Genomic DNA, 72,089 nt, shown 5'->3' with positions numbered 1-72,089 from the left:
GATAATGAAATTTCTATCTCTGATGCTGAAACTCAATCTGCCAAATGAACACTCACCTACTGATAATGAAAAATTTAATGATGGGGTCCATGAAGACTCTCAACTAACCAATGATAAAGAACCAGATAATGACGTTGAGATAGAACCACCCGTTGATCTTGATAACCCATGACTTTGTTGCTAGAAAACACGGTAAAGAAGGAGAACCGTGGGTTCAAAAACCTATGCCTTTTCCACCTAATCCAACTAAAAAGAATGATGATGAAGAATTTGAACACTTTGCTGAAATGGTGAGGCCAGTCTTCTTGCGTACTCGCTTGACTGATATCTTGAAAATGCCTCCTTATGCAAAGTATATGAAAGACATCATCACAAATAAGAGAAACATACCGGAAGCTGAAATCTCCACTATGCTTGCTAATTACACTTTTAAAGATGGAGTACCTAAAAAACTTGGAGATCCAGGAATACCAACTATACCTTGCTCTATCAAAAAGAATTATGTGAAAACTGTTTTGTGAGATTTAGGAGCTGGTGTTAGTGTTATGCCTTTCTCTTTATATAAAAGACTTGACTTGAATAAACTCACACCTACTGAAATATCTTTGCAAATGGCTGACAAATCAACTGCCATACCTATCGATATCTATGAGGATGTGCCCATTGTTGTTGCTAATGTTACTATTTTGACTGACTTTGTTATACTTGAGATGCTCGAGGACGACAACATGTCTATTATCCTTGGTAGACCCTTTTTGAACACTGCAGGGGCTGTTATTGATTGCAATAAAAGCAAGGTCACTTTTCATATTAATGGCAATGAGCAAACGGTGCACTTTCCGAAGAAACAATTCCAAGTAAATGATATTAATGTTATTGAAAAATCTCCGACAATCACTATTGGAAGTTTTCAAATACCTCTACCTATTGTCAAAAAGAAATATGAAGTACTTATTGTTGGGGAAATGCATATCCCCATTGAGGTAACTCAGTGATTTACGAAAGTTCTTCGGTTTCATGCTAATCGAAAGTGGTTGTTAATAAGACTTGATCAACCTTATTAATGGATCATTTGTGAATGGTATGAAGTTGATGAATTTAGTAAGCACTACCTTCTGTCCCTACCTTTTGTTTTTTATTAGTTAAATAAAATAAAATGCATTATTTATCTCTTTTCTGAATTTACCGTGCAATAAAAAATGACCCAAAAATAAAAGTTCTCAGAATGCCCTGAAAATTTTACACGATTTTTTTCTGAATATTTGAGAATTTTTGGTGCAATAAACATCACAGGTAGGTGCACCATGTGGGCACAACCCACCTGGGCGCGCCAGCATCCCCAGGCGCGCCTTGGTGGGTTGTGGTCCCCACATGGCCCCCCTCACTTACTTCTTCATCCCACATCATCACTCACCTCCAAAAAAAATCTCCATTGCTCTCTCTCCGGTGTTCTTGAGCTCAAACCCGCGGATTTCGATCTCTTTGCTCGAAGCTCCATTTCCGAAACTATTTCGGGGGATTGTTGCTTAGTATGTGACTCCACCATTTGTCCAATTAGTTTTTTGCTTTAGTGATTTATATTTTGAATAATTAGTCACTCTTGGTGTTGCTGCAGATGTGCTTGCATGTTAAATTCTTAGTGTTCTAAGTAGTTTGAATACTTGATATGGCTTCTATGTATCCCTATGAGTAGTTGCTATCAATCTTACAAAGTTTTGTTGACAAATTTTTGTCACTCCAAAATTTTTATTTTCAGAAAATTGTACGCGGATATGATGAACCTATTTGGAAGGAGTTCTTTGAGGAGATGATCCTCGGGGGCATCTCCTAGTGACAGTTCTGCTCGCCGGTCTTATGTTGAACCAAGTGAAAGTTCCACGCGAGATGCCGCCACCAAAACATGCTTATGGCCTTGCGATGAGTATATGGTGCGTGTGGGTATTAATGAGGAATTTGAGCAATATGTTCACAATGCCGGTCTCGGTCCCTACCTTTCAGATAAGTGTGAACAACACCAACTTCTTACTGAATCATTTGTCAAAGGATTTAAATATTTTCCACGTGAGTCTAGGGTGTCGTTTATGCTTTATGATAGCCCATTTACCATATCACTAGAGAATTTTTCTTATCACTGCAAGCATCCTTTTTGGGGTTCATTTGACAAACCACCAAAGGCAGAGTTCGAAACATTCTTGACGAGCCTTTCTTATGGTGAAAGGAGGGGAGTGACACAAGGTAGAATAAAGAGCATTCATTTTTCCGCAATTCAGTATTTTGCATTATTTAACGGGAAATGCATAGTAGTCAAGCAAGACTGTAGCACGCTTTGTGCTCCAGACTTGAGCCTCATGCATACTGCTCTCATCGGTGAAAGGGATTATAACCTTGCAGCTATTGTTGCACGCAGACTTCAACACAACGCTAACAGCGACTGGTTCTATGGTGGAATTTATGCCAAACGTCTAGCTCAAGGGCTTGGTGTTTCACCTTTGCCCTTTGATCCCATTTTACCCATGTAGTATTTAGATTTTAATACCTTGAAAGACCATAAGATTCTCAAGGGAAAGGCTGATAACTTCACTTATAGTCTTTTGTTTAACCAAACATCTCCCGTGCAAACATATTTGCCTGTGCCTGCTCTTTTGATTATCACAGCAAGGGAAGATATTTTGTTCTTGAGAGCGAGGCATGTGCTCACAACGCAGCAGTAGAGGCAGCACGGCGGGCCGAGGCATCCGCACCAAGAGCCTTCGTGAGCTACCACGCTGACTACTACCCTCTAGGATACTGATCCACTACCAAGTTAGGCCAAAAGCCTAAGCTTGGGGGAGTACGTGTTTCCATCGACTTTATATTCATGTTCACTTATTCCATTTGTTGGTGTCCACACTTTTTCATTGTATCATCCATGCTTAGAATTATTTTCTTGCTTTCTTCTTGTGTGTTTGATAAACTTTAGAAAAACAAAAAAAAGTTGTAGTTAATTTACTTTCTATGCATGCTTAGCTGTAGTATTAAATAGAAAACCCAAAAATATTTCCTTGTTCTTCTTTTGCTTGTTGGGAGCTTTCCCGTGTAAATAGTTTTTGTCGTTTTTGTTTTTCCCTTATTTGCTTGTTCAAGAAAACCAAAAACTCCAAAAATATTTCAGTGTGTTTCTCTGAATTTCCATTCTTTTTATTCGAGTCATACCAAGGAGAAGACCACGATGAAAATGTTGAGTAGCTCTTAATTGAATAATTTTTGAACTAATAAAGAGCACATTTTACCTTGTCTTCTCCTGTTGAATAAAATATTTTGCAAATTCGAGCTTAGTCCATGGCACTCTTGCACTATTATTATTTTCATAGCATTCGGTCGTGCAAGTGAAAGGCAATAATGACGACATTCGATGAACTAGCCGTGGCAGAGAGAAACTGGTATGAACTCGACTTGTTCTGTCTGTGCAAATATGTTTAACCTAGCATCCATGATTCAGCCCATTATGATTAAACATGTTTGCAATGACAATTAGAGATTATAGTTTCTCATTCCATGCATAAGTAGCTGGGAGTTGATAATGATTTATCTTGGATATCAACATAGCGTTAAAATGATTGTGATTTAGTATGATGATATGGTATCCTCCTCTGAATGTTCAAGTGGCTTGACTTGGTACATGTTCATGCATGTAGTTGAATCAAAACCAACATAGCCTCTATAATGTTTATGTTCATGGTGATCATATCCTACTCATGCTAGTGTCCAATGTTACTTATGCATAATGCATGGTCATGATCGTTGTTGCTCTCTAGCTGGCCGCTTCTCAATCTAATTGCTAGCATTCGCCTGTACTAAGTGGGGATTCTGCTTGTACATCAAAAACCTTGAACCCAAAGTTATTCCAGATGAGTCCACCATATCTACCTATATGCGGTATTACCCTGCCGTCCTAAGTAAATTTGCATGTGCCACCTCTCAAAACTTCTAAAAAATTATCCATTTTGTGTGCCTGGATCGTTCATGGAACGACAGGAGGTGGTTGGTATCTTCCATGCTAAGCGGGTTATTCTCAGGTCGAGTGTTTATTCACTCGCCATCGCACGATAAAAGGGCGGTAATAGGGATGCCCAGTCCCAAACTGCAAAATACAAAAAGAGTTAATCGCTTGAATAATGAAACAAAAATTCCCAATGGAGTCATAACCTTTACTTTTATCGCTTGGGAACCGCCACTAGCCTGTTTAGCATGGGAGATATTGATAACTAATGGTCGTGAAGTAAATGAGAAGGGTGCATGTCTCAAAATATCATTTATCTCTGTTTTAAAAATTGAGCTCTGGCACCTCTGCAAATCACTGCTTCCCTCTGCGAAGGGACTTTATATTTACTTTTATGTTGTGTCACCACCTTCTAAAAAAAGTGCCAGAAACTGAGCAGAGCACAGTTGTCATGATTTATGCATTGTATATAGCTAATGTTGGGTGCATCAGGACTGGATCTTTTCTACCATGAATTACAATGTTTAGTCGTTCCTTGAACTTTGGAGGTGCTCTGCATTTATGTTTTGCGGTCTCAGAAAGGGCTAGCGAGATACCACTATTGTCATATTATATCATGGTTGTTTTGACAACGTGTTGCTATTTGAGATATCTTATTATTGCTCGCTAGCTGATTATGTCATTGATATGAGTCATTATAATCTTTAAGAGTTACTGTTGACATGGTTAGTTATAATGTTGGCTGAAAACCTGGGTGCTGTTTAAGCTTATTTATGCAAACAAGAGCAAAAGAGTTTGTAAAAGTTTTTCTTTTTCACTTTCAGTTTATCAACTGAATTGCTTGAGGACAAGCAAAGGTTTAAGCTTGGGGGAGTTGATACGTCTCCAACGTATCTACTTTTCCTAACGCTTTTCCTCTTGTTTTGGACTCTAATTTGCATAATTTGAATGAAACTAACCCCGGACCAACGCTGTTTTCAGCAGAACTACCATGGTGTTGTTTTTGTGCAGAAATAAAAGTTCTCAGAATGGAACGAAACTTTGCAAGGAATTTTTATATAATATATAATAATTTCTAGAGCCAAGACCTACCGGAGAGGGGCCCCTGGGTGGGCACAACCCACCAGGGCGCACCCCCTCTCCTGGCGTGCAAGGTGGGTTGTCCCCACCTGGTAGCCCCGCTGACCCTGAAACCAACGCTATAAATTCCTATTTTCGGAGAGAAAAATCAGGGAGAAAGAATTATCATGATCCACGAGACGGAGCCGCCGCCAAGCCCTGTTCTTCCTCGGGAGGGTAGATCTGGAGTCCGTTTGGGGCTCCGAAGAGGGGGGTCTTCGTTCTTCGTCATTTACCAACCCAATTCCATGATGCTCCCCACCGGGAGTGAGTAATTCCTTCGTAGGCTCACTGGTCGGTGAGGAGTTGGATGAGATTCATCATGTAATTGAGTTAGTTTTGTTAGGGCTTGATCCCTAGTATCCACTATGTTCTTAGATTGATGTTGCTATGAATTTGCCATGATTAATGCTTGACACTTTGGGCCCAGGTGCCATGATTTCAGATCTGAAACGTTTATATTATCATCATTATATCCATGTTCTAGATCCGATCTTGCAAGTTATAGTCACCTACTACGTGTTATGATCCGGCAACCCCGGAGTGACAACAACGGGGCCCACTCCCGGTGATGACCGTAGTTTGAGGAGTTCATGTATTCACGATGTGTTAATGCTTTGTTCCAGTTCTCTACTAAAAGGAAGCCTTAATATCCCTTAGTTTCCAATATGGAACCCGCTACCATAGGAGGGTAGGACAAAAGATGTCATGCAAGTTCTTTTAATAAAGCACGCATGACTATTTACGGAATACATGCCTACATTATATCGATGAACTGGAGCTAGTGCCGTGTCGCCCTAAGTTATAACTGTCACATGATGAATATCATCCAACAAGTCACCGACCCAATGCCTAATAACTTTTCCATATTGTTTCTGTTAAGTTACTACTGCTATCATCACTGTTACACTTGCTACAAAATTACTGCTATCACTATTACTGTTACTATTGCTGTTGTCACTACTATCAAAACTATCAAACTACTTTGCTACTGATCACTTTGCTACAGATAATTAATCTCTAGGTGTGGTTGAATTGACAACTCAGCTTCTAACACCTTCAGATATTCTTTGGCTCCCCTTGTGTCGAATCTATAAATTTGGGTTGAATACTATACCCTAGAAAATTGTTGCGATCCCCTATACTTGTGGGTTATCAAAGGGCAACTAATCCCTGGGTGGTTTTGGTAATCCTTAACAATATGTAGCTCATTGAACTAATACTCTTTAAAGATGATCATTTCAGAAAGTTCACTGATTGGCATGGCATGGACTAGAGATGTGGACCCCTCAAAATGCTAAGGATACATATTGGGTCAGGCTCAAGACTCTACATTTTCATTTTAGTGATCCAAGATCACATTGAGTCCATAGGAAAAGCCAATACTATTAAAAGGGGATGAGGTGTTGCTTAATGGCTTGCTTGCTCAAAATGCTTAGTGATATGCTCCAAAAGCCCTCAACCACTTTCTCATATCCATGTATGTCCCAAACCAAAAGTAAAACTCGGCCCCACCGATTTGATCTATCCGGCGCCATCGAGTTCATTTGACATAGCCATAGCCAGAAACTCTAATCAGTTCGGTCTCACCGATAGGGATCTCGGTCTCACTGAGATGGGATTGCAAACTCTCTATTTCCCTTCATAACGTTTTGGTCCAACCGAGTTCGCAATGCAAACTCTCTGTTCCCTTTTCTTAACGTTTCGGTCTCACCAAAATGAGCGATCGGTCCCACCGAGTTTGCCTAACCAACTCTCTGTTTGCCTATTACAGAAATCGGTCTTACCGAGTTCATGTGATCGGTCTCACCGAGATTATGTTATGCCTTAAACCTAATGAAATCGGTCCCACTGAGTTGACTTGTCGGTCCCACCGAAAATCCTAATGTTCACATTTTGAACTAAGTCGGTCTGACCAAGTTTAACTATTCGGTCCGACCGAGTTTAGTAAATTGTGTGTAATAGTTAGATTTTGTGTGGAGGCTATATATACCCCTCCACCCTTCCTCCATTCATGGAGAGAGCTATCAGAACGTGCCTACACTTCCACCATTCATTTTCTGAGAGAGAACCAACTACTCATGTGTTGAGACCAAGATATTCCAATCCAACCACAAGAATCTTGATCTCTAGCCTTCCCCGAGTTGCTTTCCACTCAAATCATCTTTCCACCAAATCCAAATTTGTGTGAGAGAGTTGAGTGTTGGGGAGACTATCATTTGAAGCACAAGAGCAAGGAGTTCATCATCAACACACCATCTATTACCTTTTGGAGAGTGGTGTGTTGTTGATGAACTCCTTGCTCTTGTGCTTCAAATGATAGTCTCCCCAACACTCAATTCTCTCTCACAGATTTGGATTTGGTGGAAAGATGATTTGAGTGTAAAGCAACTTGGGGAAGGCTAGATATCAAGATTCATATGGTTGGAATGGAATATATTAGTCTCAACACATGAGTAGGTGGTCCTCTCTCAGAAAATGAATGCTGACGTGTAGGCATGTTCTGATGGCTCTCCTTACTAATGAAGGAAGGGTGGAGGGGTATATATAGCCTCCACACAAAATCTAACCGTTACACACAATTTACCAAACTCGGTGGGACCGAATCAGAAAACTCGGTCAGACCGATTCAGTTCAAAATATGAATGTTAGGCTTTTCGGTGGGACCGACATGTCAACTCGGTGGGACCGATTGCATTAGGGTTAGGGCATAACGTAATCTTGGTGAGACTAATTACACAAACTCGATGGGACTCATTTTGGTAATAAGCTAACCAGAGAGTTGGTCAGGCAAACTCGGTGGGACCGAATCGCTCATTTCGGTGAGACCCAAACGTTACGAAAGGGAAACAAAGAGTTTGCATTGCGAACTCGGTGGGACCGGTCGCTCATCTCGGTTGGAACGAAATGTTACGAAGGGAAAACAGAGAGTTTGCAATCCCATCTCGGTGAGACCGAGATCCCTATCGGTGAGACCGAAATGACTAGGGTTTCTGGCAGTGGCTATGTCAAGTGAACTCGGTGGCCCCGGATAGAACTTTTTGGTGGGGCCGAGTTTGACTTTTGGTTTGTGACATATGTGGATATGAGGAAGTGGTTGAGGGTTTTTGGAGCATATCACTAAGCATTTTGAGCAAGTAAGTCATTAAGCAACACCTTATCCCCATTTAATAGTATTGGCTTTTCCTATGGACTCAATGTGATCTTGGATCACTAAAATGAAAAAGTAGAGTCTTGAGCTTGAGCCAATGTGTGTCCTTAGCATTTTGAGGGGTCCACATTCCTAATCCATGCCATGCTTATCATTGAACTTTATGAAATGATCATCTTGAAATAGTATTAGTTCAATGAGCTATATGTTGTTGGTAATTACCAAAACCACCCAGGGATAGTTGCACTTTCGATCTCCCCCTTTTTGGTAATTGATGACAACATATAGGTCAAAGCTTTGACAAATGATAATAAGATTTAAATACATGGTTGCTTTGAGAAGTATGTGATAAGCAAGAGCCCCCCCTAAATTTGTGCATTATTTAAGATTTGCTTTTGAATGCAAATGCACAACCGATAATGATCATGGGTCACTCTTCCATGTCACATACATCTTGGTGGAGTGCTCAAAATGATAGGAATTAAAACATGCACTCATCACCAAGCAAAGTGAATGATCATATAGGAATATAAAAGATAATGTCATCCAAGCAAGCATTAATGTATAATATGATCAAACACATGATCATACAAGTATCTCACACAGGCATAAAGTATCAAACGAGCACACACACACAAAAGTTTGACCAAATAGCAAGAGAGACAAAGAAGCAAAACACTCTCTCAAAGCCTATGATCTATACATTTCTCCCCCTTTGGCAACAAGTTACCAAAAAGTTTGAAAATGCATAGTGATATGCGTCTCTCAGGCTTGGTCTTCGGGAGGTGGCATAGAGAGAACTCCAAGGACGAATGCATCAGTGGATGATGTTGGAGCTTGTGGAGTGGGTGCTGGAGGTGGCACAAAAGCTGTTGCTAGTGCAGATGAAGTAGGTCTTGTATCAAGCACTGACACTGCAGCTGACCTCTGACTTCTTGGCACTCGCTGAAAAGCATCCGTAGTTGTCTTTCCTCTCTTCTCCTCTGCTTCCTCCTGGAGCTGCTCGACTATAGTCTATATCTCAGTCACTTTGAGATCAAGATCATAAAACTTCGTCTCAATGATCCTCTCCAAGCTCTCCTGATTATGAGTCAGGGTGACCAAGCCCTTCTCAATCCTCAACGTTGCCTGAATCAGATAACCTAGTTGATCTTGTTTGCTCTTTAAGAACACCTGATATGCTTCCTCAGCACTTGGCATCCTTGCAGCCTTTTCTTCCTTTGCCTTAGCTCTCTTCTCTTGTGCTTGTGCTGATGAAGGATCATCCCCATTCATCACAACTACGTTATCCTCAAATTCTGGGTGCAATGGTAAATGTTCCGTGTCTAGCAAGTAAGTGCCTATGCCCATCTTGGAATTGATGAGCACCTGAATGTGTGGAGCATACCCATAAGATCTTTTCTGATCTGCAGCAGTCCTCTTGATTGTCTCAACAATCAGACTCATGACCTTGAATTTTTGAGGAACATCAAATATCTGCAGCGAGTTGATTGAATGTCCTCTTATCATCTTGTGATCTCTAGATTTGGGTAACAGAGTATGCCTTAAGATTTTGTTAATTGTAGGCAGACTAGACAACACATAATGCACATATCCAAGCTTGTGTGTCTCCAAGGCTTTGTCTGGGATCTCCTTGTACATGTTTGCCATTGAGTTGTGGTCCTTCTTCTTCTTGGAATACACATCCAAATCATCCTCATGCTCTTCTGGGGCATTGATCAACTTGGCCCACTCATCAACAGTTGATTGGTACCTTGTACCCTCAGACATCCATATAATTCTACCATCTGGATAGAAAAGTGATGTAGAATAGAACTGCATAATGAGCTCATCATTCCATTTGGTAAGCTTCTATCCCACAAACTCATCAACTCCACAAGCTTTGAAGCTTTCATGCACTCCTGGGAAATAGTCTTCATTCTCATCAATGAATTCCCAATCAACCCACTTCATGTCACAGACTATAGGCTTCTTGTGCAGCAGAATGGTCTCATAGAAGTCTTGCTATTCTTTAGTGTGGAACCTATAGTCCACTGTAGTCCTCCTCCTCACAGAATAGGGATCAGACTGTCTCCAAATTCTCAATCTTGCATCCTTCCTGATGTTCATGACCTCAGCCACTGGATGAGTGTCATTGTGTTTTGGAATCTTGGGTTTCAGTTTTCTCATCACTTGGGCTTCTGCATCTTCTTCAACTTCAGGCACTGGAGCCTTGTTCTTTTCTTCAGCTAGGATGTTCCTGGTGCTTCTCCTGGGCTTAGAAGGTTTCTGAGCTTGAGCTGCAGCCTTGGGGGCGGTCTTGGGCTTTGAAGTGGCAACCCCTAACTTAATGGCATCCCCCATAAGCTTCTAGGACTTGGGTGCTGGTGCAACATCCTCTTCCTCTTCATCTTCTTATGGATCTCTCATTATAGAGGATCTACTAATGACTCTGGCAGTGGTCTTCTTGACCCTCTCTTTCCTTTTCTTTCCCTCTCCAGCAGCCTCTTCAGTTGGCTTAGAGATTTTAGCACTTGAGGCTCTGGCCTTTAGGGTTGGCACCCTCTTGGCAGGGGTCTTCTTGTGCAATCCAGGCTTAGTTGTTGCAGCAGTACCATACTCTTTCTTCAGCACTTTCCTTTTGGAGCTAACTTCCTCCTCAACAGCCACATAGTCCTCATCTTCAGAATCTGAGGTTTTCTTCTTCCTTGTTCTGGTGGCTGCTTTGGGCAAATTACTGGGAGTGCTCCTGCTGCCCTCATCATAGCTGCTTGAGGGACTAGGGCCCTCACTCAATTACACTTGCTCTTCTGACTTGTTCTGACTATCACTTTGGTCAGGCATCCTGGCAATCAAACTGACAGCAAACCCTGTGAATGGATATAGATGAGGTAGAATAGATGAGCATCACAAAGTGCAGAGTTTTTGCAAAACAAATGAGTCAAAAACTTAGTTTTAGTTCTCCACAGAAATCATTTCGGAGCTACCGATTTGTCAAACTCGGTGATACCGAAGCAACTGTTGGAGTCTAAACTAGCGAACTCGGTCAGACCGAGTCACAGTTCGGTGGGTCCAAGATTGCTAGGGTTTCATAGAGAATCTAATTCAGTCACATTGATTTGCAATTTTCGTTCAGACCGAAAAGCGCATGTGCAATGGCCTAAGCCAAATCGGTGGGACCGATTTCTACAACTCGGTCGGTCCGAGATGAGTTCGGCGGAGACCTAACCCTAAATTTTTGAATCAAACCTAACCTAAAGGGAGTTTTCTCTAGATAGATTGATTTCATACTTGGTACTGATCACGGCAAAGCAATGTGGTAGGAATCGGAATGAGGAATTAGCACACAAAGTCGAACTCATACCCTAGTTTGGCGGAAGTTCGCTACGGCGACAACGACGGGGCAGAATATCGTTGACAGCGACGGAAACCAGCGGCAGGAGGTCACTGGCAATGAGGAGATGATCCGGAGACCCGAGGCGGCAGAGCAGGACACGCGCGGGCTGAGGAGGTTTGAAGAAATTTCCAAAATCTCACCCATGGGTATATATATCCTGACCCTGTCGGTGTGACCGAGTGGAACAACTCGGTGGCACCGAGATGCAGAATTGCAAGCGATTACTGCAACTCGGTGTGACCGAAAAGTTCAAATCGGTTGCACTGAGATTGAAAACCTAGATCAACTCAGTGAACCCGGTATGACCGAAATGGATGGATCGGTCGGACCGAAATGCACAGAGAGGTTTTGGAAGTTTAAGTCTATGACGAATCGGGGACTCCGAGTGCTCCTCACACAGAGTGGTTCGAATCTGACTTGGTCAAACTTTGTGATGTAGCATGAATAGAGTTTGAGACGAGAAAAGCATAGATAGCTAGAGGAGGTTCTTAAGCATTCTTGTCCATCCATTTGGCAAAAGAGAAAGAGCCAAACAATCAAAGAGTAAAGTCTATTTTGAACCTTGAATTTATACGGCTGGTCGAAATCAAACCTCGATCTTCCAATCCCTAAAATCGACACCCTGTAATCTTTAATCCCGTTCAATCTTAACCCTAGATCAGTTTGGCTCACTAGGAAAAAGGTCATCCCGGCCCGGATCAATGGCTACCCTCAATTTTTTTCAAAAAAAAAATGTTGGCCCACCTGCTGTCAAATCCACCCTCGCATCTCGCTAGAAATCAGCGCACCGCGAGAGGTGTTGCAGCTGTCAGTGTGGCCGGGGTCTGTGAGGGTGCTCGACAAGGCTGGGAGAATGGAGGCCAGGGATTTCTAGACAGGGGTGGAGCTGATGACAATGGCGGCCCCCATGAACGTCCATGACTTAGTTCCGCCGATGCCGAGCGCGTAGATGGGTCTGCAGGATGCGTCAACTGAGACGACGAGGCTGGGCAGGGTCTGGAACGGCTGATGTCCCACCAGGAGGCTCAGGATGGGAGCCGTGGACTGCCGGACCTTGTCGACCGGCTAATTGCCTGTTGTGGCCATGCCACAGACCTCAACATCAAGCACTACTCACCATATGCACATACTCGATGCGCTCACCCTGTAAATAACCATACAAGCATGCATGCATCGTACATGAGACATGACATGTGTAGTGCAAATGCAGTACTTGTTCACGGCGCTGGCGAAGATGATGGCGAACCCAGAAACACCGATACTCCGACGAGCCTAAGAAGAGATGAACGACGTGGTGGATTGCAGCGCCTCACACACCTTTACACCATCTACAAAGAGACCATCCGCAAGCACCTCGACGCACTCGGGCGCCACGGTATGCGCGTGCGGTGTCACACGGCCACGTCGACGTATTCCGCGAGCTCGAGCATTGCCCGTTGGGCGCTACGGCATGCAGCACTCCTTGCTCGATGGGCACCGCCTCCTCATCTAGGGCAACGTGTGGGAGCTCGCCGCCGCAGTCACCGCGTCGGTCTTCGAATGCCCGCGCCCCATTCCATTCTTCATGCATGACACTCAGAGATAGGCTACGGCGCGTACACCACGCTCGGCTCAGGACGCGTACTCATTCGCGTCGCCCATCCTTCTCCATGCCCACCGATTAGGAAGCTGTACTGAGGCGTGCAGGCGACATAATACGGTGAGGCGGCTGGACATGCACTCTTGAGTCACAATTCAACAATGACAAAAGGACATGTACGCGCGTGCATGACCTCTGTTGGCATGGCAGCGCATGCTCTCGGCCACGGCACCCACCGTCTTGCTCTCATAGTCGGCGAGCAGGCTCTTCATGCCACTGCTGAGCATAGATGAGTAGGCGACCAACGGCGTCGTCGATGCAGCTGACCGAAACGATCGGCGGCGCCTGTCCTGAACGACAGTTCTCGAGAAAGAGAGACAGAGAGAAATAGGAAATTGTGGTAGAGAAGATAAATATGACATGTGGGACCATATAGTCAGTCAGAGTAATAAATTATCCCAGCCGGGACTGTTATTTTCCCAACCCGCCAAACTAGTCCGTACGGGTCTAGGGTTAGGATTAACCGAGATTAGAGAGTACAGGGTGCTGATTTCAAGGATTGGAAGGTTAGGGTTTAATTCCGACGAACCATATGAATTCAAGGTTTAAAACAGACTTTACCCACAATCAAAACAACAAGTGGATGTCCTCGAATGAGTAAAATATGCAATCAACATGCTCACACAATAAAATGACAAATGAAATATGTGGAAAAGCATGCAGAAACACTAGCATCTATCAAGCAATTGGCGATGACTAGGTCATCTATATATGAGTATATTGACTTAGGAGTCAAATGAGAACATTTGATCGTAGGTCATACTCATCGTTTAAGCGCAAGTGGGGTTACCACTTTTACATAAAGCATTATTGTGTTCACACCATTGGAGTTGCTTTAGCTCAATTGATTAGAGTAAAGCTCCCCATAGATGTGATATCCCTCCCTAAGAGGGATGAACTAACCTTGGGTTTTGTCAATGATGACTTCATGTAGGTGTTGAAGATGTGGATGCTCAATGTTGATGTAGATCATGTGGAGCATTCCATTGGAGTGAGTTGCACTTTCAATACCTACATGGGTTAGTCCCACAAGGAACAAACAAGAATATCCATAGGCATAGAGTGATGTTCACACAAGATGATGTACATGAAGGCAAGATTACCTTGTCCCTTGTCTTACCAACAAGAGGGTTTGTGACTCCTTGAACTAGTGCAAGATGTGGAAGCTGTTTGCACTTGTCCTTGCCAAAAATTATATGAGTGAAGTATGTTGGCGGAGTCACCCTCAAGAACTATCTAGTTCTTCTTCTTCGGGATCCACATAATCTTGATGGGAATCCTTGGAGTTGTAGTCGTACTTGATGAAGTAGAACTTGATGTAGTCTTGGGAACCCACTTGACCAAGGTCCTAGGAGCTTCTTCAAACGCATCAATCTCCCCTTGAAGCTTGTCCTTGCCTTTTTGCTTGTGGTGTTGTGGTGGAAGATCATCTTGAGCCTGTGTTCCTTGGAAAGAAGTAGGATCATACTTCTCTTGTGGAGGAACAAACTTTTTCTTGGGGTATTGATCTTCTTCCCACTCAACTCCATTGGCATTGAACTTTCATTCAAAAACAACACCTTGATTCTTCCGATGCCTTCCTTGCTTGCGTAAAATTTCCTCAAATTGCTTACTCCCGGCAAGGCTCTTGTAAACATCTTTATCTATAATTCCCTTCAATAAGCTATTTTCTTGCTTGGGTGTAACTTGGCTAAGAGAATCATTAGTGGAATCAAGAGAACTACAAGAAGCAACAACATTGGATTTAACATGATTATTGTTACTACTAGAAGAAGGATCTTTCTTACTCTTGTTGCGAGATTTAACTTGTGGCGTGTAAGTAGACAAGAGTAAACGCTTGGCAATGTAAGAAGAACTTTTCTTGCAAATTGATTGCTTTTAAGAACCCATGCTCTTGCTCAAGGTTGAGCTTTTCAAAGCGTAACTGCTCATGAGTCTTTAAAAGCTCTCGATGATTTTCCAAGGTAGTTTCATGAGCTAACTTACGAGTGTTTAGTTCTTTAGTTAGACTCTCAATCTCCTTCTTATCATCATCATTCGTTTTATCTTGATTAGCATGATTAATAGCAAGTTAATCATAGTTTTCATCACTCGAGTTGTCAACAAGTAAATCATCATCACCTAGCAAATCATCTTCATCACTATTGAAATCAACATACTCGGGGTGTGATACCTTTGTGCCTTTAGCCATGAAGCATCTTCCAATTCCTTCATTTGGTGAGTCAAATATGTCGTAGGAGTTGGTTGACACAAGTGCTAGACCGGCAACACCTTCATCTTGAGTATATTCGGAGTCGGAGTGATAACTTCTTTCGGAGTGATTGTCGAAGTCGGAGCCAGATACCCATTCACTAACATGAGCTTGATGTCTTCATTTTGTGTAGCTCATTGATGACTTGTCCTTCCTTTCCAAATCCTTGCTTCTCCGTGATGTTCTTCGTTCATAACGATCATCTCTACTCCTTCTCTCTCTTGGTGGTGATTCTTCTCTTCTACTTCTCCTTTTGGGTGAATCTTCTCTTCTTTTGTAGGGAGTCATACACTCATTGGAGTAGTGTCCGGGTCTTCCACAATTACAGCAATTTTGTTCATGACTCGAAGATCTTTTGTCATTGTAGGACCTTGACTTGGAACTTCTTTCCTTGCTTCTACTCTTGTAGAACTTGTTGAAGTTCTTCACCGTTAGGCTCAATTCTTCATGAAGGCTTGTTTCTCACTTGATGATGTAGGAGCATCACATGAGGCTTAAGAACCACTTGACTTGTTGTGAAGCTCTTCCTTATCCTTGAGTGACATCTCATGAGCAACAATTCTTCCAATGACTTCCGTTGGCTTGAGATCTTTGTAGTTGGGCATAATTTGAATCAATGTGCACACGGTATCATATTTTCCATCCAAGGCTCTTAGGATCTTCTTCATGATGAATCTATCGGAAATCTCTTCACTTCCTAAGCCAGCGATCTCATTTATGATGAGAGCAAGCCTAGAGTACATTTCAATGACACCTTCACCATCCTTCATTTTAAATTTGTCAAGTTGACTTTGAAGCACACCCAATTTGGATTCCATGACGAAGTCGGTACCCTCATGCATATCAATCAAAGTATCCCAAATTTCCTTTGCATTCTCAAGACGGCTGCTTTTGTTGAATACTTCGGGGCACAATCCGTTGAACAGGATATCGCAAGCTTGAGCGTTGTATTGCAGCATCTTTCAACTCTTCCGCGCTAGTTTCACGGTTCGGTTCTCTCCCATCAAAGAATTCACCTTGCAAGCCAGTACACACAATAGCCCAAACGGCGGGGTTATGTCCAACAATATGCATTTTCATCTTATGCTTCCAACTAGCAAAATTAGTACCATCAAAGTAAGGACCTCTACGGTAGTAATTTCCCTTGCTAGATGCCATTGTGACGCCCCGAGACCGTTGCGCCAGGTGTCTTCCAGTTATTCGCTATTGTTGCCTTGTCATTTGTTTGCGTGTTTCATCTTGCCATGTCATCACCCGCATTGCATCATCATGTTTTTAAAACTTGCATCCGTCCAGGTCTCCCCGTTCCTTCCATTATCCGTTCTGAGCCCAGACACACTTGCACGCGCCCGCGGCATGTCTGAAATATTATTTTATAAGTGGCCGGAAAATGTTCTCGGAATGGGTTAAAAGTTGACGTGCGGTGTTGTTTTGTTGTCAGTAGACCACCTGCCAAGTTTCATCGCATTCGGAGTCTGTTTGACGCCTCAACCGTTAAACTATAGCGGCAATACCGGTCTTTTCATCGGACGTTTTCGGTCTCCGGAAACCGTGCCGGGCTGCATTCCTCCTCTTTCCTCACAGACCACCTCCTCTCTACACAGCCCACTATCCCCACTGGCAGCCCACCTAACCCCTCCTCGTGTGCGCGTCCGAAAGCTGTCCGAACCCGTACCGCTCAGTCATCACCTTTGCGTTCAGATCATCCCCTAACATCTATAAAACGTCACTGTTTTCTTATTTGGAATCCCCACCTATTTATTTCTCGGCCGTCCGATTATGACTGGAGGGACCAAATAGTCTCACTTTAACCATCTACTATATATATATCTGGACAAACCCTAAACCCTAGGAGGTTTGTCCCATCCCTTCGCCGCTACCACTTGTCCTCAGGATCCTCCCAGATCTCATCGTCCAACCACGCACAGCCAAGGCTCCACCTTCTGGACACCATCCAGCCTCCACCAATCCATCCATCCGCCTCTGCCTGAGAGCCTCACTCGACCCTGCGCACCACCACCGGCCGGCGACCTCACCGGAGTTCTACCGGAACCACCAGGCCAGCTCCTCGCGACCCTCTCCTTCCGTTCCCTCGTTGCTGTAAATCTCTCTCCCTAATCCCTCATCTCTCTGTACCTCAACAGGAGTCTAGCCCCTTGGCCTGAGTTCGGCCTCGAGTCCCCATCATCGTCTTCTGCAGCTTTTGCTCTGCCGCCTTGCCCGCTGGTAGCCGGCACCCCTCGCCGGATGAGGCCCTGCCGCCACGCGCCCCATTCTCCGACTCTCTTTTGGCCGCCCTGACCTCCTCTGCTCTCCCTCCTTTCCCTTCAAGCAGAAGCAGGAGCACCCCGCCGCGCTATGAAGCTCTATGCGTGCCGCCGGTCATGATCCTCACCCGGAACCGCGACCTCCGCCTCGGATCCGTCGGCTTCGTCCCGTTTTGGGTCTTCCCCACCTCAAGCTGCGTCACCCTCACCGGAATCGCGCCAAGTCCCGCGCCCCTGCTTCCCTGAGATCCACATCGCCGCCGCCTTGCTCCGTCCCTGCCGTTTACGCTGATGGCCTCCTCTCAAGCCGGCGCTGCCAGCTGCTTCCCCACTGGATCTTGCCGCCTCGCCTGATCCCCGCCTCCTTGCGCCTCCCTGCATCGCCGGCGGCAACGTCTACCGCTCTGAACCTGAGCCCCGCTCCTGTCTGCTTTGTTTCAGTCGAGCAGAGCGCTCGCCTGCTCGTCCGCGTTGACCGCCACACCGCGCCTGGGCTGCCTTCCCTCGATCGCCCGAGGCCTAGCTGCGCGCCCTGCCGGCCTCCCTCCTCCACCGAATGGGCCGAGGCCCATGGTGAGGCCAGCTGCGCGCCCTCCTTTTTTCCCACTGTTGGCTCAGCCTCTGATTCGGCCCATATATGTTTTTTACATGTCTGCGATTTTCCTAATTATCCAGAGTTTGCCAGTTTTACAGAAAACCACTTGAACTTCATGCATATCTTAATTCACAAACTAAGCATCACATGTAAAAACTTTATATATGAAAAATGCTTAAAATTGTGTCTAGTTTCATAATATGTCACTTTCACCCATGTTTAAAATGTTTAAATTGCTGTTTGTGTAGAATTACTCTTATGCCATACTAAAATGGTTTATTTCATAACTAAATAACCGTAGCTCCGATTTTAACAAACTTTATATGTAAATGGGGTAGAAAAATGCCTAGTTTAACATGGTGCACTCATCTTGCATGTTTAATAACTCTAAAATATGCTTTAGTACAGAACAGTACCAAACCTAAAATATGCACATGAGGAGTTTCCGGACTTGTTGTTTGTTGTTCCGGCCTCATTTAAACTTGCCTAGATAGGTAGTTTTCATTTGCTTCACCCCTTGCCATGCTAACAAACATTTAATGTTGTTTGAGTACTTAAAAAGGAGAGAACTAAATAATTGTTGTGGTGTTTTGTCAATATGCAACTCGTTGCATATTGAGCTCCACTTAATTTGTAGTATTGTTTGTGCACTTTGCCATGCCATACATTTTTTAAAACCGGACATGCATCATACTTGGTTGTGCATCATGCCATGGTTATGAGATGGTTGTTTACTATGTTGCTTGCTTCTTTCCGGGTTGCTTCTCTCGTTAGCTTTGGTTTCGTTCCAAAGTTGTGAGGATTCGTTCAACTACATTCGTTTGTCTTCTTCATGGACTCGTTCTTCTTCCTTGCGGGATCTCAGACAAGATGACCATACCCTCGAAATCACTTCTATCTTTGCTTGCTAGTTGCTCGCTCTTTTGCTATGCCGCGATACCTACCACTTGCTATATCATGCCTCCCATATTGCCATGTCAAGCCTCTAACCCACCTTGTCCTAGCAAACCTTTGTTTGGCTATTTTACCGCTTTGCTCAGCCCCTCTTATAGCGTTGCTAGTTGCAGGTGAAGATGGAGTTTGTTCCTTGTTGGAACATGTTTATTATTGGGATATCATTATTATATCTTGTTTACTTTAATGCACCTATATACTTGGTAAAAGGGTGGAAGGCTCGGCCTTATGCCTGGTGTTTTGTTCCACTCTTGCCGCCCTAGTTTCCGTCATACCGGTGTTATGTTCCTTGATTTTGCGTTCCTTATGCGGTTGGGTTATAACGGGAACCCCTTGACAGTTTGCTTTGAATAAAACTCCTCCAGCAAGGCCCAACCTTGGTCTTACCATTTGCCACCTAAGCCTTTTTCCCTTGGGAGTCACGCTCCCGAGGGTCATCTTTATTTTAAACCCCTGGGCCAGTGCTCCTCTGAGTGTTGGTCCAAACTAGAGCACTGTGCAGGGCCATCCCTTGGCAACCTGGGTTACGTTGGCTCCTGTATGCTTAGCTTAGCTTATCCGGTGTGCCCTGAGAACGAGATATGTGCAGCTCCTATCGGGATTTGTCGGCACAGCGGGTGGTCTTGCTGGTCTTGTTTTACCATTGTCGAAATGTCTTGTAACCGGGATTCTGAGTCTGATCGGGTCTTCATGGGAGAAGGAATATCCTTCGTTGACCGTGAGAGCTTGTGATGGGCTAAGTTGGGACACCCCTACAGGGTTTTGAACTTTCGAACGCCCGCGGTTATGGGCAGATGGGAATTTGTTAATATCCGGTTTTAGAGAACTTGACACTTAACTTTAACTAAAATGCATCAACCGCGTTTGTAGCCGTGATGGTCTCTTTCCAGCGGAGTCCGGGAAGTGAACATGGTTCTTGTGTTATGCTTGAACGTAAGTAGTTTTAGGATCACTTCTTGATCACTTCTAGTTTCATGACCATTGCTTTGCTTCTCTTCTCGCTCTCATTTGCGTATGTTAGCCACCATATATGCTAAGTGCTTGCTGCAGCTCCACCTCACAACTTTTTCCTACCCATAAGCTTAAATAGTCTTGATCTCGCGGGTGTGAGATTGCTGAGTCCTCATGGCTCACAGATACTTCCAAACAGTTGTAGGTGCCGATGATACCAGTGCAGATGTCGCAACCCATCTCAAGTGGGAGTTCGATGAAGAACTTTTCGTTGTTGTGTTTCGTTTCCTTTTGATCAGTAGTGGAGCCCAGTTGGGGCGATCGGGGATCTAGCATTAGGGGTGGTCTTATTTTATTTGGTTCCGTAGTCGGACCTTGATTGTATTCTGGATGATGTAATGCTATATTTATGTATTGTATGAAGTGGCGATTGTAAGCCAACTCTATATCTCTTTCTTCTTCAGTACATGGGATGTGTAAAGATTACCCCTCTTGCGACATGCCTACTATGCGGTTATGCCTCTAAGTCGTGCTCCGACACGTGGGAGATATAGCCGCATCGTGGGTGTTACAACCATACTCTCCTAGGTTGTGAAACCAAGGCTATGATCACCAAAAGCTATGGAAATCAAGGCAAATGGAGACCAAAGCTCTGATACCACTTGTAGGATCGAAAGTATGTCTAGAGGGGGTGACTAGACTACTTGACCAAATAAAAATCCAGCCTTTTCCCACAATTTTAAGTCTTGGCAGATTTTAACAACTTAGCACAAGTCAAGCAATCAACCTACACATGCAAGTCCAAGAGTATAGAAGTGGAATATAAAACATTTGCATATGAAGGAAAGGGAGGAGTTTGGAGGGAGCAAACGCAATGTAGACACAGAGATTTTTGGCGTGGTTCCGATAGGTGGTGCTATCGTACATCCATGTTGATGGAGACTTCAACCCACGAAGGGTAACGGTTGCGCGAGTCCACGGAGGGCTCCACCCACGAAGGGTCCACGAAGAAGCAGCCTTGTCTATCACACCATGGCCATCGCCCACGAAGGACTTGCCTCACTAGGGTAGATCTTCAAGAAGTAGGCGATCTCCTTGCGCGTACAAACTCCTTGGTTCAACTCCAAAATCTTGTTGGAGGCTCGCAAGTGACACCTAACCAATCTAGGAGACACCACTCTCCAAAAGGTAATAGATGGTGTGTTGTTGATGAACTCCTTGCTCTTGTGCTTCAAATTATAGTCTCCCCAACACTCAATTCTCTCTCACAGATTTGGATTTGGTGGAAAGATGATTTGAGTGGAAAGAAACTTGGGGAAGGCTAGAGATCAAGATTCATATGGTTGGAATGGAATATCTTGGTCTCAACACATGAGTAGGTGGTTCTCTCTCAGAAAATGAATGCTGAAGTGCACGTTCTGATGGCTCTCCTTACTAATGAAGGAAGGGTGGATGGGTATATATAGCCTCAACACAAAATCTAACCATTACACACAATTTACCAAACTCGGTGGGACCGAATCAGAAAACTCGATCAGACCGATTCAGTTCAAAATGTGAACGTTAGGATTTTCGGTGGGACCGACATGTCAACTCGGTGGGAGCGATTGTATTAGGGTTAGGGCATAACGTAATCTCGGTGAGACCGATTACACAAACTCGGTGGGACTGATTTTGGTAATAAGCTAACCGGAGAGTTTGTCAGGCAAACTTAGTGGGACCGAATCACTCATTTCGGCGAGACTGAAACGTTACGAAATGGAAACAGAGAGTTTGCATTGCGAACTCGGTGGGACCGATCGCTCATCTCGGTTGGACCGAAACATTACGAAGGAAAACAGAGAGTTTGCAATCCCATCTCGGTGAGACCGAGATCCCTATCGGTGAGACCGAAATGACTAGGGTTTCTGGCAGTGGCTATGTCAAGTGAACTCGGTGGCGCCGGATAGAACATTTCGGTGGGGCCGAGTTTGACTTTTGGTTTGGGACATATGTGGATATGAGAAAGTGGTTGAGGGTTTTTGGAGCATATCACTAAGCATTTTGAGCAAGTAAGTCATTAAGCAACACCTCGTCCCCTTTTAATAGTATTGGCTTTTCCTATGGACTCAATGTGATCTTGGATCACTAAAATGAAAAAGTAGAGTCTTGAGCTTAAGCCAATGTGTGTCCTTAGCATTTTGAGGGGTCCACATTCCTAATCCGTGCCATGCCAATCATTCAACTTTCTAAAATGATCATCTTGAAATAGTATTAGTTCAATGAGCTATATGTTGTTGGTAATTACCAAAAACACCCAGGGATAGTTGCACTTTCATTAGTTCATCCCTCTTAGGGGGGATATCACATCTAGGGGGAGCTTTGCTCTAAGAATTGAGGTAAAGCAACTCTAATGGTGTGAGCACAACAATGCTTTATGTAAAAGTGGTAACCCCACTTGCGCTTAAACGATGAGTGTGACCTACGATCAAATGTTCTCATTTGACTCCTAAGTCAATATACTAAAATATAGATGACCTAGTCATTTCCAAATTGCTTGATAGATGCTAGAGTGTTTGCTCATGCTTTGCCACATATTTCATTTGCCATTTTATTGTGTGAGCATGTTGATTGCATACTTTTCCCATTCGAGGACATCCATTTGTAGCTTTGATTGTTTGGCTCTTCTTCTTTTGCCAAATGGATGGACAAGAATGCCTAAGAACCTCCTCTAGCTATCTATGCTTTTCTTGTCTCAAGCTCTATTCATGCTATATCACAAAGTTTGATCAAGTTAGATTGGAACCCTCTGGGTGAGGAGCACTCGGATTCACCAATTCATCATAGACTTAAACTTCCAAAACCTCTCTGTGCATTTCGGTCTGACCGATTTATCGTTTTCGGTCATACCGAGTTCACTGAGTTGATCTAGATTTTCAATCTCGGTGCAATCGATTAGAACAATTTGGTCTCACTGAGTTGTAGTAACCACTTGCGATTCTGCATCTCAGTGCCACCGAGTTGTTCCACTCGGTCACACCAATAGGGTCAGGATATATATACCGACGGGTCAAATTTTGGAAATTCCTCCAAAACCTCATCGCACGCGCGTGTCCTGCTCTACCGAGTCAGGTCTCTGCATCGTCCTCTCGTCGCCTGCGACCTCCCGCCGCTGGTCTCCGTCACCGTCAATGGAAATCTTCACCGCCGTTGCCGCCGTAGCGAGCTCATCACCGAGTTAGGGTATGAGTTCGAATCTTTGTGCAATCCTTACCTCTGATTCTTAGCACAAAGTCAATGCCATGTTTCTTACCACGTATGAGATCATCCTATCTAGCAAAAACTTCCTTTAGATTAGTTTTGATTCGAAAATTTAGGGTTAGGTTTCGGCCGAACTCATCTCGGACCGACCGAGTTGTGGAAATCGGTCTCACCGATTTGGCTTAGGCCATTGCACTTGTAATTTTTGGTCTGACCGAAACTTGCAAATCTGTGTGATTGAGTTCAACTCTCAGTGAAACCCTAGCAATCTCGGAGTCACCGAATTGTGTTTCGGTCTGGCCGATTCCACTAGTTTAGACTCCAAAGTTGCTGCGGTGTCACCGAGTTTATCAAATCGGTAGCTCTGAAATTCTTTATGTTGAGAACTAAAACTAAGTTTTTCACTCATCTATTTTGCAAAAACTCTGCACTTTGTGATGCTCATCTACTCTATCTCATCTATAACTATTCACAAGGCAGCTTTCAGTTTGCTATGTCAACCATGTCTGATCAAAGTGATAGCCAGAACAAGTCTGAGGAGCAGGTGAATCCGAGTGAGGGCACTAGTCCCTCTGACAGTTATGATGATGGCAGCAGAAGTACTCCAAGCAACCTGCCTAAGGCTGCTACTAGGTAGAGGAGAAAAAGAAATTCTGATTCTGAGGATGAAGACTACATTGCTGCTGAGGAGGAGGTCAGCTCCAAAAAGAAGGTTGTCAAGAAGGAATTTGGCACTGTTGCATCAACAAAGCCTGGTATGCACAAGCAGAGTCCTGCCAAGAGAGTGCCCACTTCAAAAGCCAGGCCTCAACTCTTGAAACTTCCAAATCAACTGTTGAAGAGGCCGCTGGTGAGGGCAAGAAGAGGAAGGATAGGGCCAAGAAAACTATGGCCAGAGTCATAGGCAAGCCCTCAATGAGGATTTTGTCTGATGAGGAGGAAGAGGAAGAAGAGGATGCTGCACCAGCACCTAAAGCACAAAAGCTGATGGGGGATGCCATCAAGTTTGGGGCTGCTCCTTCCAAGCCCAAGACTTCCCCCCAAAGCTTCTGCTCCATCCCCCAAGACTGCACCAAAGAGGAGCACAAGAGGAGAACAAGGCCCCAGTGCCTGAAGTTGAAGAAGAAGATGATGAAGCCCAAGTGCTCAGGAAGCTCAAGCCAAAGATCCCTGACCATGATGACAATCATCCAGTGGCTGAGAACATGAAAATTAGAAAGGATGCAGGTCTCAGATTGTGGAGACAATCAGATCCATATGCTGTGAGGAGAAGGACTACTGTGGACTATAGGTTTCACACCAAGGAGCAGCAGGACTTCTATGAGACAATTCTATTGGATAATAAGCCCATAGTGTGTGACATGAAATGGGTTGATTGGAAATACATCGACAACAATGAAGACCACTTCCCAGGAGTGCATGAGAGCTTCAAACTCAATGGAGTAGATGCTTTTGTGGGTCAGAAACTGACCAAGTAGAATGATTAGCTCATCATGCAATTCTAATCTACAGCTCATTTCTATCTTGATGGAGGGATTGTATGGATGTCTGAAGGTATGAGGCACCAATCAATAGTTGTTGAATGGGCCAAGATGATTAATGCCCCTGCAGAGCTTGAATATGACATAGATGTCTATGCCAAGAGGAAGAAAGATCAGAACTCCATGGCAACATGTACAAGGAGATTCCTGCCAAAGCCTTGGAGAATCACAAGCTAGGCTCTGTATTATTATCTGTTGTCTCGACTGGCCACTATCAACACCATATTGAGGCACACTTTGTTTCCCAAGTTAGGAGATCATAGGATGATCAGAGGCCACTCCATAAATCTGCTTTAGTTGTTTGATGTGCCCCAAAAGTTTAAGGTCATGAGTTTAATTGTTGAGACAATCAAGAGGACAACTGCAGACCAGAAGAGATTATGTGGGTATGCTCCACACATCCAGATGCTCATCAACTCCAAGATGGGCACATGCACATACTTGTTGGACGAGGAACATCTTCCCTTGAGGCCTGACTTTGAGGACAACACGGTTGTAATGAATGTTGAAGATCCCACATCAGTAGAGGCCCAAGAGAAGAGGGAGAAAGAAAAGGCTGAGAAGGCAGCAAAGATGCCAAGTGCTGAAGAGGCTTCACAAGCATTCCTCAAGTCAAAGCAAGACCAACTTGGATATCTTATTCAAGCCACTCTAAGGATTGAGAAAGGACTGGCCACCCTAACTTAGAATCAAGAGAGCCTAGAGAGCATCATTGAGACAAAGTTCTATGATCTTGACTTGAAGGTGACAGAGATGCAGACAACTGTTGAGCAACTCCAGGAAGAAGCTGAGGAAAGGAAAGGGAAAGCTACCACAAATGCTTTTCAGAGAGTGCCTAGGGCACAGAGATCTGCAGCAGTGCCTGTGACAAACACAAGAGCCACTACATCAGCACCTGCAGCCACAGCTTCGGTAGCCCCTCCAGTTGCCACTCCACCAGCTCCATCAACTTCAACAGATGCATTCGTCCTTGGAGTCCTCTCAACGCCTCCTCACAAAGATCAAGCCTAGAGAGACGCATAGCACTATGCATTTTCAAACTTTTTGGTAAATTTTTGCCAAAGGGGGAGAAAGTGTATAGATCATAGGCTTCAAGAGAGAGAGAGAGAGAGAGATTTTCTTCTTTTTGCCTTATTTGCTACTTGTTTGATACTTATTTTTTTACTTGCCTGGATGATACTTTATGTGTGTGTGAGATACTTGTATGGTCATGTGCTTGATCATATCACGTTAATGCTTGTGCTTGAATGATGACATTATCTATCTCTCATGTATGATCATTCACTTTGCCTTGGTGATGAGTGCATATTTCATACAATATCATTTTGAGCACGCCACCAAGATGTATGTGATATGGAAGAGTAACCCATGATCCTAATCGATTGTGCATTTGCATTCAAAAGAAAATTTTAAATAATGCAAAAATTTAGGGGGAGCTCTTGCTTATCACATACTTCTCAAAGCGATGATATATTTCCCTCTTATTATCATTTTTCGAAGCTTTGATCTATATGTTGTCATCAATTACCAAAAAGGGGGAGATTGAAAGTGCAACTAATCCCTGGGTGGTTTTCGTAATTCTTAACAACATATAGCTCATTGAACTAATACTCTTTCAAGATGATCATTTCAGAAAATTCAATGATTGGCATGACATAGACTAGAGATGTGGACCCCTCAAAATTCTAAGGACACATATTGGCTCAAGCTCAAGACTCTACATTTTCATGTTAGTGATCCAAGCTCACATTGAGTCCATAGGAAAATCCAATACTATTAAAAGGGGATGAGGTGTTGCTTAATGGCTTGCTTGCTCAAAATGCTTAGTGATATGCTCCAGAAGCCCTCAACCACTTTCTCATATCTAGATATGTCCCAAACCAAAAGTCAAACTCGACCCCACCGATTTGATCTATCCGGCACCACCAAGTTCATTTGACATAGCCATAGCCAGAAACCCTAACCAGTTCGGTCTCACCGATAGGGATCTCGGTCTCACCAAGATGGGATTGCAAACTCTCTGTTTCCCTTCGTAATGTTTCGGTCTAACCGAGATGAGCGATCGGTCCCACTGAGTTCTCAATGCAAACTCTTTGTTTCCTTTTCGTAACGTTTTGATCTCACCGAAATGAGCGATCGGTCCCACCGAGTTTTCCTGACCAACTCTCTGTTTGCCTATTACAGAAATCGGTCTCACTGAGTTCATGTGATCGGTCTCATCGAGATTACATTATGCCTTAACCCTAATGAAACCGGTCCCATCGAGTTGACTTGTCGGTCCCACCAAAAATCCTAACGTTCACATTTTGAACTAAATCGGTCTGATCGAGTTTAACTGTTCGGCCCCACCGAGTTTGGTAAATTGTATGTAACGGTTATATTTTGTGTGGAGGCTATATATACTCCTCCACCATTCCTCCATTCGTGGAGAGAGCTATCAGAACGTGCCTACACTTCCACCATTCATTTTCTGAGAGAGAACCACCTACTCATGTGTTCACTACAAAAAAAAAGACACATCCGTGATATTTTGGGCCGAACGAATTTTTTTCTGTCATACATATGACACTTCTATGACGAGAATTGTGACAAAACCTGGTATCATCATAGATGTGGTGGGCTCCTACTTCTATGACAAAAAATCATGACAAAAAATGGGCTTTTTGTCCTGGGCGGGCCGGAGATGTAGCTGCATGACATTCTTTGGGTCGTCCATGACGGAAAAACCGTGGTAGAAGCGAGGGCGAGGAAAATTTCGGGGAGTTCCCGGTTACGGTGGGAGGTCGGGGGCCGAGAGATGCGCGTTTCTCTCGTACATGTACGCGCGAGTGTGCGAGGCGTTGCTCTGACTGAACCCGAGCGAGGTGTTGGGCTCTAACTGAACCCGAGCGATTGCACTGCAGGCTACACGTTACTGAACCCGAGCGATCGATCGATGGCTGTTAACTGAACCCGATCGAGCGATTCCTTCGCTACTGCTGCTAACTGAAGCCGATCGATGCTGCCTCTGGATGAACAGTGAGCATTGCGGGGGGGGGGGGGGGATGAACAGTTCCTGGTGGGGGTGGATGAACAGGACCCCGTGGTCTTGCCTCTGGATGAACAGGACCCCGATCGATCGAGCCGGTTGGGGCTGGATGAACAGGACCCCGTGGAGGGCTGGATGAACAGGACCACCCCGTGGAGGGCTGGATGAACAGTAGATGGTGGAGGGCAGGATTAACAGTAGCCCATGGAGGGGTGGTTGAACAGGAGCCCGTGCAGAAGGCTGGTTGAACAGTAGCCGGTGGATTAGCACGCGGTGGAGGCTGGATGAATAGGAGCCCGTGGATGAACAGTCGCAGGTGGAGGCTGGAGGAGGTCGACGGTGGATGAACAGTAGCTCGTGGAGGCTGGAGGGGGTCAACGGTGGAGATGAACAGTATCCCGTGGAGTCCTGTTTTGCGGTATGCCACACCCCTCCCGATGAACAGGACCCCCGTTTCGACCGTAGGAGGTCCTTTTCGTTCATTTTGCGGTACGCCACACCCCTCCCGATGAATAGGACCCCCGTTTTGACCGTAGGAGGTCCGTTTCCTCCGTTTTGCGGTACGCCAGACCCCTCCCGACCAACAGGACCCCGTTCCGAATGTAGGAGGTCTGTTTCCTCTGTTGTGCGGTACGCCAGGCCTCATTTCCATCGCCTGTTCCGTCCAAGCCCTCCCGATGAACACGACCACGCATTCCGTTCCGACCTAGCCGGTTGGCTCCCACGCGTTCCGTTGCCTCCCGATGAACACGACGCATTCCGTTGCCTCCCCATGAACACGACGCATTCCGTTGCCTCCCCATGAACACAACGCATTCCGTTGCCTCCCCATGAACACGACGACGACGTTGTTTCTCCGTTCCGACCCAGCCATGTCAACGAGCCCTCGCCGTACGTATGCGCGAGTAGGCGTTCGAGACCCCGCCCATATGTACACATACATGGCCGTATTTTCTTTATTGCACCCTGGCCGCCTCTACTACGACACGTGCGCGCCTCTACATCCACCAGTATATATGTACGTACACGTTCGCGACCAGAATGACAACACTACGTACGCTTTGACCAGGTGGGTCCCGACTATCAGGCACTTCCTTGCATGCGAAGATGTAGCTGGTGGGTCCCAGCAGTCAGGGGGGCGAAATACGGTGGCCCATCCGGTGGGTCCCCGCTGTCAGGTGGAGGAATAATTATTTTGCACGTAATAAGGAGGCACTTCCTTGCTGCGGCCGTGGACCCAGCTGTCAGCCTCTCCACATACAGTCCATGTCTGATGGAAGCCGTTCCTTGACCATGTTGACTACCCCGTGCCGAGAGCACCAGGGCGGTGGACGACGGCGAGGCCTGGGAAGGGGACGACGCGGAGCCGGGGAAGACGCAGCAGTGGATGCCCACGTGTAGAGGAGTACGAGGGCACTGGTTCGCTGCGGTGTGAGGCTGCCGTCGTCGCAAAGTAACAGGGTGTGTGGGTGAGTAGAGGGATGGTCTGGCTAGCTGTGGGACTAGTAAGGGGCGATGAGGCCTCCGCCGCATCGTAGCCGTCCACGGGAGGCAGGAGCACGAGGCACGACCGACGCTGGTTTGGGCGGCTGGAGAAAGAAGACCAGAGGTTGAAGAAGCACTACGGCCGTTGGATGGACATCGTACGGTCACTGGAGCTAGAATCGTGCATATTGACTAAGTTGACAAAGCCCTCCATCCCCATCAACTTAGTAGGCCCACAAGTCAGCCTGCCACTATACTGGGTCCCAGCTAACATGGGGAGTATTCATTTTTTTGTGCGTAATAAGGAGGCACTTCCTTGCATGCGAAGATATAGCTGGTGGGTCCGAGCTGTCAGCGGCGGTAACGTTTTTTCGTGAAATACAGAGGCCCTTTCGGTGGGTCCCTGATGTCAAGTGGAGGAATCATTATTTTGCATGTAATAAGGAGGCATTTCCTTGCATGCGGCCATGGACCCAGCTGTCGGCATCTCCACGTTGACCAGGCCGCGCCGAGAGCACCAGGGCGGTGGACGACGACGAGGCCTAGGAAGGGAACGACACGGAGGCAGGGAAGACTCGGCAATTGTTTCCCACGCGGAGGGGAGTACGACTATACGAGGGTTTACTGGTTCGTCTGCCGTCGCCGGAGAATAACAACAGGTGTGGGTGAGTAGAGGGATGGCTAGGCCAGTGATGGGAGTACGGTCGGCCGGTGAGGCCTGCGCGGCAGCACAGCCGACCGCGGGGAGGAGGGAGCCGGCAGTCCCACCGGCGCTTGTTTGAGCGGCTGGAGCAGGAAGAGCAGAGATTGAAGGAGCACGACGGCCATTGGATGGACATCCAACAGTCACTGCTTGTGCGTCAACCTTTTTTTAGGAAAGCCTCAAATCTATGGAAAACAGCATACAACCCATCTGCCATTATTTCTAATAGTTTTCAGCCCATTTGCTAATTCTTAAGGTTTTTTGGAGCCCATATTCTTTTTGTTAGCATTACAGCCCAAATTGTGGCCACGGTTAAAAAATTATACGAAATTTTGCATATTTCGGTGCGGTCCGAACTGTTTTTAATCCCGAAATTTCGACTCACATTCAAACTGATTTTCAAAATAAATGTATATCAATATAAAATCCAACAAATTCTCCACGCATAAAAATTAATGTAATTTAAAATCTTGAAATGAAAAAAAATATTTGAAACTAATTGCCGGTTTGATGTGTTTTAAAAATGTACAACCCATTTCTCATTACTGATGGGCCATTTTCTCGGCCAGCCGAATGAAAGCTCTCCTCGCCTTGAAAGATTTGCAGCCCAACAGGCCTGACAAAGCGACTTACTTGGCAAATCACAAAAAAACTAGGCTGTGGCCGTGGACCCAGCTGTCAGCCTCTCCATGTACAGTACTCTTCCGATGGAAGTCGTTCCTTGACCACGTTGACCACACCGCGCGGAGAGCACCACGGCGGTGGACGGCGGCGAGGCCTAGGAAGGGGACGACGCGGCAGTGGAAGCCCGCGCGGAGAGGACTACGAGGGTTCACTGGTTCGGCTGTGATGTGAGGCTGCCATCGCCGCAGGGCCTAGCCAGCGGTGGGAATAGTAGGGGGCGGTGAGGCCTCCGCGGCAGCACAGCCGGCCACGGGAGGCAGGAGCATGCGGCACGACTGGCGCTGCTTTGGGCGGCTGGAGCAAGAAGACCAGAGGTTGAAGAAGCACTACGGCCGTTGGATGGACATCGTACGATCACTGGAGCTAGAATCGTTCATATTGACTAAGTTGACAAAGCCCTCCATCCCTGTCAACTTTGTTGGCCCACAAGTCATCCTCCCACTATGGTGGGTCCCAGCTAGCAGGGGGTATTCATTTTTTTGTGCGTAATAAGGAGGCACTTCCTTGCGTGCGAAGATATAGCTGGTGGGTCTGACATGTCAGCGGTGGGAACATTTTTTTGCGAAATACAGAGGCCCTTCCGGTGGGTCCCAGCTGTCAGGTGGAGGAATCATTATTTTGCGCGTACAGTCCACGGCCGATGGATGTCGTTCGTTGACCAAGTTGACCAGGCCGTGCCGAGAGTCCCATGGCGGTGGACGACGGCGAGGCCTAGGAAGGGAACGACACGGAGCCGGGGAAGACTCGGCAATGGTTTCCCACGCGGTGGGGAGTACGAGGGTTACTGGTCCGGCTGTCGTCGCCGGAAAATAATAGGAGGTGTGGGTGAGTAGAGGAATGGCCTGGCCAGCAATGAAGTAGGGTGGGGCGATGCGGCCTGTGCGGCAGCACAGCCGGCCACGGGAGGCGGGAGCAGGCAGTCCCACCAAAGCTGGTTTGGGCGGCTGGAGCAAGAAGATCAGATATTGAAGAAGCAGCACGGCCGTTGGATTAACATCCAACGGTCACTGCTGCTAGAATCGTTTGTGGACTAAGTTGACAAAGCCAAAGTACACGTCAACCTAGTAGACCCACAAGTCAGCCTCCAAATCTGTCCCAAACAGCATACAGCCCGAAATTTCTAGCCAGATTCAAATTAATTTTAAATCTAAATATACCTTAATTTAAATTCAATGAAATTTTACCCGCACAAAAACAATGAAATTTAAAATATCAAATCCGAAAGAAAACAGTATTTTGGAACTAATTGTCTGTTTGCTGTATTTTTTCATTTTACAGCCCATTTATTATTACTTATAGCCCATTTTTTATTACTTATAGCCCATTTTCTGGGCAAAATGCATCCCTCCTTGTCTTGAAAGATTTCTGGCCCAGCAGGGCGTAGAAAAGCAAGTAGGCCTACGTTGGTTATTCTACAAAAAACAAAATAGCTGGCTAGCAATTTTCAGAAAGGAAAAAAACAAACTGGGCTGGTCATGTGCTAAACATATGAAATAAAAGCCTGGGCTAGACGGGCCACGGGTCCCGCACAACCCAGTTGATACCCTTCTCCGTCCCGAAAAAACAAAATTACTGCGCGCGCTGCTGGGTCCCTACTGTCATCCTCACCATGTACAGTCATCTCCTTATTCCTCTCGGTTGTTGACCATGTTGACAACACCAGAGGGCGGCGCCGCAGCAAGCGAACCAAGGCGGAGGACGATGGTGAGGCCTCGGACGGGAACGAACAGGAGCCGGGGCAGATCACAGCCAGCCGTGGGAGGCGGGAGCAGGCGGTCCCGCCGGCGCTGGTTTGGCTTTGGCGGCTTGAGGAAGAAGAGACTGAAGAAACGCGACAGACGTTGAATGTCAATACAACGGTCAAGGTTGGCACAATTGTTTGGTGACTAAGCGGACACCAAGTAGCATACTTTTTTATATATAGGAAGAAAACTGCGAGGAAAATGTGTTCGTCTGCCGTCCTCCTCACAGGGAACGTTCGCCACATAAGTGACTAGCACCCTTGGTTTTCAACCGAGAGGTCTTGGGTTCGAGTCCCAGGAACTCTCAATTTTGTCCTCCTTCCTTCCTCGCAAAAAAGGGAAAGAAAATCAAAGACTTGGGAAGGCGTACAGAACAAGCTAGTGTACCAGTAAAGAGACGTTGCCGAGTTTTAGAAAAAAGAAAGACGTGCTCCTGTAGCTGGTTCGAATCCAAACCTAGACTATGACTATATATGGTGCTATGCTACTCTGTAAGTAATGAAACTGACATATCCAACGTTTGCTTCTCCTCTTCTCTACTTACTCTGCCTAGCATCAGAAGCTCTGGCCGCAGCAACCATGTCCGCTGGCTGCTCGTCCACCTGCTCTTCAGCAGGCAACAACCAGATAAGCACCAAGTCGCAACCCGTACCATCACCTGTGGGTCTCATCACACCCTCGCCGGCACGCGCACCGCAGCCGATTGCTCATCGCAACCCGCTGTCGTTGGTGTGGTGCCACTGCTGCAAATCACGCAGAGTCATCCGTCGCGTCTCAACCACAATCCGCAACCCTGGCCGAGTCTTCTACAAATGCCCGAATCATGGGGTAATAATATGTTTAAGTGTTGTTCTGCTGCTTTCAGTTGCTGATTTTTTTAATAGTTTGGTTGATGATCTACCAATTTGATTCGTGCAGAAAAGGGAAGATTCATGTGATTTGTATTTCTGGGAAGTTGCTGATGTGGGGGAATGCAACTACACTGATTATTTGGTTAGCCAAGGAATCCCAATACCAGCAGGTTGGGGTGTTGGACAAGTAACTGAAGGAACGACAGAAGAGGAAGATGCAGAGCAGAAGGTTAAAGATGCAGTTCCTCTGATCATGGCCAAGCAACAGCTGCTGAACGGCCTTGACAGCAATGAGGAGATGAAAGAGCTTGTGAAGATAATGGGAAAAATCGATGTGCTCTGTAGGATGATTGTCTCTTTATTTGCAGTGTATGTAGCACTCGTGATGTATTCAGTGGCTACGACATGAGCACTTTGCTGAAACTAGTAATGAATGAAACCTGTGTAGCAGGTTGGGTGTAGTGTTGTGAACATCTAATGATTTCTATTAACGGAAATCATCGGGTATCCCCTTTTGCTCATATAAATAAATAAATAGCAGAGGCCCTGTCGGGTCATCTTTGTTCTCATTCGAAGACGTCGAGCAAATTGCAGTCCAACAGCAAACTATGTCATCAAATTCAAGTTTCACAGCCAAATATGAGTACAACTAAACAACAATGTCATCATGTTTTAGTTGTCATATAATCACCAAACACACATCAGCATACACAACAAGTGATGTTCTCACAGCAAAATACTAAACAACATGTTCATCAGGTTTCAGTTGTCATAGCAAACACAATTTCACATAGTAGATAAAAAAACGTCTTCTGACAGGCAAATACGACAAAAGCAATGTAATCATCATCCGTAGCAGCAGCGTCAACATCTTCGCCATGTGTATCAGTCTGAATCGTAATTCCCCACGGTGTCATTTTTTTCTTCGTCCTCGAACGTTGGCTTCTTCTTGATCAACTCTTGTATGTCCACAGCACGACAGGCAATCTTTTCACCGGCGTCATTGACGTGATGGTTCTAAAAGATATTAGGAACATCTGTGTTATCTTGTACATCAGGAGCAGTGTAAGCATCATCTTGTTGTGCAACTTCATTAAACGGATTCCTCTGCTCAAACCTTTGCAATACTCTCCAGTCATCGCTACGTGCAAATGTGTCTTACAAGAAAAATATCTGTGTTGCTTGATTTGCCAAAATAAAATGCTTGTTGGTCTGGTACGCCACCTTGACATTGATGGATTTGAAATACTCATCAGCTCTGGGTTTTGCGATCCTGGAAAATAGGTTATACCAATGACATCACAACAGAACCACACACTGATGATCCTCGAAACTGGAGATATACTGCAACTGAATAATGTCTGTTATGTTAGCATACATTTTAGTTGTCTCTTTGTCATACGTATCTGTGCTCATGATGGCACTGTTTTGTGTCTTCCTGCCTTCGTCTCGTGCAAGGGTGTTGTAGCGCACATCTCCAACAACGCAAGATTCATAATGTCTTACCCGAGTATCAGGACCCATTGCTAGTGAGTAAAGGGCATCATCAACTGCCTGCCCATCCTCCCGCATATTCTTAACCTATGGTTAGAAAATAGACAAGCTGGTCATCTTATGTACTCAATATATTAAAAGAACTGATAATGCACTTCAAAAGCTTACATGGTTCTTGAACCATTTCGCAAATCCTTCCATAACCAGTTTGTCAATGTTTCTTGGATTTTGCAACAGTAACTCCTCTTTGTAGATGCTGCACAACATAGTGATCGCGTCAAACATCTAAATATATAAGAATGTGCTGCAAGTTTAGTAGATTAAGATGTATAAGCTGCAGTACTTCACTTACTTGATATAAGGTAGTATCTCAGGATAGTTATTCAACACATACCAAACCATTTTGTCCAAATCTTTAGGTTTGTCCTCTTGTCGACTCTTCCTTGTAACTCAAACAGAATAATCGAAAACATTGAGCCCGGGATTGTCTTCACCCACCTCTTTGCTAAGCTGATCAGCTGTTTCAATGTATTTTGAGCAGAATGTCAACGCTTATGTAGCAATGTAGGCCTCTGCAATGGAACCCTCGGGTCTAGCTCTGTTCCTAACATAGCCCTTGAAAGTGCCTAGCCGTCTTTCAATAGGGTACATCCAGCCATACTGTACTGGACCTCTAAGTCGTGCCTCATCAGGTAGATGAACAGCCAAATGCACCATCACATCAAAGAAGGCTGGAGGATATATCTTCTCAAGGTCGCATAGGATAGTTGGTATCTTGTCTCTAAGATGCTCCAAAGCATCTATCCTGATATTCCTACTGCAGAGTTCCCTGAAGAATTGTCCCAACTCTGCAACTGCTCTGTATAAGTCAGGGCGGCCCAATCCTCTAAGGATAACAGGTAAAACCCTTTGAAGTAGGACGTGGCAGTCATGAGTTTTCAACCCTTGTACCTTGTTTCCATCTGCACTGACTCTCCTTTCAGGGTTGGAAGCAAATCCATGTGGGAATCTCACACGTGACAGGACCTCCAGAATTCTTTTCTTTTTACCTTGTCCAAGACGTACACAGCTGGTGCCATATCTCGTGGTTTACCTTCATCTTGCACCTGCAAATCCTTTCTGATACCCAGGTGTGTCAAATCAATCCTAGATTTTAAGGTATCTTTCGTATTGCCTTCAATATTAAGAAGTGTGCCGATAATGCTATCACATATATTTTTCTCGATGTGCATCACATCAAGATTATGCCGCAGATCCAAATCTTTCCAATACTCCAAGTCCCACAAAGTGGACCTGCGGGTAAACAATAATCTCTCTTCTACCCTGCCACGCTTCCTTTTCCCGCTACCATTACCAAGATGGTTTCCTGGTGTAATATGCCTGACCTTCTGTAATTCCACTTACAACTCATCGATGGTGAGCCTCTTTGGCGCATCACGATTTTCATGCTTTGCATTGAACACATGTCTTCGGTATTTTCTAGGATGCGGCTTGTCCTTGGCAAGGAAACGGCGGTGTCCATTCTAACAGATCTTGCTAAGTATTGCGTATGACAGCAGATTCCTGTCACAACGAACACATGCATTGTAACCATGTGTCGTTCGCCCTGACATAGTGCCCAAATCCGGATAATCATTGATGCACCAAATTATAACAACACGCAGAAAGAAATCAGCTGGTGGGCTACTATATAGGTCTCGAGTGAGAACACCCTTCCATAGCTGTTGAAGTTCCTCCACAAGAGGCTCCATGAACAAATCAAAATCCTTTCCAGGACTTTTTGGACCTGGGATGAGCAAGGCCATCATGTAGTTTGATTCTTTGGTGCAGACATTTGGAGGCATGTTGTAAGGGATAACAAGCACTCGTCACATGCTATATGTGGCGCTCTGGTGGCCAAATGGGTTAAATCCATCTGAAGCTAAGCCAAGTCTAATGTTTCTCGAGTCAGCAGCAAACTCTTTGTGTTTATGATTGAAGCTTTTCCACTCACTACCATGAGATGGATGGCTCATTACATTCTGATCTCCATACTCCTGGTTCCTAGAATGGCACAATACATCCTCTCTTGTTTCAGCATCATGAAACAACCTCTGCAATCTTGGTGTAATTGGAAAATGTTTCAGAACATTATGAGGAATCCTCTTCACAGCATCGCCATCTTTCCATCTTGATGATTTGCATTTCGGGCATTCACTTAAGTTGGCATAATCCTTCCAGAACAGAACACAATTATTCTTACAAACATGGATCATATCATATCCAATTCCAACTGCACGAAGGAAATTCTTCATTTTACTATAGGTGTGTGGCAGCTCAGACGCATCTGGGAAAGATTCACGGAAAGCAGCCAACATCGCATCGAATGATTTGTTGGTCATCCGCTCAGATGTCTTCACCTAAAGAAAGGTGACCATAGCTGAGAATACTGACAGCTTATTTCCTGGGGTGACAGCAACGTTGCATTGTTCCAACATGCGGGCCCACCGTTTTTCTTCTGCAGGTGAAAGTTCACGGAATGCACGAGCATTTCGTAGCATTGTTTCAATGTTGGTCAAACTCACTGGCTCCGCCACCACCTCCTCCTCCTCCTCTTCCACCTGAGCATCAGGCAGATCAAGATGGTGATCTGCTGCTTCCACGTAGTCAATAACATTGACGTTCACAGCTTCACCATGATGAACCCACCTAGTATATGTGACGGAAATCCCATACAAGTGTAGATGATTTTGCACAGTTGACTGGGTCTTGTAACTGAATTCATATAACTGCTACACGGGCAGAGCACATCTGATTTTGGACCACCGTACTCAGCTCTGATAAAGTTCATGAAGTTTTCAACCCCCTCAACATATGCATCGGAGAATCTTCGAGCAGAAGTTATCCAAGTCCTGTCCATCTGTTAGACATACAAATTAGTTGTTCTACTAGATATTACAGGAAAAACATATATGCTTTTTTATGAAGTCTAGAAAAAAAATACCTAGGTCGATGTCTAAAGCTATGGCAAGATATTTGGACGAGCAGATCTAAGTAACAAAATATATGTAAAGCTAATTCAGCAAACAGATTTGAGTGCCAAATTATGGCAGGTTGTTTCAGCAGTCAATGAAGCCAAGGACACAGCCATCGAACTATCGAAGGCCATCGCAGCAACAAAGATCCAGTATAAAACGGTGTAGAGCTATTTCAGCTAACAGATTGGCTACTAGACCATGGCAATCTACGTCACAATAAATATATGGCAGGATATTTTAGCAACTAATCGGCCTTGGCATGCCATCTCAACTAAGCAGATTGAGTGCAGAACAGGGCAAGGAAGCTTCTTAAGCAGAGCATATTGACAGTAAACTACTTCGGCAAACAGTGAGATTAACAGCGTCTATCAGCTAACATTCGGCGCTACACCGACATGAACGGGGCCTCAGTCTAGAATGCGCGTACCATGGGAGAAGCTGACCGCCGTGCGTCTCCACACGAACGTCGCCAGCGGTGGTGGCGCTGACCGCCGTGCGCCTCCACAAGAACGTAGCCAGAGGTGGCGGCGCGGCTAGAGGACGGCAGTCTACAAGAGCGTACTATGTAGGTTGAGCACTTGAGCGTGACCGTGTGTGTTCCGTCGTGTGCTTGGACATGCATGCATTAGGGTGTCGCGTGTGTTTTTGCATCCATGTGTACGTGTGACTATTGCATACACGTAGGGGGAGTACGTGTAGGGGCCATTAAGGAGCAGTCAAATCACATAGTAAGTTAGTCGGAAGAAGCAACCATCATTTCACTCTTGAATGACACGTACACAATATAAAATGGTTGATATGGAGATAAAAAGGAAACCACTATATATACACTAGCAGGACCCTAAGCTACAAGCCTGCTTGCTTAGGTTGCTCTCTTCACAAGCATAGAACGACGGGACTGATCCCGCAGCTGGGGGAAGGGAACAATGTTCTGCGTAGACGTGGTCGACATCGGCGAGGGAGAAAACCCACAGTCGGTGCGTCCAAATCGGGGGTCACCGCGGTATGGGCCGATGCCGCGTCCCAACCACCCTTCTAGCTACAGCCCGACATCCCAGGTAGTCCATCTTCCTTTTGGAGCCGGCTTGCTCCACTGTCGTAGCTCCATCTCCATGTCGATCTTTCTCTACTTCTACCGGCTTCTACTTGTGATGAGTTTATGTCTCATGAACTAGTGCCAGTACTATTATTCTAATCACACTTCTTCAATATCTTTGTCATCAGGGATGCTCAGGTCGATTTTAGTGGAACTGCACAAAAGCATCATATGATCCGAGGGTGCCAGCCGTCTTTCCTTCGACAGGTTCTACCTTGCCAGGAAATTAAATCATGTTTAGGGTTTAGGGTTTAAGTCGTAGTGACCCCATCAGTAGTTTTTCTTTCGTACATGCTCTCACAACTTTTTTCTTTAGTTGTGAAGTAAATATTGGCTATGATCTGTGAATCATTAAGATGCATCAGCATGCGTGTTAGTTTTCCTTTGTATTTGATGGAATGTTGTAACGGGGCAACCTTGGAATAGGAATGAAAATGGAGTGGAAAGTTTCCATTTTTCTGGAGAAAAAATGGAAATGGAGAGAAACCAACGTTTCGTTTCGTTGGATCGCGCCATCGAGCAAAACCAACGTTTAAATCACGTCTTTCGTGTTCATGTCTCACCCTCCACGGCTCGACCCCACACGGTCGCTTGGCATGCCACTCACTGTAAACCGAGTATATGGTAACTTTCCCGCCTGCTTGTCGATGGATCGCGCCATGAGTACTAGAACTACTGGAAGAGATTGACGAGTTGGGGGAGGACAGCTAGCTGTAGCACGGACTCCCAAGAACTTTTTACATGCATGTTGTAGCCGGCTATTGCGACCTTTGAACGCGGAGCAGCCGTGTGCACCCGGAAGCGGCGCGGGCGACGCTCTCTCGGACGGCACGCCACTTCAATGCCGGCGCCAGTGAGAGGTCGTGTCCGCTCTGGCTGGGCATGAATGCGGCACTGACCATTTCGGGCGGGAAGCACGCGCGGGTGATGAAGAGGGTTCGGGTTGGTCAGGACCGGCCGTGGCAGCGGTCCGGACGTGCGCAAACAAGAGATGATGTACATTAATATTGCTATGTATATAATTAACAACGTAAATAATGTGCCAGTTGGACAAATATGATTGGAGATGGAGATGGAAATGGAATTTTACGTAAACACGGATATGCATGTCTATGTCTATGTGTGTGTGTGCGCCGACTCTCATGACCTGGAAGCAGGGGCATGTTTTTGATCGAGTTTTCTTTCTTGGTACGTAAGAAAATTAGTTTGTACATTAAATAAAGAGTTTCATTTCGTACTTACACAATTTAAAACGATTGTTATGGAGAGAATAAGAAAACCACTCCACTATATATTAGTCGTATACACGAGAGTACTATATGGACGCAGCTTCATTGACTTAGTGCACCTGCCTTTGGATTCATGACAGGTGGGCCCAAAATGTGGCTGGCTCACCTATCATACAGCCAAAAGCAGGTGCAGTGAAGGCACCGGAGCTCAGTCCATACTATAGTAGTATATATATAAGCAGGAGCCTCAGCGCTTGTTCGCTAGGGTTTGCACTCTCCACACGCTCGCCGCACTACATATATGTTACATGCTGGAGGCTCAGCGTTCATTTGCTAGGGTTTGCTATATTCACAGTCTCTCACCCTCTCTTCACCAGATCTAAACAAGACTGCGTTGGCCTCTTGTCTCTCTCTCCCCCCTCACAGCTGGTGAAGGAGGCGTTCGTATCCCGTCGCACCGGGAAGGGGAGGAGGTGCAGCGTTCACTCTATCGCCTTCGGCGAGGGAGGCAATCCACTGCCGGCTGCTTTGTTCTCTTTCACCTAGCGCCTATGCGGGAGGGCCACCGACCCCTTCTTCCTCGCTGCCGTACATAGTGTGGGCAGATCCGGCCTCCCGCCGCACGCCTTGCCACATCCCGACGGCCCTAAGGTATAAGTTTCTTTGAAACCGTCGTTGCTCTAGCTGCATGTGGATCTTTTTCGATCTGTAGTCAAATCTAGGTCTTGGTTCAAAGAGGAAATAAGGGTGCGGTGGGCTGGAGCAAGAATCTAGGATGTGGTTCAATGAGGAAAGGAGGGGCGGAAAGTAGTATAGACTGGCTATCCAGCCGCTTTGTAGGTCGAAAAGGGAAAAGGGGGGTAACCCAGTACACACATCTGTAAGGAACCAATCTCTTTGTTGAAAAGGGAAAGAAACTGGGGGTCGGGTATTTTGTGCAGGACTAGATTTTCTGCCCTCACATAGGAAGAAGGTTCAAAGAGAACAAATATGGGACCAGCGCATATATGCTGCTTGGCTACATACTCTGCATCACCCATTTATACATGTGGACGCACATGATGCTGGCATGTCCCATACAGCTATTTTGCTGTTGTTAATCTAAGAATGCCGCCGGAAAATTGAAGCAATGCCACTGTTAAAAGTAAATTACATTTTTTAACGAATGTTGTTTTAAGAGAATGTCTCTGTTAATATGAGTCAATGCAACCGTTTTAGAAATGCTACTGTCCTACTTTTTTTTCCATCCAAGATAAGTTAGATGCTTTTTTCTGTCACCTTTTGTTTCATCCTCCTTTATTGGCAAGTAATTGTTTCCTTTTTTGCCTCTGTTAAAACATGGGTATCGATTCAACTTGTTGCTATTGCGACATTTTGCTTCGCTACTCGAAACACTTATGTTTTAAGTGTTTTGTGCAGTTCAACTTGAATGTCACACCAGTGACTTTGCTTAATTTTGGTGGAACTGCACAAAAGGAGATCGAGATTTGTTTCCAGTCTTCATGGCGAGTTGTTTCAAATCTTGGTCTCAACCACATGATGTGCAGTGTGCTTTGAGATGTTGTGCTACTTGTTTTGGTATTGTTTTAAATAAATGTTGAATTGAAGCTATTGTATTGCTGTCTTTTCCCATTAAGTAGTGAACAAACATGGGACCAACCCAGACATGATGCTTGTTGCTTTGTTACAACAAATTCAGCATCACCCCCTTTATAAGCCAGTAATTGATGCCACTCTCAGAATTAACTACTAAATCTTATTTCAAAACTGCAACACTTGTTAGGGATTGGCGGGATTACCATTTTTGTGGCCGCATGTTTCATTCTCCTTTATTAGCCAGTAATTGATTCCATTTTCCTATGTTTAAACAGGGATATCTATTCAACTTGTTGCTATTGCGAAATTTTGCTTCGCTACGCGAAACACTTTGCTTGATTTCAGTGCAACTGCACAAAATGAGATTGGATTTCCTATTCGTGTTGGCAGATTCGTATTTTATCTTGTCTGTCTCATGAAAGGTCAGTATAGGCCTTCATCCACATGATTGTGCAGTGTGCTTTGAGATGTTGTGCTACTTGTATTGGTACTATTTTAAATAAATGTTGAATTGAAGCTATTGTATTGCTGTCTTTTCCCATTAAGTAGTGAACAAAAATGGGACCAACCCAGACATGATGCTTGTTGCTTTGTTACAACAAACTCTGCATCACCCCCTTTGTAAGTAGATGGAAGCACATACTGTTGTTGCGCCCACTCTCCGCTGGAACTGTTTATGCTTTTCGTTAATCTAATGCCGCTGGTAAAATTAAGCAATGCCACTCTCAGAATTAATTAACTACTGAATCTTAGTTGAAAACTGCAACACTTGTTAGGAATGGTACTATCCTGCTTTGTAGTTCTTTCTACATGTTTAACCAAGGTATTGTTAAGATAATGTCTCTGTTAAAATGAATCAGTTGCATTGTTTTAGGAATGGTACTTTTCTGCTTTGTCGTTCTTTATACATGTTGAAACAAGGCATTGTTAAGATAATGTCTCAGTCAATATGAATGAATCACACTGATGGAGAAATGCTACTCTCCTGCTTTGTTTCCCATTAAGATAAAGTAGATCAGTAGATGCTTTTCTTCTGGGAGTACAAGTCATCAACCATTATTTCTAAGTAATTGTTTCCCTTATACCTATTGTTGCTGACAGGGATATCAAAATTAAAGCTCGGTTTTATTCCGACTTCGATTTTAGTTGAACTGCACAAAAGGAGCCAATGTGTCCAAGGCAAACTGCTGCATTACTGGGTCCAGTTGGTCGTTCCACTTTGCAGAAAGAAGCAGTCACTGTTTGCGCTACATTACAGAAGGAATGACCGAGAAGCTTTGCAGAGTATTATTAGACACCGGTGGCATGACTAGTCTGCAGAGACCATTGGCAATTTAACAACACATGGAGTGCCCTGGGCAAAAAGTGCCCAAACAAGTACAAGAAGCTACGACAGGACTCCACGATCATAGGCATTACATATTTTGAATGGGAAAAGCTTGTCAAAGTTTAATCATTGATGTTAGCAAGAAGACGTTAGTTTAATATATTGGAATTGGAAAACCTTGTCAAAATTTGCTCATTGATGTTAGCCAGAAGACATGCATTTGATATTTTTGAGTGGGACGCCCTTGCTATGAGCAGCGTCGAGTGTTTTTTCCCATTCCTGTATTCAGTTTAGAAGTAAATAGTTACTCTGCTGAGATATTCCTGTGTTAAGAGTTTGTTCTGAATATTGTCTATGTAATGCCAGGCCTTGTGTTTGATTGCAAAGTTGAGCTTGGAATGTTGTGGCATGCGGCATCACGAGCTGTTCACCGTGCCTCCTGAGAATAATGCTTTGTATTGTTTTGCATGTCGATCTAATGCCAGTGATTTGCTTGTTAAGAAGATCATCCTCTTCTGTTGTTTCCGTGCTTAAGAAGTTCATCGCCTGATGTTTCATTCATAGCCTATATGACAAGTCGGGTAGGTTAGACGTGAAACCATATGATCTTCCGACCAACTCATGATATTAGGCTGTGATTGGATCGTCGTTTTCCAACCAAAACTGCTTGTAAAACTGACGCTTGTAAATTAAAGAAGATGGTCTCGGGCGAAGGCGCTTGGTTGGTCGATTTCGACTAGTAAAATATCGGAAGTACTTCACACACGATAAAAACGCTGAACGACACTCGGACGATTGCTAATCCAGCCGTTAGGTGCTGTTTCAGCCTTGCCCATGGATGGCATGATATGCACGTCGTGCATGTATCGTCTGGTAATGTCGTCCATATAGCAGTGCTTGTAAAATATACACTGGTCTCTCAAATTACACACGTAACCCGCCGGTTTTACTTATAGACCTCGGGCCCTCGGTTTCATTACGCCTGTATTTTACGCGTTGTTTCCGATGATGAGCAAATTACACTTGTATGTTAATACAGGTTTGAAATAAACCAGAGCTCCCAAGCGCAGCCTTACCGTTTCATGCCGTCTCAGTTTCTCGAAGGTGCTCATAGGTGTCCGATGATCCTGGCTTCCTGAATGAGCAGCGGGCGCTATATCAGACCATCTGTAGGGCCTGCGAGGCCCTCTCCGTTGTCCTTCGAGTTGTGGCGCCGAGCATTATAAACATCGTCAACGAACATGAGGATTCAGGAGATGACTTTATTTTGACTGGATGACACTAGGGACCCACTAGGGCCATAGCCGTACGTACGCAAGTGCCTCCTTATTATGTAAAACTATATTTTTTTTTGCTTTCTCCTGGTTTCCTGACATCACGGTCCCACACCATTGTCAACCTATGTAGTCAATATAAACGAGAGAATTGCACAAGGTGCGACCGACAGCTGGGACCAAGCAGCTCGAGCAGTATTTGTGTTTTTGAGGCGTGGGTACTTCAGGGTTTTTCTTGGCGATGATTTCGTTGTTGTTCAGAGGAGAGCAGGGTATTAACTAGGCGGGCTGTGGCCCGTCTAGCCCAGGCCACATATCCAGCCCAGATACTAATTTTTTCAAGATGAAAATGGCTAGCCCAGCTATATGTCTTTTTGAGGAATACCCAGGCAAGGTCAACTTGTTATTCTCCGCCCCGCTGGGCTGCAAATCTTTCCTAGGAGGGATGCATTAGGCTTAACAGGAAAATGGGCTTTAAAAAATAATAAATGGGATGTAATCATAAAAACTGGGGAGTAACTATAAAAAAATGCACCAAACACGAAATTAGTTTATAAAATATTATTTATGGATTTTGAAAATCTTAAATTTCCATTGTTGCACGCGCAATGTTTCGTTGGATTTTTACGTAATACAAATTTATATTTAATCTGACTAGAAATTTCGGGATAAAAATATTTCGGATCCCATCAAAATGTGGAAAATTTTATTGAATTCTGTCTTCAACGGTTGGTTGAAATTATTGATCGTTGTCCTAGCTACAAAATGGGCTGTACTTTTAACAAACTGTAAATAGGATGTTGTAAATTCCATTAGAATTCAAAAATGGGCTGTACATTCTTACAAAACGCAAATGGGCTATAAGTTCTCTGCCACACACTTGTGGGCCTACTAAGTGACGCGTCCCCTAAAAAAATAAGTTGACACATATGCAAGGCTTTGTCAACTTATTATAGTCAACACACGGTTCTAGCAGCAGTGGCCGTTGGATGTCTATCCAACGGATGTCGTGCTTCTTCTTCAATCTCGGATATTCTTAGCTTCGGCCGCCCAAAAAATGATTCCTCCCCCTGAGATCTGGGGCGCACCGTTTCGGAGGCTGACCTGTGGGCCTACTAAGTTGGAGCGTAAGGGCTTTGCCAACTTAGTCAATATAAACGATTCTAGCTTCAGTGACCGTACGATGTCCATCCAACGGCCGTAGTGCTTCTTCAACCTCTGGTCTTCTTGGTCCAGCCGCCCAAAGCAGCGCCGGTCGTGCCGCCTGCTCCTGCCTCCCGTGGCCGGCTGTGCTGTTGCGGAGGCCTCACCGCCCCCATACTACTCCCACCGCTGGCCAGGCCATCCCTCCACTCACCCACACCCCCTGTTATTCTACGGCGACGGCAGCCTCACACCGTAGCCGAACCAGTGAACCCTCGTACTCCTCTCCGCGCGGGCTTCCGCTGCTGCGTCTTCCCCGGCTTCGTGTTGTCCCCTTCCTAGGCCTCGCCGTCATCCACCGCCTTGGTGCTCTCGGTGCGGCGTGGTCAATGTGGCCAACGACCGACTTCCATCGGAAGAGTACTGTACGTGGAGAGGCTGACAGCTGGGTCCACGGCGGCTGCAAGGAAGTGCCTCCTTATTACGCACAATAAGTATTCCTGCACCTGACAGCGGGGACCCACCGGACGGGCCACCTTATTTCGCGAAAAAATTGTTTCCCCCTAACTGCTGGGACCCATCGGACGGGCCACCGTATTTCGTGAAAAAACGTTCCCCCCCCCCCTGTCAGCTCGGACCCACCGGAAGTGCCTCCTTATTACGCACAAAAAAATGAATATTCCCCCTGCTAGCTGGGACCCACCTTGGTGGGAGGCTGACTTGTGGGCCTACTAAGTTGACGGGGACGGAGGGCTTTGTAAACTTAGTCAATATGAACGATTCTAGCTCCAGTGACCGTATGATGTCCATCCAACGGCCGTAGTGCTTCTTCAACCTTTGGTCTTCTTGATCCAGCCGCCCAAAGCAGCGCCGGTCGTGCCGCCTGCTCCTACCTACCGTGGCCGGCTGTGCTACCGCGGAGGCCTCACCGCCCCCTACTACTCCCACCGCTGGCCAGGCCATGCGGCGACGGCAGCCTCACACCGCAGCCGAACGAATGAACCCTCATACTCCTCTCCGCGTGGGCATCCACTATCGCGTCTTCACCGGCTCCGCATCGTTCACCGCCCTGGTGCTCTCGGTGCGGCGTGGTCAGCGTGGTCAAGGAACGACTTCCATCGGACGTGCACTGTACGTGGAGAGGCTGACAACTGGGTCCATGACGGCAGCAAGGAAGTGCCTCCTTACTACACGGAAAATAATGATTCCTCCACCTGACAGCAGGGACCCACTGGATGGGCCACCGTATTTCGTGAAAAAACGTTTCCCCTCTGACTGCTGGGACCCACCAGCTACACCTTCGCACGCAAGGAAGTGCGTCCGGGCAAAAAAAATGATTCGCCCCCCTGACTGCTGGGACCCGCCAGCTACATCTTCGCACGCAAGGAAGTGCGTCCGGGCAAAAAAAACCAAAACAATTCGCCCCCCTGACTGCTGGGACCCACCAGCTACATCTTCGCAGGCAAGGAAGTGCCTGATAGTCGGGACCCACCTGGTCGAAGCGTACGTAGCGTTGTCATTCTAGTCACGAACGTGTACGTACATATATACTGGTCGATGTAGAGGCGCGCACGTGTCATAGTAGAGGCGTGTACGTGTCGTAGTAGAGGCACGTACGTGTCGTAGTAGAGGCGCGCACGTAGCATGTACACGTACGTACAACGGCCAGGGTGCAAGAAAAAAAATACGGCCACGTACGTACATACGGGCAGGGTCTTGAACTCCTACTCGTACATACGTACGGCGAGGGCTCGTGTACATGGCTGGGTCGGAACGGAGAAACAACGTCGTCGTCGTGTTCATGGGGAGGCAACGAAATGCGTCGTGTTCATGGGAAGGCAACAGAATGCGTCTTGTTCATGGGGAGGGGTGTGGCGTACCGCAAAACGGAGGAAACTGACCTCCTACGGTTGAAACGGGGGTCCTGTTGATCGGGAGGAGTGTGGCGTACCGCAAAACGAAGGAAACGGACCTCCTACGGTCGAAACGGGGGTCCTGTTGATCGGGAGGGGTGTGGCGTACCGCAAAACGGAGGAAACGGACCTCCTACGGTCGAAACGGGGGTCCTGTTGATCGGGAGGGGTGTGGCGTACCACAAAACGGACGAAACGGACCTCCTACGGTCGAAACGGGGGTCCTCTTGATCGGGAGGGGTGTGGCGTACCGCAAAACGGACGAAACGGACCTCCTACGGTCGAAACGGGGGTCCTGTTCATCGGGAGGGGTGTGGCGTTCCGCAAAACGGGACTCCACGGGATATTTTTTATCTCCACCGTCGACCTCCTCGAGCCTCCACGGGCTACCGTCGACCTCCTCCAGCCTCCACGGGCTCCTGTTCATCCAGCCTCCACCGCACGCTACTCCACTGGCTACTGTTCAACCACCCCTCCACGGGCACCCCTCCATCGTCTACTGTTCATCCAGCCCTCCACACCACGGGGTCCTGTTCAACCACCCCTCCACGGGCACCCTTCCACCATCTATTGTTCATCCAGCCCTCCACACCACGGGGTCCTGTTCATCCAGAGGCAACGCCACCGCTCACTGTTCATCCAACCCCCCCCCCCCCCCCCCGCAACGCTCACTGTTCATCCAATCGATCGGCTTCAGTTAGCAGCAGTAGCGAAGGAATCGCTCGATCGGGTTCAGTTAACAGCCATCGATCGATCGCTCGGGTTCAGTAACGCGTAGCCTGCAGTGCAATCGCTCGGGTTCAGTTAGAACCCAACGCCTCGCTCGGGTTCAGTTAGAGCCAACGCCTCGCACACACGCACGTACATGTACGAGAGAAATGCGCATCGCTTGGCCCCCGACCTCCCACCATAACCGGGAACTCCCCGAAATTTTCCTCGCCCTCACTTCTACCATGGTTTTTTCCGTCATGGACGGCCCAAAGAATGTCATGCAGCTGCGTCTTCGGCCTGCCCAGGACGAAAAGCCCATTTTCTGTCATGATTTTTTGGCATAGAAGTAGGATCCCACCACATCTATGATGATACCGGGTTTTGTCACAATTATCATCATAGAAGTGTCATATGTATGACAGGAAAAAATTTCGTTCGGCCCAAAATGTCACGGATGTGTCTTTTTTTTTGTAGTGTTAGGACTCGTGTTAGGTGAAATTCGTCGATGATTGGGTCGAGGACCAGTGCGGCTGAACCGCCATGCCGGATACTAGTTGGATGATCTTGACGATCGAAGGTGATCAGGAATGATGACCACGGATTGAATTTTTGGGTGACTGGCTCTACCGCGTAGACGTCCCTAAGTGCTTGCTTGCGCTCCCTTTTGGGGATGTGTGTAGCGTATATCATGTTCACCGTTTTGACTTGAGGGAGGGAATTTCTTCTGCCCTCCGGTGTTCGGCTGCTGGGGCTCTTCGTCCTCGTCCTCACTTTGTGATCCCTTTTCTTTGTTTTCGGCATTTAACTTGCCAGCCTGTTTGAAAACCCAACAGTCTCTGTTGGTGTGATTGGCTTGTTTGTCTGGGGTACCATGTATCTGGCACGGACGATCGAGTATGTGATCTAGGCTAGATGGTCCCTCATTGTTCCTTTTGTAGGGCTTCTTTCACTGTCCGGACTTAGAGCCACTGAATTCGGCGTTAACGATGGTGTCATCGGTGTTGTCGTCATTGCTTCGGCGTTTGTGTCTGTTGCGTCGGATCTTTCCGGAGTTGTTCTTGGCCTCGGAGGGGCCTGTCTTGCTAGCTGTGCTTTTTCTACGAGCCAGCCAGCTGTCCTCTCCCGCGTAAAAGTAGGTCATGAGTGCCGTAAGGGCTGCCATGGACTTCGGTTTTTCTTGGCCGAGGTGGCGTACTAGCCATTCGTCACGGATGCTGTGTTTAAAGGCCGCTAGGGCTTCGGCGTCCGGATAGTCAATGATCCGGTTCTTTTTGGTTAGGAACCTAGTCCAGAATTTTCTGGCTGATTCTCCAGGTTGTTGAACTATGTGGCTTAAGTCATCGGCATCGGGTGGCCGGACATATGTACCTTGGAAGTTGTCAAGAAAGGCCTCTTCCAGGTCCTCCCAGCTGCAGATGGAATTCTCAGGCAGGCTATTCAGCCAGTGTCTAGTTGGCCCTTTGAGTTTCAGTGGGAGGTATTTGATGGCGTAGAGGTCATCTCCCCAGGCCATGTGGATGTGGAGAATAAAGTCCTCAATCCATACTGCGGGGTCGGTTGTTCCGTCGTATGATTCAATATTGACGGGCTTGAACCCCTCGGGGAATTCATGATCCAGCACCTCATCTGTAAAGCAGAGAGGGTGTGCGGCGCCACTATATCGGGCCGCATCACGGTGCACCTCTGATGGAGTGTGTCTACGGTTATCGGTCCGGGTGTGACTGGGTTTGTCATGCCCTAATAGGTAGCCGTCATCCCGAGTCGGGAAGTGTCCTCGCGATCCGTAGATTGATCTGGTGTGTTCTGTTCTACTGTCCAGCTCCTGCCGAAGGTCGTATGTATGGTCCCAAGCTGTTCTGTCCCTATTTTTGCGAGGTGGTGGAGCGGGCTGTTGTTCGGCCTGAGTTGCCGCTTTATCCCGACCGCGGGGTGGTCGGTCCGCCGCACTATCCCGACCGCGTGGTGGCCGGTCCTCATTGCGTGAGGGAGGTATGGGATTTGGTGTCTCCGCATCGAACTGAGGTAGCAGTCTACGCTTTGGGTAACTCTTGGCTGGGCGCTTGAGGCCGTATTCTTCGGCTGCCAGGACATCAGTCCACCTATCAATGAGCAGGTCTTGATCGGCTTGAAGCTGTTGCTTCTTCTTCTTCAGGCTTCTCGCGGTGGCTATTAGCTGGCGCTTGAAGCGCTCCTGCTCGAGGGGTGCCTCAGGCACGATGGAGTCCTCATTGCCAAGGCTCTCATCATCCTTGGAGACTGGACGATAACTATCATAGTCTGGGTCATTAGGCATAGTCTGATTATCAGGGTTATCTTGCCCGTTGTCTTGTTCTTCCTGTTCGGATGCAGCCCCGACAGGGTCTTCGTTGTTTTCGGCGTCGCCCGGAGTACTATTCTCTCCGGTGCCAGTATTATCGTCATTTGAGCGACGAGGCATAGAGCAGCGTTTAGGGCGTTGATACGTCCATTTTACATCATGTTTTTATATCTATATTTGTCGCATTATGGACTGTTATTTCACTTTATGTCACAATACTTATGGCTATTCTCTCTTATTTTACAAGGTTTACATAAGGAGGGAGAATGCCGGCAGCTGGAATTCTGGGCTGGAAAAGGAGCAAATATTAGAGACCTATTCTGCGCAACTCCAAAAGTCCTGAAACTCCACGGAACATCTTAAAACAAATAAAGAAAAATCCTCGCCAAAGATGAAGGCCAAGGGGCCCACACCCTGCTCATGAGGGTGGGGGCGCCCCCCCCCCCAGGGCGCGCCCCCCTACCTCGTGGGCCCCCTGGTGGCTCTCCGACGCCCATCTTCTCCTATATGAAGTCTTTTGATGAGAAAAAATAAGAAGGAACTTTTTCGGGACGAGACTCCGCCGCCACGAGGCGGAACCTTGGCGGATCCAATCTAGAGCTGCGGCAGAGCTGTTCTGCCAAGGATACTTCCCTCCGGGAGGGGGAAATCATCACCATCGTCATCACCAACGCTCCTCTCATCAGGAGAGGGCAATCTCCATCAACATCTTCACCAGCACCATCTCATCTCCAAACCCTAGTTCATCTCTTCTATCCAATTCTTGTCTCAAAGTCCGGGATTGGTGCTAGTAGGTTGCTAGTAGTGTTGATTACTCCTTGTAGTTGATGCTAGTTGGTTTATTTGGTGGAAGATCATATGTTCAGATCCTATATGCATATTATTACCCCTCTGATTATGAACATGAATATGCTTTGTGAGTAATTACGTTCGTTCCTGAGGACAAGGGAGAAGTCTTGCTATGAGTAGTCATGTGAATTTGGTATTCATTTGATATTTTGATAAGATGTATGTTGTCTAGCCTCTAGTGGTGTTATGTGAATGTCGACTACATAACACTTCACCATTATTTGGTCCTAGAGGAAGGCATTGGGAAGTAATAAGTAGATGATGGGTTGCTTGAGTGCCAGAAGCTTAAACCCTAGTTTATGCGTTGCTTCGTAAGGGGCTGATTTGGATCCATATGTTTCATGCTATGGTTAGGTTTACCTTAATACTTTTGTTGTAGTTGCGGATGCTTGCAATAGAGGTTAATCATAAGTGGGATGTTTGTTCAAGTAAGAACAGCACCCAAGCACTGGTCCACCCACATATCAAATTATCAAAGTATCGAACGCGAATCATATGAACGTGATGAAAACTAGCTTGACGATATTCCCATGTGTCCTCGGGAGCGCTTTTCCTATTATAAGAGTTTGTTCCGGCTTGTCCTTTGCTACAAAAGGATTGGGCCACCTTGCTGCACTTTATTTACTTTTGTTACTTGTTGCTCGTTACAATCTATCTTATCACAAAACTATTTGTTACCACTTTTTCAGTACTTGCAGAGAATACCTTGCTGAAAACCGCTTATCATTTGCTTCTGCTCCTCGTTGGGTTCGACACTCTTACTTATCGAAAGGACTACGATAGATCCCCTATACTTGTGGGTCATCAAGACTCTTTTCTGGTGCCGTTGCCGGGGAGTGTAGCGCCTTTGGTAAGGAGAAATTTATATAGTGTGCTGAAATTTACTGTCACTTGTTACTATGGCAAGTAATTCTGTGAGGGGCTTGTTCGGGGTATCTTCACCCCGTCCAGTAGAGCAAAGAGTTGCTCCTCAACCTACTGAACCTATTGAAAATGAAACTCCTTTTGAATTTCCTTCGGGTATGATGGAAAAACTGCTAGCTAACCCTTTTACAGTAGATGGAACAAAGCATCCTGATGAGCACTTAATATATGTGGATGAAGTTTGTGGATTATTTAAGCTTGCAGGTATACCCGATGATGTTGCTAAGAAGAAGGTTTTCCCTTTATCTTTGAAGGGAGACGCATTGATATGGTATAGGCTATGTGATGATATGAGATCATGGGACTATAAAAGATTGAAGCTGGAATTTCATCGAAAGTATTACCCTATGCATCTTGTTCATCGTGATCGCAATTATATATATAATTTCTGGCCTCGCGAAGGAGAAAGCATCGCTCAAGCTTGGGGGAGGCTTAAATCAATGTTATATTCATGCCCCAATCATGAGCTTCCGAGAGAAATAATTATGCAAAATTTATATGCTCGGCTTTCTGATAACAATCGCACCATGCTCGATACTTCTTGTGCTGGCTCTTTTACGATGAAGACTACTGAATTCAGATGGAATTTATTGGATAGAATTAAACGCAACTCTGAAGATTGGGACCTCGACGAAGGTAAGGAGTCAGGTACGACACCTAAGTTTGATTGTGTTAAATCTTTTATGGATACCGATATTTTCCGTAAGTTTAGCACTAAATATGGACTTGATTCTGAGATAGTAGCTTCTTTCTGTGAATCTTTTGCTACTTATGTTGATCTCCCTAAGGAGAAGTGGTTTAAATATCATCCTCCCATAGAAGTAAAAGTAGCTGCACCTATTAAAGTTGAAGAAAATATTGTCACTTATAATGATCATGTTGTTCCTACTTCTTATATTGAGAAACCACCTTTCCCTGTTAGAATAAAGGATCATGCTAAAGCTTCAACTGTTGTTCGTAAAAGCAATATTAGAACTTATACACCTCCTGAGCAAGTTAAAGTAGAACCTAATATCACTATTGTTAAAGATCTCTTGTCTGATAATATTGATGGGCATGTTATTCAGTTCGAAGGTGAAACTGCTAGAATTGCTAAACCTTGTGCTAAAGATAAACATAGACCTGTGGTAGGCGTGCATGTTATTTCTGTTAAAATAGGAGATCATTGTTATCATGGCTTATGCGATATGGGTGCAAGTGCTAGTGTTATACCGCATACTTTATACGAAGAAATTAAGAATGAAATTGCACCTGCTGAGTTAGAAGGTATTGATGTCACAATTAAACTTGCTAATAGAGATACTATTGCACCAATTGGAATTGTTTGAGATGTTGAAGTCTTGTGTGGGAAAACTAAGTATCCTGCTGATTTTCTTGTTCTTACTTCTCCGCAAGATAGCTTTTGTCCCATTATATTTGGTAGACCCTTCTTAAATACTGTCAATGCTACCATAGATTGCACTAAGAATGTTGTTACTGTTGGCTTGGATGATATGGTTCATGAGTTTAATTTCTCTAAATTTAGTAAACAACATTGTGAGGAAGAATTACCTAGCATGGATGAAATTATTGGTCTTGCTTCTATTGATGTATCTCCTAGTGATCCTTTAGAACATTATCTGCTAGACCATGAAAATGATATGTTCATGAATGAAAGAAGGGAAATAGATGAAGTATTCTTTAAACAGGAACCTATTCTGCAACATAATTTGCCTGTTGAAATTTTAGGGGATCCTCCTCCACCCAAGGGTGATCCCGTGTTTGAGCTTAAACCTTTGCCTGCTAATCTTAAATATGCTTATCTTGATGAAAAGAAGATATATCATGTTATTATTAGTGCTAACCTTTCAAAGCATGAAGAAGAAAGATTATTGAAAACTCTGAAGAAGCATCGTGCTGCTATTGGATATACTCTTGATGATCTTAAGGGCATTAGTCCCACTCTATGTCAACATAAAATAAATTTGGAAGCAGATGCCAAACCAGTTCGTGATCCTCAACGACGTCTGAATCCTAAAATGAAAGAAGTTGTAAGAAAAGAAATACTAAAGCTTCTGGAGGCAGGTATAATCTATCCCGTTGCTGATAGTGAGTGGGTAAGTCCTGTCCATTGTGTCCCTAAGAAGAGAGGTATTACTGTCGTTCCTAATGATAAAGATGAATTGATTCCACAAAGAATTATCACAGGTTATAGGATGGTAATTGATTTTCGCAAATTAAATAAAGCTACTAAGAAAGATCATTACCCCTTACCTTTTATTGATCAAATGCTAGAAAGATTATGCAAACATACACACTATTGCTTTCTAGACGGTTATTCTGGTTTCTCTCAAATACATGTGTCGGCTAGAGATCAATCAAAGACTACTTTTACATGCCCTTTTGGTACTTTTGCTTATAGACGTATGCCTTTTGGTTTAAGTAATGCACCTGCTACCTTCAAAGATGCATGATGGCTATATTCTCTGACTTTTGTGAAAAGATTTGTGAGGTTTTCATGGACGATTTTTCCGTCTATGGTTCCACTTTTGATGATTGCTTGAGCAATCTTAATCGAGTTTTGCAGAGATGTGAACAAACTAATCTTGTCTTGAATTGGGAAAAGTGCCACTTTATGGTTAATGAAGGTATTGTATTGGGGCACAAAGTTTCTGAAATAGGTATTGAAGTTGATAAAGCCAAGGTTGATGCTATTGAAAAGATGCCATGTCCCAAGGACATCAAAGGTATAAGAAGTTTCCTTGGTCACGCCGAATTTTACAGGAGGTTCATTAAGGACTTCTCAAAAATTTCTCGGCCTCTGACTAATTTATTGCAAAAAGATATACCATTTGTCTTTGATGATGATTGTGTAGAAGCATTTGAAATACTTAAGAAACCATTGGTCTCTGCACCTGGTGTTCAGCCACCTGATTGGAATTTACCCTTTGAAATTATGTGTGATGCTAGTGATTATGCTGTAGGTGTTGTTCTAGGGCAAAGAGTTGATAAGAAATTAAATGTTATTCATTATGCTAGTAAGACTCTAGACAATGCTCAAAGAAATTATGCTACTACTGAAAAAGAGCTTTTAGCAGTCGTATTTGCCTGTGATAAGTTCAGATCTTATATTGTTGATTCTAAAGTAACTATTCAAACTGATCATGCTGCTATTAAATATCTTATGGAAAAGAAAGATGCTAAACCTAGACTTATTAGATGGGTTCTCTTGCTACAAGAATTTGATTTGCATATTGTTGATAGAAAAGGAGCTGAGAACCCCGTTGCAGACAACTTGTCTAGGTTAGAAAATATTCTTGATGACCCACTACCTATTAATGATAGCTTTCCTAATGAACAATTAAATGTTATAAGTACTTCTCGTAGTACTCCATGGTATGCTGATTATGCTAATTATATTGTTGCTAAGTTTATACCACCTAGCTTCACATACCAGCAAAAGAAAAGGTTTTTCTATGATTTGAGACATTACTTTTGGGATGACCCACATCTTTATAAAGAAGGAGTAGATGGTGTTATTAGACATTGTGTACCTGAGCATGAACAGGAATAGATCCTACGCAAGTGTCATTCCGAGTCTTATGGAGGACACCACGCTGGAGAAAGAACTGCACATAAGGTATTGCAATCTGGTTTTTATTGGCCTACTCTCTTCAAGGATGCTCGTAAGTTTGTCTTGTCTTGTGATGAATGTCAAAGAATTGGTAATATTAGTAGACGTCAAGAAATGCCTATGAATTATTCTCTTGTTATTGAACCATTTGATGTTTGGGGCTTTGATTATATGGGACCTTTTCCTGCCTCTAATGGATACACACATATTCTTGTTGATGTTGATTACGTTACTAAGTGGGTAGAAGCTATTCCAACTAGTAGTGCTAATCATAACACTTCTATTTAAATGCTTAAGGAAGTTATTTTCCCGAGGTTTGGACTCCCTAGGTATTTAATGACTGATGGTAGTTCACACTTTATTCATGGTGCTTTCCGTAAAATGCTTGCTAAATATGATGTTAATCATAGAATTGCATCTCCTTATCACCCACAGTCTAGTGGTCAAGTAGAGTTGAGCAATAGAGAGCTCAAATTAATTTTGCAAAAGACTATTAATAGGTCTAGAAAGAATTTGTCCAATAAACTTGATGATGCATTATGGGCTTATAGAACTGCATACAAAAATCCTATGGGTATGTCTCCGTATAAAATGGTTTATGGAAAAGCATGTCACTTACCTCTCGAACTAGAACATAAGGCACATTGGGCTATTAAAGAGCTCAACTATGATTTCAAACTTGCCGGTGAAAAGAGGTTATTTGATATTAGCTCACTTGATGAATGGAGAACCCAAGCTTATGAAAATGCCAAGTTGTTTAAAGAAAAAGTTAAAATATGGCATGACAAAAGGATACAAAAGCGTGAGTTTAATGTAGGTGATTATGTATTGCTATACAACTCTCGTTTAAGATTTTTTGCAGGAAAACTTCTCTCTAAATGGGAAGGCCCCTATGTTATCGAAGAGGTCTATCGTTCCGGTGCCATAAAGATCAACAACTTCGAGGGCACAAATCCGAAGGTGGTAAACGGTCAAAGAATCAAACATTATATCTTAGGTAATCCCATAAATGTTGAAACCAATATTATTGAAACCGTAACCCCGGAGGAATACATAAGGGACACTTTCCGAAACGTTTCAGACTCCGAAAAGGAATAGGTATGTGGTACGGTAAGTAAACCGACTCCAAAACAATTTTTAAGGCAATATTTCTCCGTTTTGGAATATTTAGAAAAATAGAAAAATAAGTAGCAGTCCGGGAAGGACACGAGGGCCCCACGAGGGTGGTGGGCGCGCCCCCTACCTCGTGAGCACCTCGTGTGCCTTCCGGACCTCGTTTTCTTGAACGTTACGTATTTTGGTCGGTAAAAATTCATTATATAACCTCCTGAGGGTTTTGACTCCCGTATCACGCAAACCTCCTCTGTTCTTGTTTCTAGCTGTTTTCTGTCAGGGTTTTCCAGGCTAGGCATCATGTCGTCTCCCTCCTCCAACAATGGTGACAACGATGCTTGGCTAATGAAGATAGATCTGAAGAGGGAAGAACCCACGAGGGCAAACAAGGATGAAAGGATCAAGAAGGCCACGGAGGATCAAGCTCCGGCAGCAAAAGACATCCTTCAACCTCATCATAACCTTCTTACCCCAACAGAGATCGAAGCTTTCAAGATGATTGAGTTAGCTCGTATACAAAACAAGTATCTCACACAAGAAAATATTTTGTTGAAGGAGCATATTGTCGCACTCAAGGGCATTATTCGCAAGCTGGAGGACCTCTTACGCTCGACGTGCGATTATCCGTCACCTCCGCCTTCTTCACCGACAAAGGAGACATAATCACATGGGTATGGGCACTCCCCTTGGAAACTGCCAAGCTTGGGGGAGGTGCCCCAGTATCGTATCACAATCACAACTCATATCTTTACCGTTTTTCTTAGTTCGATCCTATTAGTAGTATCTTGATCTAGTAGAATAAAGTTTATGGCATGATCTAGTTTTGAGTTTTGCTTTATGATCTCTCTATGTAATCGAGTCCGTGAGATATATATAATAAAGATTAGTGTTGAGTCAAGAGCTTGATTATTTTGCCATGATCTTGGGCGAATAAAAGAAAAGAGAAAAAGAATAAAAAGAAACAAAAAGGTTCATATTGATCTTATTCAGAGTAATGACTTCACGTAGAAAGAGTATGATGATTAAAAGTTGTTGGGAGTTGGCAGACATAGCTTTGGTTATTGTTGCAATTAATAGGAAGTAATAAGGAAAGAGAGGTCTCACATATAGATATATTATCATTGACATCTTTTATGACTGGGAGCACTCATTCAAATATGACATGCTAAAGAGTTGATGTTGGACAAGGAAGACAACGTAATGAGTTATGTCTTTCTTATATCTGAGATAAAGTATGTTGTCATGGATCCTCCAACTTGTTGAGCTTGCCTTTCCCCCTCATGCTAGCCAAATTCTCAGCACCAAGTAGAAATATTACTTGTGCTTCCAAAATCCTTAAACTAGTTTTGCCATGAGAGTCCACCATATCTACCTATGGATTGAGTAAGATCCTTCAAGTAAGTTGTCATCGAAGCAAAGCAATAAAAATTGCTCTAAATATGTATGATTGATTGGTGTGGGAGAAATAAGCTTTATACGATCTTGTGATGTGGAAGTAATAAAAGCGATGGACTGCATAATAAAGGTTCATATCACAAGGGGCAATATAAAGTGACGTTCTTTCGCATTGAGATTTTATATATACAACCATAAAAGCGCATGGCAACCTCTGCTTCCCTCTGCGAAGGGCATATCCTTTATTATTATCTTCTACCTTATGCAAGAGTCATGGTGATCTTCACCTTTTCCTTTTTCATTTTATCCTTTGGCAAGCTCAGCATGTTGGAAAGAACATGATATATATATCTAATTGGATGTAGGGGATGATGAACCATTATTGTTGACATTACCCTTGAGGTAAAAGGTTGTGGGGCAAAACTATAAGCCCCTATCTTTCTCTGTGTCCGATTAAGACTCCGTAACCACAAATATCGCGTGAGTGTTAGCAATTATGGAGGACTAAATGATAGTTGAGTATGTGGACTTGCTTTTTAGCTCTAATATAGACTCTTTCCGATGTTATGATAAATTGCAATTGCTTCCATGACTGAGATTATAGTTTGTCGGAGCCCAATAAGGTTTATGATTTATACTTTTGCATTGTGAATAGATCATCACTTGAACATAAGTAATCATATGACAAAATCTATATATGTTGCTGCTATGAGAATAATCATGATGCCTTCATGTCCGTATTTTATTTTTATCGACACCTCTACCTCTAAACATGAGGACATATTTATTGTTATTGGCTTTTCGCTTGAGGACAAGCGAGGTCTAAGCTTGGGGGAGTTGATACGTCCATTTTGCATCATGCTTTTATATCGATATTTATCGCATTATGGACTGTTATTTCACTTTATGTCACAATACTTATGGCTATTCTCTCTTATTTTACAAGGTTTACATAAGGAGGGAGAATGCCGACTGCTGGAATTCTGGGCTAGAAAAGGAGCAAATATTAGGGACCTATTCTGCGCAACTCCAAAAGTCCTGAAACTCCACGGAACATCTTAAAACAAATAAAGAAAAATCCTCGCCAAAGATGAAGGCCAGGGGGCCCACACCCTGCTCACGAGGGTGGGGGGCGCCCCCCCTAGGGCGCGCCCCCTACCTCGTGGGCCCCCTGGTGGCTCTCCGACGCCCATCTTCTCCTATATGAAGTCTTTCGATGAGAAAAAAATAAGAAGGAACTTTTTCGGGACGAGACTCCGCCGCCACGATGCGGAACCTTGGCGGATCCAATCTAGAGCTCCGGCAGAGCTGTTCTGTCGGGGATACTTCCCTCCGAGAGGGGGAAATCATCACCATCGTCATCACCAACGATCCTCTCATCAGGAGAGGGCAATCTCCATCAACATCTTCACCAGCACCATCTCATCTCCAAACCCTAGTTCATCTCTTCTATCCAATTCTTGTCTCAAAGTCCGAGATTGGTGCTAGTAGGTTGCTAGTACTGTTGATTACTCCTTGTAGTTGATGCTAGTTGGTTTATTTGGTGGAAGATCATATGTTCAGATCCTATATGCATATTATTACCCCTCTGATTATGAACATGAATATGCTTTGTGAGTAATTACGTTCGTTCCTGAGGACAAGGGAGAAGTCTTGCTATGAGTAGTCATGTGAATTTGGTATTTGTTTGATATTTTGATAAGATGTATGTTGTCTAGCCTCTAGTGGTGTTATGTGAACGTCGACTACATAACACTTCACCATTATTTGGGCCTAGAGGAAGGCATTGGGAAGTAATAAGTAGATGATGGGTTGCTAGAGTGACAGAAGCTTAAACCCTAGTTTATGCGTTGCTTCGTAAGGGGCTGATTTGGATCCATATGTTTCATGCTATGGTTAGGTTTACCTTAATACTTTTGTTGTAGTTGCGGATGCTTGCAATAGAGGTTAATCATAAGTGGGATGTTTGTTCAAGTAAGAACAGCACCCAAGCACTGGTCCACCCACATATCAAAGTATCGAACGCGAATCATATGAACATGATGAAAACTAGCTTCACGATATTCCAATATGTCCTCGGGAGCGCTTTTCCTATTATAAGAGTTTGTTCCGGCTTGTCCTTTGCTACAAAAGGATTGGGCCACCTTGCTGCACTTTATTTACTTTTGTTACTTGTTGCTCGTTATAATCTATCTTATCACAAAACTATCTGTTACCACTTATTTCAGTACTTGCAGAGAATACCTTGCTGAAAACCGCTTATCATTTCCTTCTGCTCCTCGTTGGGTTCGACACTCTTACTTATCGAAAGGACTACGATAGATCCCCTATACTTGTGGGTCATCAGGCGTCGGCGCTTGGACTATGTCTCAGAAGGTTTATTCGCAACTGGATCTCCTTTGTCATCGTCGCTAGCTTTTTTAGGTGTGTCGACCATGTACACATCGTACGAAGAGGTGGCCGTCCAACGTCCAGTAAATGGCGGGTTTTGGCCTTGCTCCTGTTCGGCATTGTCGTCCATACCGTCGATGTCTTCGGAGCCGTAATCGAGCACGTCAGTTAAATCATCGACAGTGGCTATGAAGTGGGTGGCGGGTGGGAAACAAAATTTCTCATCATCAGCCTCTGGCTCGAACCGAACATAGTTCGGCTGTGAGTCCCTTTCCAAGGACAAGTTCTTTAAAGAGTTTAGCACATCACCCAAAGGTGAGTGCTGGAAGATGTCTGCGGCGCCAAATTCGAAAATTGACAACTGATCCAGCTTGGTGTCTGCAGGCGTACATGGTCCGGAACTTATAGATGGAGACGAATCCGGAGTTCCATTGACACAGATATTGCGAGGCACCGAGTCCGTGTGCGGCTCCAATGCCGCGGACTCTGTGGCTTCTGATGGCACGATCTGCTCCGGTTCTAAGACCGTTGCAGCAACAGGGACCATCTCCTGGATGTGATTCGATGACAGATTTAAGTCATGTTCCTCGGAGCGAGGGGGAGCGATCGCTGCGGTCTCAAATCCATTGAACATCAAGTCTCCACTGATATCCGCAACGTAGTTCAAGTTTCCAAATCTGAACTGGTGGCCAGGGGCGTAGCTATCGATCTGCTCCAGACGGCCAAGCGAGTTGGCCCACAGTATGAAGCCGCCGAACACGAAAATCTGTCCGGGGAGGAAGGTTTCTCCTTGGACAGCGTCACTATAGACGATTGAAGGGGCCATCGAACCCTTCGTCGACGACATAGTGGAACTCTCAATGAAAGCACCAATGTTGGTGTCAAAACCGACGGATCTCGGGTAGGGGGTCCCGAACTGTGCGTCTAGGATCGATGGTAACAGGAGACAAGGAACACAATGTTTACTCAGGTTCAGGCCATCTCTATGGAGGTAATACCCTACGTCCTACTTGATTGATATTGATGAATATGGGTGTTACAAGAGTTGATCTACCACGAGATTAAGATGGCTAAACCCTTGAAGCCTAGCCTATATGACTATGGTGATGAATATCCTTTCCGGACTATCCCCTCTGGTTTATATAGACACCGAGGGGATCTAGGGTTTACATAGAGTCGGTTACATAAGAAGGAATCTTCATAGTCGGTTGCCAAGCTTGCCTTCCACACCAAGCAGAGTCCAATCCGGACACATGTATAGTCTTCGGCCTTCATGTCTTCACAACCCATCAGTCCGGCCCATGGATAATAGGCCGGACGCCCGAGGACCCCTTAGTCCAGGACTCCCTCAAAGATCTTTATCGGTCAAAACTGCAGAACGATATACGTTGTTCCTTTTGTCATCGGTATGTTACTTGCCCGAGATTCGATCGTCGGTATCTCAATACCTAGTTCAATCTCGTTACTGGCAAGTCTCTTTACTCGTTCTGTAATGCATCATCCCGTAACTAACTCATTAGTCACATTGCTTGCAAGGCTTATATTGATGTGCATTACCGAGAGGGCCCAGAGATACCTCTCTGACAATTGGAGTGACAAATCCTAATCTCGATCTATGCCAACTCAACAAACACCATCGGAGACACCTGTAGAGCATCTTTATAATCACCCAGTTACGTTGTGACGTTTGATAGCACACTAAGTGTTCCTCCGGTATTCGGGAGTTGCATAATCTCATAGTCATAGGAACATGTATAAGTCATGAAGAAAGCAATAGCAATAAAATAAACGATCATTATGCTAAGCTAACGAATGGGTCTTGACCATCACATCATTCTCTAATAATGTGATCCCATTCATCAAATGACAACACATGTCCATGGCTAAGAAACTTAATCATCTTTTATTAACGAGCTAGTCAAGTAGAGGCATACTAGGGACACTCTGTTTGTCTATGTATTCACACATGTACTAAGTTTCCGGTTAATACAATTCTAGCATGAATAATAAACATTTATCATGATATAAGGAAATATAAATAACAACTTTATTATTGCCTCTAGGGCATATTTCCCTCATGTACGATAGCACCACCTATCGGAACCACGCCAAAAATCTACGTGTCTACATTGCGTTTGCTCCCTCCAAACTCCTCCCCTTTACCTTCATATGCAATGATTTACATTCCGCTGCTATACTCTTAGATTTGCATGTGTAGGTTGATTGCTTGACTTGTGATAAGTTGCTAAAATCTGTCAAGACTTAAAAATTGGGAAAAGGCTAGATTTTTATTTGGTCAAGTAGTCTAATCACCCCCCTCTAGACATACTTTCAGTCCTATAGTTAGTTATGGGATGATGCATTACGAAACGAGTAAATAGAATTGCCTGTAACGAGATTGAACTAGGTATGATGATACCGACCATCGAATCTCGGGCAAGTAACATAGTGATGACAAAGGGAATAACGTATGTTGTTATTGCGGTTTAACCGATAAAGATCTTCATAGAATATGTAGGAACCAATATGAGCACCTAGGTTCCGTTATTGGTTATTGACCGGAGATGTGTCTCGGTCATGTCTACATAGTTCTCGAACCCGTAGGGTCCGCACGCTTAACGTTCGATGATGATTTGTATTATGAGATATGTGTTTTGGTGACTGAAGTTTGTTCAGAGTCCCGAATGAGATCACGGACATGACGAGGAGTCTCGAAATGGTTGAGAGGTAAAGATTCATATATTGTAAGGTAGTATTCGGACATCATAATGGTTTCAAGTGGTTCGGGTATTTTATCGGAGTACCGAGGGGTTACCGGTGTTGGGAAACATAGTAATTTCAAAAACATTCCTACGCACACGCATGATCATGGTGATGCATAGCAACGAGAGGGGAGAGTGTCGTCCACGCACCCTCATAGACCGTTAAACGGAAGCGTTATGACAACGCGGTTGATGTAGTCATACGTCTTCACGATCGACCGATCCTCAGTACTGAACGTATGACACCTCCGCGTTCAGCACACGTTCAGCTCGGCGACGTCCTGCGAACTCATCATCCAGTAGAGCTTGGGGAAGAGTTTTGTCAGCACGATGGCGTGGTGACGATGTTGATGAAGCTACCGCAGCAGGGCTTCGCCTAAACACCGCTACAGTATGACCGAGGTGGATTATGGTGGAGGGGGGCACCGCACACGGCTGTAAGAGATCTTTGTGATCAACTTCTCTGTATAGAGGTGCCCCCTGCCCATGTATAAAAGGAGCAAGGGGGAGGCCGACTGTCCCTTGTTGGTGCGCCAGGAGGAGGAATCCTCCTCCTAGTAGGAGTAGGATTCCTCCCTTTCCTACTCCTACTAGGAGGGGGAAAGGAAGGGGAAGAAAGAGAAGGAAAGGGGGGAGCCGCCCCCCTTCTCCTAGTCCAATTCGGACCAAAGGGAGGGGGCGCGCTGCCTGCCCTAGGCCGTCCCCTCTCTCTTTCCCTTATGGCCCAACAAGGCCCATTAGCCCCCGGGGGGGTCCGGTAACCCCTCCGGTACTCGAGTAAAATCTCGATTTTACCCAGAACTCTTCCGATGTCCAAATGTAGGCTTCCAATATATCAATCTTTATGTCTCGGACATTTCGAGACTCCTCGTCATGTCCGTGATCATATCCGGGACTCCGAACTACCTTCGGTACATCAAAACATATAAACTCATAAAACCGATCATCACAGAACTTTAAGCGTGCGGACCCTACGGGTTTGAGAACTATGTAGACATGACTGAGACATGTCTCCGGTTAATAACCAATAGTGGAACCTGGATGCTCATATTGGTTCCTACATATTCTACAAAGATCTTTATTAGTCAAACCGCATAACACTATACGTTGTTCTCTTTGCCATTGGTATGTTACTTGCCCGAGATTCGATCGTCGGTATCCCAATACCTAGTTCAATATCGTTACCGGCAAGTCTCTTTACTCGTTCTGTAATGCACTATCCCGCAACTAACTCATTAGTTGCATTGCTTGCAAGGCTTATAGTGATGTGCATTACTGAGAGGGCCCAGAGATACCTCTCCGACAATCAGAGTGATAAATCCTAATCTTGATCTATGCCAACTCAACAAGTACCATTGGAGACACATGTAGAGCATCTTTATAATCACCCAGTTATGTTGTGACGTTTGATAGCACACTAAGTGTTCCTCCGGTATTCGGGAGTTGCATAATCTCATAGTCATAAGAACATGTATAAGTCATGAAGAAAGCAATAGCAGTAAACAAAAATGATCAAGTGCTAAGCTAACGGAATGGGTCAAGTCAATCACATCATTCTCCTAAGGATGTGATCCCATTGATCAAATAACAACTCATGTCTATGGTTAGGAAACTTAACCATCTTTGATCAATGAGCTAGTCAAGTAGAGGCATACTAGTGACACTATGTTTGTCTATGTATTCACACATGTATTATGTTTCCGGTTAATACAATTCTAGCATGAATAATAAACATTTATCATGAAATAAGGAAATAAATAATAACTTTATTATTGCCTCTAGGGCATATTTCCTTCAGTCTCCCACTTGCACTAGAGTCAATAATCTAGATTACACAGTAATGATTTTAACACCCATGGAGCCTTGGTGCTGATCATGTTTTGCTCACGGAAGAGGATTAGTCAACGGGTCTGCAACATTCAGATCCGTATGTATCTTGCAAATCTCTATGTCTCCCACCTGGACTTGATCCCGGATGGAGTGGAAGCATCTCTTGATGTGATTGGTTCTCTTGTGAAATCTGGATTCCTTTGCCAAGGCAATTGCACCAGTATTGTCACAAAAGATTTTCATTGGATCCGATGCACTAGGTATGACACCTAGATCGGATATGAACTCCTTCATCTAGACTCCTTCATTCGCTGCTTCCAAAGCAGCAATATACTCCGCTTCACATGTAGATCCCGCCACGACGCTCTGTTTAGAACTGCTCCAGCTGACAGCTCCACCGTTCAATATAAACATGTATCCGGTTTGCGATTTAGAATCGTCTGAATCAGTGTCAAAGCTTGCATCAACGTAACCATTTACGATGAGCTCTTTATCACCTCCATAAACGAGAAATATATCCTTGGTCCTTTTCAGGTACTTCAGGATGTTCCTGACCGCTGTCTAGTGATCCACTCCTTGATTACTTTGGTACCTCCCTACTAGACTAATAGCAAGGCACACATCAGGTCTGGTACACAGCATTGCATAGATGATAGAGCCTATGGCTGAAGCATAGGGTCTTCTGCAGTGGTCGGGCATTGAGTCTTACTCAACTTCACACCTTGTAATACAGGCAAGAACCCTTTCTTAGCTTGATCCATTTTGAACTTCTTCAAACTTTATCAAGGTATGTGCTTTGTGAAATTCCAATTAAGTGTCTTGATCTATCTCTATAGATCTTAATGCCCAATATATAAGCAGCTTCACCGAGGTCTTTCATTGAAAAACTCTTATTCAAGTATCCTTTTATGCTATCTAGAAATTCTATATCATTTCCAATCAACAATATGTCATCCACATATAATATTAGAAATGCTACAGAGCTCCCACTCACTTTCTTGTAAATACAGGCTTCTCCAAAAGTCTGTATAAAACCATATGCTTTGATCACACTATCAAAATGTTTATTCCAACTCCGAGAGGCTTGCACCAGTCCATAAATGGATCGCTGGAGATTGCACACTTTGTTAGCTCCCTTTGGATCGATAAAACCTTCAGGTTGCATCATATACAACTCTTCTTCCAGAAATCCATTCAGGAATGCTGTCTTTGCATCCAATTAGCAAATTTCATAATCATAAAACGCGGCAATTGCTAACATGATTCAGACGGACTTAAGCATCGCTACGGGTGAGAAGGTCTCATCGTAGTCAACTCCTTGAACTTGTCGAAAACTTTTTGCAACAAGTCGAGCTTTGTAGATATTAACATTACCGTTAGTGTTTGTCTTCTTCTTGAAGATCCATTTATTCTCAATGGCTTGCCGATCATCGGGCAAGTCAACCAAAGTCCACACTTTGTTCTCATACATGGATCCCATCTCAGATTTCATGGCCTCAAGCCATTTTGCGGAATCTGGGCTCATCATCGCTTCCTCATAGTTCGTAGGTTCGTCATGGTCAAGTAACATGACCTCCAGAACAGGATTACCGTACCACTCTGGTGCGGATCTTGCTCTAGTTGACCTACTAGGTTCGGTAGTAACTTGATCTGAAGTTTCATGATCATCATCATTAGCTTCCTCACTAATTGGTGTAGGTGTCTCAGGAACAGGTTTCTGTGACGAACTACTTTCCAACAAGGGAGCAGGTACTGTTACCTCATCAAGTTCTACTTTCCTCCCACTCACTTCTTTCGAGAGAAAGTCCTTCTCTAGAAAGGATCCATTCTTAGCAATGAATGTCTTGCCTTCGGATCTGTGATAGAAGGTGTACCCAACAGTTTCCTTTGGGTATCCTATGTGGAAACATTTCTCTTATTTGGGTCCGAGCTTATCAGGTTGAAGCTTTTTCACATAAGCATCGCAGCCCCAAACTTTAAGAAACGACAACTTTGGTTTCTTGCCAAACCATAGTTCATAAGGCGTCGTCTCAACGGATTTTGATGGTGCCCTATTTAATGTGAATGCAGCCGTCTCTAAAGCATAACCCCAAAACGATAGTGGTAAATCAGTAAGAGACATCGTAGATCGCACCATATCTAGTAAAGTACGATTATGACGTTTGGACACACCATTACGCTGTGGTGTTCCGGGTGGCGTGAGTTGCGAAACTATTCCGCTTTGTTTCAAATGTAGACCAAACTCGTAACTCAAATATTCTCCTCCACGATCAAATCGTAGAAACTTTATTTTCTTGTTACAATGATTTTCCACTTCACTCTGAAATTCTTTGAACTTTTCAAATGTTTCAGACTTATGTTTAATCAAGTAGATATACCCATATCTGCTCAAATCATCTGTGAAGGTGAGAAAATAACAATACCCGCCACGAGCCTCAATATTCATTGGACCACATACATCAGTATGCATGATTTCCAACAAATCTGTTGCTCGCTCCATAGTTCCGGAGAACGGCGTTTTAGTCAACTTGCCCATAAGGCATGGTTTGCAAGTACCAAGTGATTCATAATCAAGTGATTCCAAAAGTCCATCAGTATGGAGTTTCTTCATGCACTTTACACCAATATGACCTAAACGGTAGTGCCACAAATAAGTTGCACTATCATTATCAACTCTGCATCTTTTGGCTTCAATATTATGAATATGTGTATCACTACTATCGAGATTCATTAGAAATAGACCACTCTTCAAGGGTGCATGACCACAAAAGATATTACTCATATAAATAGAACAACCATTATTCTCGGATTTAAATGAATAACCGTCTCGCATTAAACAAGATCCAGATATAATGTTCATGCTCAAGGCTGGCACCAAATAACAATTATTTAGGTCTAAAACTAATCCCGAAGGTAGATGTAGAGGTAGCATGCTGACGGCGATCACATCGATTTTGGAACCATTTCCCACGCGCATCGTCACCTCGTCCTTAGCCAGTCTTCGCTTAATCCGTAGTCCCTGTTTCGAGTTGCAAATATTAGCAACAGAACCAGTATCAAATACCCAGGTGCTACTGCGAGCTCTGGTAATGTACACATCAATAACATGTATATCACATATACCTTTGTTCACCTTGCCATCCTTCTTATCCGCCAAATACTTGGGGCAGTTCCGCTTGAAGTGACCAGTCTGTTTGCAGTAGAAGCACTCAGTCTCAGGCTTAGGTCCAGACTTGGGTTTCTTCTCTTGAGCAGCAACTTGCTTGCTGTTCTTCTTGAAGTTCCCCTTCTTCTTCCCTTTACCCTTTTTCTTGAAACTGGTGGTTTTGTTAACCATCAACACTTGATGCTCCTTTTTGATTTCTACCTCCGCAGCCTTTAGCATCGCGAAGAGCTCGGGAATTGTCTTATTCATCCCTTGCATATTATAGTTCATCACGAAGCTTTTGTAGCTTGGTGGCAGTGATTGAAGAACTATGTCAATGACACTATCAACAGGAAGATTAACTCCCAGTTGAGTCAAGTGATTATGATACCCAGACATTTTGAGTATATGCTCACTGACAGAACCATTCTCCTCCATCTTGCAGCTATAGAACTTATTGGAGACTTCATATCTCTCAATCTGGCCATTTGCTTGAAATATTAACTTCAACTCCTGGAACATCTCATATGCTCCATGACGTTCAAAACATCGTTGAAGTCCCGGTTCTAAGCCGTAAAGCATGCCACACTGAACTATCGAGTAGTCATCAACACGCGACTGCCACGCATTCACAATGTCTCCAGTTGCCGGTGCAGGTGGTACACCTAACGGTGCTTCTAGGATGTAATCCTTCTGTGAAGCAATGAGGATAATCCTCAAGTTACGGACCTAGTCCGTGTAATTGTTACCATCATCTTTCAACTTTGCTTTCTCAAGGAACGCATTAAAATTCAACGGAACAGCAACACGAGCCATCTATCTACAACAACATAGATAAGCAAAATACTATCAGGTACTAAGTTCATGATAAATTTAAGTTCAATTAATCATATTACTTAAGAACTGCCACTTAGATAGACATCCCTCTAATCATCTAAGTGATCACGTGATCCATATCAACTAAACCATAACCGATCATCACGTGAAATGGAGTAGTTTTCAATGGTGAACATCACTATGTTGATCATATCTACTATATGATTCACGCTCGACCTTCCGGTCTCAGTGTTCCGAGGCCATATCTGCATATGCAAGGCTCGTCAAGTTTAACCCGAGTATTCTGCGTGTGCAAAACTGGCTTGCACCCGTTGTAGATGGACGTAGAGCTTATCACACCCGATCATCACGTGGTGTCTCGGCATGACAAACTTTGGCAATGGTGCATACTCAGGGAGAACACTTTTATCTTGAAATTTAGTGAGAGATCATCTTATAATGCTACTGTCAAACAAAGAAAAATAATATTCATAAAGGATAAACATCACATGCAATAATATAAGTGATATGATATGGCCATCATCATCTTGTGCTTGTGATCTCCATCTCCAAAGCACTGTCATGATCACCATCGTCACCGGCGCGACACCTTGATCTCCATCATAGCATCGTTGTCGTCTCGCCAACTATTGCTTCTACGACTATCGCTACCGCTTAGTGATAAAGTAAAGCAATTGCAGGGCGATTGCATTGCATACAATAAAGCGACAACCATATGGCTCCTGCCAGTTGCCGATAACTCCGTTACATAACATGATCATCTCATACAATAAATATAACATCATGTATTGACCATATCACATCACAACATGCCCTGCAAAAACAAGCTAGACATCCTCTACTTTGTTGTTGCAAGTTTTACGAGGCTGCTACGAGCTGAGCAAGAACCGTTCTTACCTACGCATCAAAACCACAACGATAGTTCGTCAAGTTAGTGTTGTTTTAACCTTCTCAAGGACCGGGCGTAGCCACACTCGGTTCAACTAAAGTTGGAGAAACTGACACCCGCCAGCCACCTATGTGCAAAGCACGTCAGTAGAACCAGTCTCGCGTAAGCGTACTCGTAATGTCGGTCTGGGCCACTTCATCCAACAATACCGCCGAACCAAAGTATGACATGCTGGTAAGCAGTATGACTTGTATCGCCCACAACTCACTTGTGTTCTACTCGTGCATATAACATCTACGCATAAAACCTGGCTCGGATACCACTGTTGGGAAACGTAGTAATTTCAAAAACATTCCTACGCACACGCATGATCATGGTGATGCATAGCAACGAGAGGGGAGAGTGTCGTCCACGCACCCTCCTAGACCGTTAAACGAAGCGTTATGACAACGCGGTTGATGTAGTCATATGTCTTCACGATCGACTGATCCTCAGTACTGAATGTACGACACCTCCGCGTTCAGCACACGTTCAGCTCGGCGACGTCATGCGAACTCATCATCCAGTAGAGCTTGGGGAAGAGTTTCGTCAGCACGATGGCGTGGTGACGATGTTGATGAAGCTACCGCAGCAGGGCTTCGCCTAAACACCGCTACAGTATGCCCGAGGTGGATTATGGTGGAGGGGGGCACCGCACACGGCTGTAAGAGATCTTTGTGATCAACTTCTCTGTATAGAGGTGCCCCCTGCCCATGTATATAAAGGAGCAAGGGGGAGGCCGGCCGGCCCTTGTTGGTGCGCCAGGAGGAGGAATCCTCCTCCTAGTAGGAGTAGGATTCCTCCCTTTCCTACTCCTACTAGGAGGGGGAAAGGAAGGGGAAGAAAGAGAAGGAAAGGGGGGAGACGCCCCCCTTCTCCTAGTACAATTCGGACCAAAGGGAGGGGGCACGCTGCCTGCCCTAGGCCGTCCCCTCTCTCTTTCCCTTATGGCCCAACAAGGCCCATTAGCCCTCGGGGGGTCCGGTAACCCCTCCGGTACTCGAGTAAAATCCTGATTTTACCCGGAACTCTTCTGATGTCCAAATGTAGGCTTCCAATATATCAATCTTTATGTCTCGGACATTTCGAGACTCCTCGTCATGTCCATGATCATATCCGGGACTCCGAACAACCTTCGGTACATCAAAACATATAAACTCATAAAACCGATCATCACAGAACTTTAAGCGTGCGGACCCTACGGGTTCGAGAACTATGTAGACATGATCGAGACATGTCTCTGGTCAATAACCAATAACGGAACCTGGATGCTCATATTGTTTCCTACATATTCTATGAAGATCTTTATTGGTCAAACCGCATAACACTATACGTTGTTCTCTTTGTCATCGGTATGTTACTTGCCCGAGATTCGATCGTCGGTATCCCAATACTGTTGGAAATATGCCCTAGAGGCAATAATAAATTAGTTATTATTATATTTCCTTGTTCATGATAATCGTTTATTATCCATGCTAGAATTGTATTGATAGGAAACTCAGATACATGTGTGGATACATAGACAACACCATGTCCCTAGTAAGCCTCTAGTTGACTAGCTCGTTGATCAATAGATGGTTACGGTTTCCTGACCATGGACATTGGATGTCGTTGATAACGGGATCACAT

Source organism: Triticum urartu, chromosome 5 (genome assembly GCF_003073215.2).
Source record: "Triticum urartu cultivar G1812 chromosome 5, Tu2.1, whole genome shotgun sequence".
Lineage (NCBI taxonomy): Eukaryota > Viridiplantae > Streptophyta > Magnoliopsida > Poales > Poaceae > Triticum > Triticum urartu.
The sequence above is the reverse complement of the archived record's forward strand: the minus strand, read 5'-3'. Positions refer to the sequence as shown.